This window comes from Trichosurus vulpecula, chromosome 4, assembly GCF_011100635.1.
Source record: "Trichosurus vulpecula isolate mTriVul1 chromosome 4, mTriVul1.pri, whole genome shotgun sequence".
In the NCBI taxonomy this organism is placed as follows: Eukaryota; Metazoa; Chordata; class Mammalia; order Diprotodontia; family Phalangeridae; genus Trichosurus; species Trichosurus vulpecula.
In genome coordinates, this window is record NC_050576.1 from 411,405,913 (window position 1) to 411,478,001 (window position 72,089).

The window sequence follows — 72,089 nt, forward strand, 5'->3', positions numbered from 1 at the left end:
TTTTGGAACTTAATATATACAATGTTTTTTTTTTTCCTTTCGGTATTTATTCTTTACAAAATCTAATAAATAGACATTTGGTATTTGCATAATTTAAAATTGAATCATATTTTCAGGAGTTAAAAACAGGTTTCATTATAAAGAGAGACAAATTTTTTCTCCTCCAATTCACACCATAATATCAGTAGTTTCTTTGTTTTCTTTCTAGTTGTCTACTTGCATATTGCCTCACTGCAGTAATCAGTATTCCATATTATGTAAAATTTTTCCCATTTTCATTGCTTCATTTCTGCAATTAAAATAAAGTATTTTAATTCTCTTCTTAATCAATCCTGAGGCTTCAGTTTATTGTATACCTTTATGCTAAAGCAGTCTTTCTATTTGTAGTCTCCTTTTCATAGTTTAGATATTTAAAATGCTAATAATTCAAAGAAATTATTAATCTGATGACTAAAGCATTGCTTCAAATTGTGGATACATAATTCTCTACATCTTTAATTTTTGGCACAAGTTATCTCCCCCCATAATAATAAGCATGCATTTACTTTTATAACAATTTATAATATTAATGTTATTATATAATGTTAAGATGTCAATTTCTTAAAAGCACATATGGCATGCATGTCAGTGTGTTTGGGACAGGAATTATATCCATAGAGCCAAAATGATGATTCGTGGGGAATCAAGGTCAAATGGTATCATATCCAAGGAACTTAAACCTACATGACATAGTCATAAACAGGGACTCAAAGCCATGTAAACTAGACTTTCCCTTGAGGTAAGCAGCTTGTCAAAAAGTCCCAATTTAATCAAAGAAACAAAGGCCAGGCTCATCAAAGGCTCTTGATTACCTAAGTGCTCTGAAAGAGAAAACAATAAAAAATTCCCACCCTAATTACCAATATAGCTACCTTTCATTTTTAAGGAAGATTCCGTTTATTCCTATACTTTCTAGTGTTTTTAATATGAGTTGGTGTTTTATTTTTTTATTAAAAAGCTTTTGTTGCACCTATTAAGTTAATCATAAGGTTTCTGCTACTTTTGTTTTGATATGATCAGTTATGCTGATAGTTTTCCTAATATTGAACCAGCCTTGCATTCCTGGAATAAATCCTCCCTTGTAATAAATCCTACCTCTTTATTGTGTGATATTGTCATTATAAGTTGTAATCTTTTTGCCAATATTTTATTTAAAATTTTTGCATGTATATTCATTAGGGAAATAGATCTGTAATTTTCTTTCTCTGTTTTGACTCTTTCTAGGTATTATTACCATATTTCTATCATAAAAAAGAATTTGATAGGACTCCACCTATTTTCTTAAATACTCTATAAAGTATTGGAACTAATTATTCTTTAATAATTTGATAGAATTCAGTTATAGATCCATTTGTCCCTGGAATTTTTCTCCTTGGGAATTTATCAATGGCTTATTCAATTTATTTTTTTGTGATGGGGTTATTAAAGTATTTTGCTTCCTCTTTTGTTAAGATGAGTCACTGATATTTTTGTAAATATCGAAAAAATAATTCCCTAAGATTGTTAGATTTATGAGCATACAACTGAGCAAACTGTTTCCTAATTATTGTTTCAATTTCCTCTTCATTGGAGGTGAATTCACCCTTTTCATTTTTGATTCTTGTAATTTAGTGGCTTTTTTGCCTTTTATTTTTTTAAAAGAATTTTTAGTTTACAACACTTGGTTCTACATAATTTTGAGTTCCATATTTTCTTCCCTCCTTCTCCTCCTCCCTCACCAAGATGGCATGGAATCCCATATAACTTCCACGTATAACTTCACATTGAATTAATTCACACACTAGTCAAGTTATAGAGAAGAATTGTGATCAATGAAATGAATCATGAGAAAGAAGAAACAGGACAAAAAAATCCCAAAAACAAAAAAAAAGAGAGAAAAAGAAAAAAAACTGGGTAAAAAGGGGCTAGCATGAAGTGTGCCTCAATCTGCATTCATACTTCATAGTTCTTTCTCTGGATGTAGATAGCATTCTCTATCGTGAGTCCTTTGAAGTTGTCTTTGTACCTTGTGTTTCTGAGAAAAGTGAAGTCTGTCAGGGTTGGTTCTCACAGAATCCATATATCTGTGGTTGTGTATAATGTTCTCCTGGCTCTGCTCTGCTCATTCAGCATTATGTTGTGTAGGTTTTTCCAGGTTGTCATGAAGTCCGTATCATCCTCATTTCTTATAGCACAACAGTATTCCATTACCTTCATATACTACAGCTTGTTCAGCCATTCCCCAATTGATGGGCATCCCTTTGATTTCCAATTCTTAGCTACCACAAAAAGAGCTGCTATAAATATTTTTGTACATATAGGTCCTTTTCCCGCTTGTATGATCTCTTTGGGATACAACCATAGAAGTGGTATTGCTGGGTTAAAGCGTATGAACATTTTTATAGCCCTTTGGGCATAGTTCCAAATTGCTCTCCAGAATGGCTGGATCATCTCACAACTCCACCAGCAATGTAACAGTGTTCCAATTTTCCCACCTCCTCTCCAGCATTTATCATTTTCCTGTTTTGTTATTTTAGCCAATCTGACAGGAGAGATGTGGTATCTAAGAGTTGTTTTGATTTGCATTTCTCTAATCAGTAGTGATTTCAAGCATTTTTTCATATGCCTATAGATAGCTTTAATTTCTTCCTCTGAAAACTGCCTGTTCATACCCTCTGACCATTTGTCAATTGGGGAATGACTTGCATTCCTATATATTTGGCTCAGTTCCCTGTATATTTTAGAAATGAGGCCTTTATCAGAGACACTAGTTGTAAAGACTTTCTCCCAATTTTCTGCTTCCCTCCTAATTTTTGTTGCATTGGCTTTTTTTTGTACAGAAACATAAGTTTATGAATTTTATTCTTTTTTCATAAAGGAAGTTTTTAGTTTTATTTATTAATTCAATAGTTTTCTTGGTTTCAGTTTTATTAATCCCTCTTTCAATTTTCAGTATTTCTAATTTGGTATTTAATTGGGCATTTTCAATTTGTTCTTTTTCTAGCTTTTTCAGTTGCACGCCCAATTCATTGACCTCTTTTTCTCTATTTTATTCATGTAAGCATTCAGAGATATAAAACTTCCCCTTAGAAGTGCTTTTGCTGCATCCCATAAGTTTTGGTATGTTCCCATTATTGATATTCTCTTGAATGAAGTTATTAATTGTTTCTCTGATTTGTTCTTTGGCCCAATCATTCTTTAGAATTAGATTATTTAGTTTCCAATTAATTTTTAGCATATTTTTCCATGGTTCTTTATTATTAAGAATTTTTATTGCATCAGGATATGAAAAGTATGCTTTGATTACTTCTGCCTTTCTGTATTGGATTGTGGTTTTTTTATGCCCTAGTACATGGTCATTTTTTGTGTATGTGCCATATATTGCTCAGAAAAAAGTATGTTCCTTTTTATCCCCTTTATGTTTTCTCTATAAGTCTACATCATATCTATCTTTTCTAAAATTCTATTCACCTCCTTAATTTTTTTCTTGCTTATTTTGAGGTTAGATTTATTAAGTTCAGAGTTTTCCTGTTTATTTCTTCCTGTGACTCCCTTAACTTCTGCTCCAAGAATGTGGATCCTGTACCACTTGGTGAATATATGTTAACTAATGATATTACTTCATTGTCTATGGTGCATTTTAGCAGGATATGGTTTCCTTATCTCTTTTGATTACACCTATCTTTGCTTTTGCTTTGTCTAAGATTAGGATAGCTACCCCTGCTTTTTTATACGTCATCTGAAGTACAATGTATTCTACTCCAACCTTTTACATTTACCCTGTGTGTATTCCCCAGTTTCAGATGTGTTTCTTGTAAACAACATATTGTAGGATTTTGGTGTTTAATCCATTCTTCTATTTGGCTGTTTTATGGGAGAGTTCATGTCATTAAACTTCACAGTTAAAATTACTATCAGTGTCTTTCTCTCTATCCCATTCTCTCCATTTATGCTTTTATTTCTCCTTTCTCTTCTCCTGCCTCTCAAAACATATTTGTTTTTCACAACTGCCTCCCTCAATTTTTCCCTTCCTATCAGCACCCATCCCTTATCTTACTATTTTCCCTCACTAGTCCCTCCCTCCCTTCTGACTGGCCGCCCCCCCCTTCTTTCCTCTTTCCTCTTTCCCCTCCTACTGTCTCTAGGGCAGGTTAGATTTCTATATTTGACAGAATATGTTATTCCCTCCTTGAACCAAATCCAATGAGAATAAAGCTCAAACACTGCTCTTCTCCTTCTCTTCTTTTCCTCTAGTATAATGTTTTTGTGTCTCTTCATGTGATGTAATTTACCCTTTTCTGCCTCCTCCTCTTCTCTTGTTCTATTACAATCCCTTTGCACCCCTTAATTAGGTTTTTTATCATCACAGCAGTTAATCTATACCCACATACTCTGTGTGTGTGTGTGTGTGTATACACATATTTCTTTTAAATGCAGTAATAAATATAATGATTCTCAAGATTAATAAGTATCATCCTCTTTTATGGGGATGTCAGGGTGTTTTTTTTCACCTTTCTCACCTGTTTACCTTTTTATGCCTCTCTTGAGTCTTGTGTTCACAGATCAAATTTTCCATTGAGCTATAGTGCTTTATCAGGAAGGTCTTGAATTCCCTTATTTCTTTGAATGTCCTTCTCCTAGCTCAATTTTGTTGCAAAGTTGATGCATTCTTGTAGTCCAAGCTACTTTGCCTTTCAGAATATCTTACTCCAATCCTTTTCAACTTTTAATTTAGAAGCTGCATGGTCCTGTGTGATACTGACTGTAGTTAAGTGATATTTCAATTGTTTCTTTCTGGCTCCTTGTAGTTTTTTTTTTTCTCTTTGGCCTGATAATTTTCTAATTTGGCTATAATATTCCTTGGAGTTTTCAGTTTTATTTCTCTTTCAGGACGTGATCGGTGGATTCTTTTGATGATTATTTTACACTGGTTCTAGGGCCTCTGGGCCATTTTCCTTGTTGATTTCTTGGAAGATACTGTCCAGGGTCTTTTTTCATCATTGCTTTCCAGTAGGCCAATAATTCTTAGATTATCCATCCTGGATCTGTTTTCCAGGTTAGTTGTTTTTCCAATGAAATATTTTATCTTTTCTTCTATTTGTCCTTCTTTAGATTTGGTTTGACTGATTCTTGATGCTTCATAGAGTCATTAGCTTCTACTTGCCCTATTCTAATGTTTCACAATTTTTTTTCTTCAGTTAGCTTCTGTACTTCTTTTTCCATTTGACCAGTTTTACTTTTTCATGATTTACAATCATCGGTGATGTTTTCTTTTTCCATTTTATCGACTGAATTTTTTAAAGAAGTGGTCAATTTTTCTTTTACCTCTCTACTTTGGCTTTTAAAATCCTCTTTGAGCTCTTCCAAAATACTATTTGGTCTTAAGACCAGTTTGTATTCCCTTTTGAGGTTTCAGAGTGGCAATAGTGTGAATTAATGCTGTCTTCTTCTGAATTCATATTTTGATCTTCCCTTTCCTCATAGTAAGATTCTATGGCTTTTACTTTTTTAGTTTGCTTTTAATTCAAGGTGGTTTCCTTTTTCCTGGCTTTTAAAGTAGATCTCTGTTTCTGGTGCCCAGGCAGCTCCATCCCACTCTTCTTATGTTGGGAGCTAGTGGCCTGGTTTACTGGCTTTGTGTGCTATGGTCTCTGATTTTGTCCACGAGAAGCTATGTAATGCTGTAGCTCACCTGGTACTCAGCTAGACCTGGCTGCTGTGTGTTGAGGATCAAGGCCCAGTGAAGTCTTTCTTAGTTTTCCCAGGGTTACACTGAAGCTCAAAGCCCGAGGTATAGGGGAAGGGGCTGTCTGGCTGCTGGAAGTCTCCTCTTCCCTTGGGGCTGCAGAATAGCATGGTTAGCCTCATTCATCATCTGTGCTGGTGTCTGCCAATTCCCCTGGTAGTGGGAAGTTACACCTGGTGTCCTGATGTTGGTGCTTGCTAGCTCCACCCTCTTGGGGCTCAGGAACTCTAGCTGGTCTGTTGAGGTGGGGTTTGCTGGGACACCTCCCATTCTGCACTGATCCCCTTCCACCACAGGAAGAGGGACCCATTTCCCTAGCTTCCTGTGGTAAAAGACTGCTTTGCCCCTTCTGCTATCTGGGTTTTTCGGGGTGAAAAAGCAGGGGTGAGAGTATTTACAGTTTACTCCATCATTATGGTTCCTGGAAGTTCAAGTAGGTGGCTTTCAAACATTTAGTCTCTTGGGCTGATAGCCCCAGGAGTAGCTCCTACTTCTGTTGCAGGTCCTCTGCTTCTCTCACAAAGTTCTAAGCTGAGAGATTTGGTACTCGTCCATGCTGCCAAAGATAAAAAACTACTTGACCATTTCCTGCTTCACTATGGTCATGTATAGATCGGTATGCTCTGTGCTCTCCCAACTTGGTGTAACAGATCCTTCCCATTGACCTTCCAGACTTTCCTGGGATGGAAATCTGCCACACCCTGTCCCCTAGTGGATTCTACCACTGTCAGATTTGTTCAGATTCACTTTTTTATATGTCCCTGAAAGAATTTGTGAGAGAGCTCAGCTGCATCCCTGCTTTTATTCTCTCAGCTTAGAGAGTAGCTACTCTGTTTTTTAAGGCATTATCTTCTTCAGTATGTTTTTTTTTTGAGTCTCTTTTACCAAGCTGTTGACTCATTTTTTCATGATTTTCTTGCATCACTCTTATTTCTCATCCCAATTTTTCCTCTACTTCTCTTACTTGATTTTAAAAATTCTTTTTGAGTTCTTTCATTGCCTGAGAGTAATTCATATTTTTCTTGTAGTCTTTGTATGTAGGAGCTTTGGCTTGGTTGTCTGCTTCTGAGTCTATATTTTGATTTTCCTTTTTGCAAATGTAAGATTTTATATTCTGAGTTTTGTTTTCATTGTTGGCTCATTTTTCCAGACTATTTTTTCCTTTTTAAAAACTCTTTGTTAAATCAGGATTCTGCTTCCAGAGTGTCCCAAGCTTCAGGGTTTTTGTGCACTTGTTTACACACATACCTGAAAGTTTTCAGTTCTTCCAAGGTGGTATGATCTAAGGAGTGGTGTTTACTCTTCTACTGGCCTATGTTCTGGTCTGTGAGTGAACACTACCACTGTTTTCTGCCCTGGAACTGTGAGGAGGATTCCTTCCTCACTGCAGCTGCAACCTCTGCTATACCAGTGTTCCTCCTCAGCCCAGAACTGCCACCCATGACTGTGTCCCAGATCCAAGCATAGGAAAAGCAATAGAGTCTACCACTCCTTATTTAGTAAGTCCTAAGGCCTGCTTCTGGTTTGCTTTGGCCAGGACTGTGTTGGGGCCGGAGTTGGACTGTGCTTCTCTGTCACCCAGGTTTGACAACCCCTTCCCACTGACTTTCTAAGTTGTCATTGACATTTATTGGTTGAGAAGTGGAAACTGTTACAGCTTCCAGTGATTCAGCACCCTCAACTCTGGATTTCCTGGGGCCTGGTCTGTGCTGGCCTGGTCTTCATGTGAAACCTGCAGGTTTTCTTGGACTGGATATTTGTTTCACTCTGTTTCTTTTTTTGTTTTTTTTTGTTTTTTTTTTTGTCGATTCTGCTGCTCTAGAGTCATTTTTACAGGAATTTAGAAAGGGTTTAGGGAGAGCTCTGGGTAGACCCTGCTTTTACTCCACCATCTTGGCTCTGCCCCTCAGCTACTATAATTCTTAGGGTTCAAGGCATTACACTTATGGATGGCTACATTCCCAATACTATAGTTCCTGAGTCCCTACTGATGTGATTCCCAAAATCAAAGTCAGTAGATTCAAATAACTTTCTGTTTTTAAAAAAGTTTTTTATTTAGAATTTTATTTTTCCCCAGTTACGTGTAAAAATAATTTTTTAACATTTGCTTTTAAAACTTTGAGTTCCAAATCCTCTCTCTTCCTCCATACCCAAACCCTCTCATTGAGGAGGCAAGCCATTTGATATAGGTTTATATATGTGTAGTCAGACAAAACATTTCCATAATAGGAATGGGACAGAAAACATCAAAAAACCATCAAGAAAAGTAAAGTAATAAAAAGTATGCTTCAGTCTGTATTCAGATACCATCAGTTCTTTTGGGATCGGTAGCATTTCTCATCATGAGTCCTTCAGAATGGTCTTGGATCCTTTTATTCCTGAGAACAGCTAAGTAATTTCACAGCTGATCATCTAACAATATTAGTGTTACTTTGTATATAGTATGTTTTACTTTACATTACCCCATGCAAGTCTCTCTATGTTTTTCTGAGAGCATTTCTTTTTTTTTCTCCCCTTTTCCCTTCCCACCCACCCTCCCTATGAAATCAAGCAATTCAACATAGGCCACATGTGTATCATTATGTATAACCATTACACAATACTCATGTTGTGAAAGGCTAACTATATTTTGCTCCTTCCCAACCCATCCCCCTTTATTGAATTTTCTCCCTTGACCCTGTCCCCTTTCCGAAGTATTTGTTTTTGATTACCTCCACCCCCATCTGCCCTCCCCTCCATCATTCCCCTCTTCTTTTTATCTTCTTCCCTCTTCTTTCCTGTGGGGTAAGATACCCAATTGAGTATGTATGGTATTCCCTCCTCAGGCCAAATTTGATGAGAGCAAGATACACTCATTCCCCCCTCACCTGCCCTCTCCCCTCCTCCCCCAGAACTGCTTCTACAGTCACTAACTTCTACTTGCTCCAATCTAATTTTTAAGGTAGTATTTTCTTCAGTGGTCCATTGGACCTCCTTTTCCATTTGGCTAATTCTGCCTTTTAAGACATTCTTCTCCTCATTGGCTTTTTGGAGCTTTTTTGCCATTTGAGTTAGTCTGTTTTTTAAGGTGTTGTTTTCTTCAGTGTATTTTTCAGTATTTTTTGGGTCTCCTTTAGCAAGTCATTGACTTCTTTTTCATGGTTTTCTTGCATCCTTCTCATTTCTCTTCCCAATTTTTCCTCTAGTTCTCTAACTTGCTTTTCCAAATCCTCTTTGAGCTCTTCCATGGCCTGGGACCAGTTCATTTTTTTTGGAGGCTTTTGGTGTAGGCTCTTGCACTTTGTTGACTTCTTTAGGCTGTATGTTTTGGTGTTCTTTGTCACCAAAGAAAGAATCCAAAATCTGAGACTGAATCTGGGTGTATTTTCACTGCCTGGCCGTATTCCCAACCAGCTAACTTGACCCTTGAGTTTTTCAGTGGGGTATGACTGCTTGTAGACTAAAGAGTTCTATGTTCCTCCTTTGGGGGGGGATGTGCCAACTCTGCCACACCAGCACTCCTCCTTCCCCAAGAACCCCCAACCCGGACTGGGCTTAGATCTTCAGCACGTTGTGCACTCCTGTTCTGATCCACCACTTAATTCCTCCCACCAGGTGGGCCTGGGGCCAGAAGCAACAGCAGCTGTAGCTACCCCACCTCCGCTGCCCCGGGGGCGGTGGCCGAACTGTGAATGCCTTCCACTCCCGCAGCTTTTCCCACTAACCTTCTCTGTTGTCTTCAGTGTTTGTGGGTTGAGAAGTCTGGTAACTACTCCAGCTCACTGACTCAGGGCGCTAGGGCCCTCTCCACCCAGCTGCTAGTCTGGTTGGTCCGAGCAGCTCACACTGGGCTCTGCTCCACTCCCAGCTCCCAGCTCCCAGCTCCGTGTGGGATAGACCTCACTCAGAGACCATCCAGGCTGTCCTGGGCTGGAGCCCTGCTTCCCTCTGCTGTTTTGTGTGTTCCGCAGTTCTAGAATTGGTTCAGAGCCATTTTTTATAGGTTTTCGGAGGGACTTGGCAGGGAGCTCACTGCTTTCCAGCCACCATCTTGGCTCCACCCCCGGAAGACCTCTGGAAGCATTTCTAATAGTATAATAGTATCCCATTATAATCATGTACCACAACTTATTCAGTCATTCCACAATTGATGAGCATCCTCCTTAGTTTCCAATTCTTTGCCCCCAGAAAAGAGATGCTATAATTATATTTGTACATACAGGTCCTTTGCCCTTTTTTTTACCTCTTTGGGATCCATACCTCATAGTTGTATTTCTAGATCAGAGGGTATGCATGGTTTTATAGCACTGTGGGTATATTTCCAAAATGATGAGAATGGAACAGAATGGTTGATTCAGTTCACAACTCCAACAAACAGTGCCTTAATATCTCATTTTTCCTATATCCCCTCCAACATGTGTCATTTACATTTTCTGTCCTACTGGTCAATCTAATAGGTATGAGGTAGTACTTCAGAATTGTTGTAATTTGCATTTCTCCAGTAAGTAGTGAATCAGTGTAATTTTTTTAATGTGGCTATACATAATTTTGGTCACTTCATCTGAAAACTGATCATATCTTTTCATCATTTATCAATTGGGGAATGGTTCTTTTTTATGAATTCGACTTAATGTTCTATATGTTTTAGAAATGAGGCCATTATCAGAGAAACTTGCTTAATTTTTTTTTCACAGTTACTATGGTTAACTGTATTTCCCTGCGTCCTTTCCCCTATTTATTCTACTCTCTGCCTCCTTACACCCTGTACCTCCTCAAACTGTTTTGCTTCTGACTACATGTTCCCTCAATCCACCCTATCTTCTAACGCCCACCTTCCCTAATCCCCTGTGGTGCTGATGTGACCAAAGATCTCTGCCCATTTAATAGGCTTCAGATGGAACTAGTTAAGGAAAGCTTGATTAAGAGAGGCCTGTTTGTAGGAAGGCCCATTTACTAAGTGGGTGCTAAACTGAAAGCATGCACCCTTTTGCTATTAGGTTCTAAGCCCATGGGCCCTAAGCAAGAGATATATACCCTGCGGATAGCTGTTATGCTCAGACTAGAGAGCTGTGGAGACTAGAGAGCTGCAGAGACAGACTATAGAGCCACAGAGAGAGACTAGAAAGCTGCATAGATTGGAGAGGAGAGAGCTGTGGAGACAAGAAGAGCTGCAAGAAGAAGAGACAGAGAGACACAGAGACAGAGAGAGTAATATAAGGGCTATGAAAACTGCAAGGGCTTTCATAACTATGGGAGGAGAGGAAGAAGGCAAGCAGACTGTTAGGATTCATGAGTCAGTGTTTATGGGAAGATCCTAGAAGAAGGGAAGATTACAGGATGGCTTGGCTCCTTGCTGTGATACTGTGCTTTAATCTCCTTGCTGTTACTGGAGGTGGACTTACTGGTTTTGAAATACAATTACTGCTATGTTGAATTGGGGTTATTGGTTGTGGGACTTGATCCTCTCTTGTCTGAATAAATGTTTCACTTTTTCTGCCTTCTATACAGAGAGTCCCTTATACTTTGCCATTCTGAAATCTACTGGTATATTCATGGTCAGCATCGATATTATGAATTTTGTCTTACTGATACATCCTCTCCCCCTGTTACTTCCCTATATGGAAAGATAGATTTCTACACCCAATTGAATGTGTATGTTATTCCCTTTTTGAGCCACTTCTAAGGAAAGTAAGGTTCACTTACTCCCCCTCACTTCTCCTCTCTTCCCCTCCACTGTAAAAAACTTTTTCTTGCCTCTTTTATGTGAGATAATTTACCTCATTCTATCTCTCCCTTTCTCCTTCTCCCAGTGTATTCCTCTCTTATCTGCATTTTTATGTTTTAGACATCATCCCTTCATATTTAACTCACACCTGTTCCCTTTCTCTGTATTTACTCCTTCTAACTACCATAATATTGAGAAAGGTCTTATGAGTTACAAATATTGTTATCCCTTGTTGGAATATAGAGTTTAATCTTATTAAGTCCCTTATGATTTCCTTTTTCTGTTTACCTCTTATGTTTGTCTTGAGTCTTGAATTTGAAAGTCATATTTTCCATTCAGCTCTGGTCTTTTCATCATGGATGTTTGAAACCTCAGTGTTATGAATGTCCATGTTTTTCCCTTGAAGGGTTATACTCAGTTTTGCTGGGTAAGTGATTCTTGGTTGTAATCATACTTCTTTGACCTCTGGAATATCATATTCCAAGCACTCTGATCTTTTTTTGTAGAAGCTGTTACTTCTTGTGTTATCATGACTGGTTCCATGATGATTCAATTATTTCTTTCTTGCTGCTTTCAATATTTTCTCCATGGAGTGGGAACTCTGAAATTTGGTGAAAATATTCCTGGGAGTTTTACTTTTGAGATCTCTTTCAAGAGGTTTTTGGTGGAGTATTTCAATTTCTATTTTACCCTCTGGTTATAGAATATCAAGGCAGGTTTCCTCCATAGTTTCTTGAAAGATGATGTCTGGGCTCTTTTTTTGATCATGGTTTTCAGGTAGTCCAATAATTTTTAAATAATATTTTCTGGATATATTTTCCAGGTCAGTTCTTTTTCCAATGAAATATTTCTCATTGTCTCCTACTTTTTCTCTTGGTTTTGTTTTATTTTTACTTGATTTCTCTTGAAGTCATTAGGTTTTTTTTTCCATTCTAATTTTTCAGGAATTATTTTCTTCAGTGAGCTTTTGGGCCTCCTTGTTTATTTTGCCAATTTTGCTTTTCCAGACATTCTTCTCTTAACTGACTTTTTAAATCCCTTTTATCATTTGAACTAGTCTGCTTTTTATGGTGTTATTTCCTTCAGTGTTTTTGGAGGGTTTCCTTTACAAAGCTGTTGACTCATTTTTCATGAGTATCTTCTATTGCTCTCATTTTTCATCCCATTTTTTCCTCTATCTCTCTTACTTGTTTTTCCAAATCTTTTGTGAGCTCTTCCATGGCCTAAGACTAATTCATATTTTTTCTTGGAAGCTTTTAATGTAGGAACTTTGACTTTGTTGTCTTTTCCTGAGTGTGGGTTTTGCTTTTCCTTGTCACAATAGTAACTTTCTATAATCAGAGGTTTTTTTCCTGTGGTTTGCTCAGTTTCCCCAGTGCATTACTTGACTTTTAACTTGCTAAAGTAGGACTCCAGTTCCAGAGTGGAGGGTGCACTGTCCCAAGCTTCAGGGGTCTTGTACAGTTGTTTTCAGAGATACTTTGAAGTACCTGAAAGTTTTCAGTTCTTCCAAGGTGCTATGATCTAAGGAGAGGCCTTTATTCCTCTCCTGGCCTATGTTCTCATCTGTGAGTGACCAAAATCACTCTTTTCTGCCATGGAACTGTGAGGAGGACCCTCCCCACTGCTGCCACAAGCTCTGCTATGCCAGTGCTCCTCCTCACCCCAGAACTGCATCCCAGATCCAAGTATGGGCAAAGCAATAGAGTTCTGCCTCAGTGCTAGCAAAGGGAGCCCTGTAATCTCCTTCTGACTGATTTTTGGATCCCTTTACTGCTTGTGGGCTAAGAGTTCCAGAAACAGTCACCACCACTGCTGCTTATTCAGTGACTCCTAAGGCCTGCAACTGGTTTGCTTTGGCTGAGGCTGTGATAGCATGGCCTGTGCTGGACTGTGCTCTACTCTCATCCAGGTGTGAAAGGCCTTTCCTCTTAACCTTACAAGTTGTCTTGGGCTGAAAATTTGTTTCACTCCATCTTTTTTCTGTGTTCTGCTGCTCTAGAACTTGCTTAAAATCATTTTAAGGCACATTGAGGGGTTTGGGGGAAAACTCAGGCGAGTACTTGCCTTCACTTCACCATCTTGGCTCTGCCTCCAGATTCTTTTAACTTTTAATAAGGACATTTACTCAAATTTAACAGCAAGAAAAATAGTTATATGATATTTCTTCCATAAACCTGGGACACCCACCAAGCACACAAAATTCATTTGAAGAGTGTTCACAAACTTAAAGTACAATGGTAGTTTCAAATAGTACAACAAAACAGTGATCACTGAAATGATTTGGTAATAATTTGTTGAAGAAAGATAAAAATAATTCAATGAAACAGAACCACATAGTAGCATTGTGTTATTGGTAAAGGGAGGGACCACAGCTACTGAGGGAAGAATTCCATAGTCAACAAAAACTTGTGAGAAAGCTGGAAAGTTTGGGAGAAACTATATATAATCTCACTTACTATACAAGCTCTAAACTGGTACATGACTTAGACATGAAAGATGACATCATAAACATATTTTCAGAACAATAAATAAATTACTTTTCTATGGATATGGGAAGTTTTTGTGCCCAAAGGGAAAGAGGATCACAGAAGATGAAATGGAAAAAAATTATATAATATTTTTAAAGGTTTTGCATAAAAAATAAATGTAGCAAAAATTACAAGGGAAATATGGCAACTGGGAAAAACCCTTACAGCACATTTTGCTAAGCATCTCATTTCTACATATCTATCTATTTATCTGGCTGTCTGCCTTCCTATGTACCTACTGACATAACTATCCATTTGAATATATAAGAGCAAGAGCCATCCCTTATTTAATAAATTCCCTGTGGAACTTGTAGTTTTATAATTAAGAAATCCAAAGTATAAAGAGTCATATAAAAATGCTCCTGATCACTGATAAATAAAGAAATGGAAATTAAAGATATTCTGAGTTCCTACCAAATACCCATCAGATTGGCAGAGTTGGTTAAAAAGGGAAAATGACAAATATTGGAGAATTTAACAGAAAATCACCACATTGGTCCAGATATTCTGGAACCATGCTGCCCAATTTACTAAACTATGCATATCCTTTAGCCCAGTAATACCACAACTACTTGTTTATCTCAAAGAGATTAAAGAGGAAAAGGATGTATATATTCTAACTTGCTGTGAATATCAAATGAAATAATATTTATAAAGCCCTTAGCACAGTGCCTGACATATAGTAAGTGCTGTATAAAAAATTTTTCCTTTCCCCTTTTTTTCATTTATAGAAACAAAAATATTTTCACCAGTTATTTTTATAGTATTAATGAACAATAAGTAAAAAGAGCGCCAATCAATAGGGGAATGGATAAACAAATTATCTTTTAAAATATTTATCTATTTATTTATTTTTAGTTTTCAACATTCACTTTTATGAGATTTTGAGTTCCAAATTTTTCCCTGTCCCTACTCACCCCACTTCCCAAGACATCATGTAATCTGATATAGGCTATACATATACCATCATATCAAACAAATTTCCACATTAGTCATGGTGTAAAGAAGGATCAGAACAAAAGTGAAAACTACAAGAAAGGAAAAAAAAAAAAAGAGAAGAAACTAGTATGCTTCAATCTGCATTTAGAATCCATAGTTCTTTCTCTGGATATGGATGGCATTTTCCATTATGAGTTTTTGGAATTGTCTTAGAACATTGCATTGCTCAGAAGAGTTAAGACTACCAAAATTGATCATCACACAGTTTTGCTGTTACTATGTACAATGTCCTCCTGGTTCTGCTCACTTCACTCAGCACCAGTTAATGTAAGTCTTTCTGGGGGTTTTTTTCTACTTACCCCACCATCTTAGCTTCCATACAAATTATCTTATGTAAGTGCAAACAAGTACCACAGGGGTATTGTTGTCCTTCCCTTGTTTTAGAAAAAAAAAAACAAATGACATCACATGGTGATATACTAACTTATGCATGAACTATATTTAAGTGAGGCAGAATTGCTCAAAGTCATCAGTCTCATTTTCTTCTAGAGTCAATGAAGTCCAGTGGAAAGACAAAATATGTCAGACTAACTGGTGATGGCCTGGGATGCATGAGATTACTTTTGCGCCCTTGATGTCAAACTGAAGTCTAAATGCTTCAGAGTAGCTTCAAGGGCATTGGAACAAATTATTCTCATCTGTCCATTCTGCTATGGAAAGACTTCACATACTTGGGGGTATACATCCCTTTAACTCACTGAGATGTTTGAGACCTATTACCCATTTCATGTTAGCCCATTTGGTCAGATAGTTCTACTGGGATGGGTGTGCTGTGCTTGCTCTAGCTTTTTGGAGCCACAGATAGGAGCTAGGTGAGAGGTGGACACCAAAGGTGGATAAGCAGCCCTGAAAAAGGCTCAGCAAGCCCTCACACACGATGTATGAACCCCTGAACCCTTCAGGCAGTGGCATAAAAAAACAATAAAAGGAATATTTTCAGCAAAACCTGGGAAGACTTTTGTGAAATGATATCAAATAAAGTGAGTAAAATGGAGGTGATTGCATACAATAATAATTATACTGTAAATACATAACTTTGAAACATTTAAAAATTCTGTTCAACAGAATGCCTAGCTGTGAAAATGAAGCATCTTCTTCCTGATAGAGAGATGATAGCCTCAGAGTGTCAAATGAAATCCTCCTTTCTTCACATGGCCAATTTGGAAATTTGTTACAAAAAGTTTTTATTTTTATTAGTGAAGGATGGGAAGGAGATAAAATTAATTTTTGCTCATTGAAAAAATAAACAAAATAAAATTAGACCAAAAAAATAAAAGGTTAAGAGACATCTTTGAAAGGAATAACACATTATACCAAGATACCTTATAGTTCAGGGCCTTCACTCACTGCTCTGATATCTTATTTTTTTCTTTCTAGATTTGTTAGGATTCATTGTTTTTGGAACTTTCTTTATAAAGTCTGGTCACATGGGTAACTTTGCTCCTAGGCTGGGTTACTTTGCTATTATAGTAGGCTTGTACCTTAACTGCACTGCAGTTTCTGCTACTTTCTACTTCCTACTCCCTATTCAGATCAAGAGCTCAGCTGGGATAATACTCAATTCATTCAGAATGGGCAGGGGTCTCTCAGGGAAGAGACATTACTTCTAGAATTGATGGAAGCCTCTCAAATTCTCTCCCTTGAAGGCTCACAAGGTTCCCCCTCCCCTCACTCCTCAGGAAGTAGGAAAACAGATGTAACTTTTATTTTTTCTTCCTTGATTCTTCTTAGTTGAACGTTGGGTCTTCAGTTCCCAATTGCGATCTCTGCAGGAAAAGTCCACTTGCTCAATAATCATTATACAGTGCTGGAGTTGATGGTTCTTTACCTTTCTTATTCATTTTCTATGTACTTTTCCAAATAAATGCCAAAATAACAAGATACATAGTACATGTCCTGGGGGCAAGTCCATAACCACTCAGGCTTTCTTGCCTTTTATTTATTTTTTGGTATGCATATTAACTACTCAAAAACTCAATATGGTCTCTGTCCTTGAATCTTAAGATCTGTAAATCTGCCAATATCTAAAATAGAAATACCATTACACTGTTAATTGGTACCCTGTCATTCTGCAAATCAAAGAAAGGCAATATTTCAGGACATGTGCATAGCTTATGCTGGTATAGTACCTTGTGTGAGTTGGTACACTAACCAAGTGCAGGCAGATCCTGCACAAAAATGTCACAGAAAAATCTCTCAAAATATTTTTAAATGTGAGAAACATAATTTTAATTCTGGCTTACTGATAGCAAAAAAAAAGATAGAAGCAATAAGACCAAAAAGGTACATAAAGGTGATTTTAAGGCTCTATATGTGAATGTACCAAAATGAGACTTGAAGAATCTTAGTTATAAGCAATCTTAGATACCAACCTGTTTGATCTTTACCTGCAGAATCAACCCCTTTAAAATGTTTAGGACTAGTGGAAATCCAACTCCTAATTGAAGTCCTCCAGTATCAAGATCTTCACCTACTGTCTCCCAAAATAGCCCATTGTCTTTAGATTTAGAGTTCATTCCATTGCCATCCCTATGAGGGCTGGGACTACTTTTGCCTTTTATTATATCCCTACTGCTTGTGACAGTGACAGGCATATAGTACTGTAAATACTAAATTCTGGTTGGCTTACTGCTTATTGACTCTATTTTTGGATACCTATAATGTTTAGGAATTTCTCCACTGACTTCAGCTTTCACTTACCTTTCTTCAGTTTTTACCTTTTTCTCCTCTGTGGCTAAGCAATTCAAATCTAATTCATCTTCCACTTAGCCCTCACATAATTTTTTTTTCCAATCCTCCTGTGGCACATTGACTAAGTAAACAATAGGGAAACTGACTTCTACACACATTATTACAATAAATTCACTAAAGAGTCACTGGCTTGATCTTTGTCAACAAGGTTTTGAGCTCCTTATCTTGAAATCCCATTGCTTGATCTTAGTAGATACAAAATTGATTGGTAATAACTTTGAGGCTTGACCTGACCATCCCTGGCCTCTTAAAGTTTTCTAATACTCTGGAAGAAATTGCAAACAGGTATGAGGCTGGAAAAAAAAACTGTTCTTGTAAATTGTTCTCTAAGCATTTCTTTTGAGAGTTTTATTTCTGTTTAATAGAAAAATTGGGGAGTTGAGGCAGTTAGAGAATACCTCATCCCCTAAAATAAAGCTTAAAAAGGCAGTGTGCCAGTATAATTTTGGACTTCTTACCCATTATCCTACTGAAAATAGTGATCATTTGTTCCTATTGAAGGAACATGAATTCTTCATATCCCCTCATTCTTCCTTCCCTCTCACCATGTTCAGTAGATTGATGGAGGAGGAAATATATAGTATTTTACAGGAAACAGAAGACTGTTCTATACATGTAGAATAAGTAAGGATAGGTCTGGGAAGTCAAATTGTTTCATTTTTGCTAAATAATACAGATCAGATATTTTGAACAAATACATTCCTTAATTTGACAGTCCTCAAAAATGTCTTTAAAAACCAGTCAACTCAACTGTTGACAGGACAATTTCTTTGGTTGTCTCAATTCTTGTTAATTAAATATAACGTTTTGTTCTACTTTAAAAAAAGTTCTGTTACCATAGTGTGGGCATAGACTGGATCACTACTTGCTGAAAAAGCTCTCCATCTTGTGTCAGATAATAACACATCAGTTAATAGGCAGAAACTTGAAGGGCATGTGGAGCTTTCATAGAGAGAGCGAAATGCTTAGCATAATTTTAGAAGTGTGAGAATCCCTTAAGGGTGATCCACAGATAAGAGTGATAATCAAATCCAATTCCTACACCAACATTAATGTTGAAACATGATAATGTACTCTTGAAAGGCTACTTTTCAGTATCTAGGGGGAAGACATTCATAGTAACTACCTTATTTGATGTATATAATATGTTTGATTGGTCCAGACCTGTGATTTCATTAACGGAAGGAGCTCCCACTAAAGAAACTACCCTTACCAAAACAGATTGGTAAATGTTCTGCAATTTGCAATCTTAGAGAATTTCTTCAGGGCACTGACATGTTAAGCAACTTTCCCAGTTTTGCTTAGATGGTATGCATCAGATGTGAGATTTGCTGGTATTGAGATCAGTTGTACGAGGGTGGGCTGCCTTTTAAAGTGCTTGGTAATTCATATATATGTATATATGTATATATGTATATATATATAGATATAGATATAGATATAGATATAGATATAGATATAGATATATATAGATGGCTGCTGGTAAGCAGGAAATAGTGTGAGCTCCCTATGGAGACCCTCCAAAAACTTATAAAAAATGGCTCTGAACCAATTCTAGAATGGCAGAACCCACAAAACAGCAGAGGGAAGCAGGGCTCCAGCCCAAGACAGCCTGGATGGTCTCTGGGTGAGGTCTATCCCACACGGAGCTCAGAGCTAGGAGCTGGGAGCTGGGAGCTGGGAATGGAGTGGAGCAGAGCCCAGCCTGAGCAGAGTGGACCATCCAGACCAGAAGCCAGGCGGAGGGGGCCCTAGCGCCCTGAGACCGTGAGCTGCGGCAGTTACGAGACTTCTCAACCCACAAACACCAAAGACTGCGGAGAAGGTTAGTGGGAAAAGCTGCGGGAGTGGAAGGAGTTCACAGTTCAGCTTCCAGCCCCCGGGGCAGCGGGGGTGGGGCAGCTACGCTGTTGTTACTTCCGGCTCCAGGCCCATCTGGTGGGAGGGATTAAGTGGTGGATCAGAGCAGGGGTGCACAGCCTGACAACGATCTAAGCCCAGTTCGGGGTGGGGGTTCTTGGGGAAGGAGCAGTGCTGCTGTGGCAGAGCTGGCACCTCCCCCCCAAACGTGGAACATAGAACTCGTTAGTCTACAAGCAGTCATACCCCACTGAAAAACTCAAAGGTCAAGTTAGTTGGATGGGAATATGGCCAGGCAGCGAAAACACATCCAGATTCAGTCTCAGACTTTGCATTCTTTCTTTGCTGACAAAGAAGACCAAAACATACAGACAGAAGAAATTAATAAAGTCAAAGAGCCTACAACAGAAACCTCCAAGAAAAACATGAACTGGTCCCAGGCCATGGAAGAGCTCAAAAAGGTGTTGGAAAAGCAAGTTAGAGAAGTAGAGGAAAAATTGGGAAGAGAAATGAGAAGGATGAGAGAAAACCATGAAAAACAGGTCAATGACTTGCTAAAGGAGACCCAAAAAAATACTGAAAAATACACTAAAGAAAACAACATCTTAAAAAACAGACTAACTCAAATGGCAAAAGAGCTCCAAAAAGGCAATGAGGAGAAGAATGCCTTGAAAGGCAGAATTAGCCAAATGGAAAAGGAGGTGAAAAGACCACTGAAGAAAATACTACTTTAAAAATTAGGTTGGAGCAAGTGGAAGATAGTGACTTTATGAGAAATCAGGATATTATAAAACAGAACCAAAGGAAAGAAAAAATGGAAGACAATGTGAAATATCTCCTTGGAAAAACCACTGACCTGGAAAATAGATCCAGGAGAGATAATTTAAAAATTATTGGACTACCTGAAAGCCATGATCAAAAAAAGAGCCTAGATACCATCTTTCAAGCAATTATCAAGGAGAACTGCCCTGATATTCTAGAGCCACAGGCCAAAATAGAATTTGAAAGAATCCATCGATCACCTCCTCAAATAGATCCCAAAAAGAAATCTCCTAGGAATATTGTCACCAAATTCCAGAGCTCCCAGATCAAGGAGAAAATACTGCAAGCAGCCAGAAAGAAACAATTTGAGTATTGTGGAAACCCAATCAGAATAACCCAAGATCTGGCAGCTTCTACATTAAGAGATCGAAGGACTTGGAATGCGATATTCTGAAGGTCAACGGAGCTAGGATTAAAAACCTAGAATCACCTACCCAGCAAAACTGAGTATCATGTTCCAAGGCAAAATATGGATTTTCAATAAAATAGAGGACTTTCAAGCTTTCTCAGTGAAAAGACCAGAACTGAATAGAAAATTTGACTTTCAAACACAAGAATCGAGAGAAGCATGAAAAGGTAATCAAGAAATGGAAATTGCAAGGGACTTACTAAAGTTGAACTGTTTTGTTCACATTCCTACATGGAAAGATGATGCGTATGATACATGAGACCTCAGTATTAGGGTAGCTGAAGGGAATATGCATATATATATATATATATGTTTATATATATATATATATATAAGTGAATGTGTATGTATGTATGTATCTATGTGTATACGTATGCATGTGTATGTATGTATATATGTATATGTGTGTGTTTTTATATATATATGTATATATATATACATATATATATACATATATATATATATATATATACATATATATATGTAAAAGAGAGAGAGCAGACATAGGGTGAGTTGAAGATGAAGGGAAGATATCTAAAAGAAATAAAATGAAATTAAGGGATGAGAGAGCAACATACTGAGAGAGGGAGATAGGGAGAGATAGAATGGGGTGGATTATCTCACATAAATGTGACAAGAGGAAGCAGTTCTGTGGGAGGAGGGAAGAGGGCAGGTGAGGGGGGAATGAGTGAACCTTGCTCTCATCAGATTCGGCCTGAGGAGGGAATACCGTAAATACTCAGTTGGGTATCTTACCCCACAGGAAAGAAGAGGGAGGAAGATAAAAAAAATAAAAGGGGGGGATGATGGAGGGGAGGGCAGATGGGGGTGGAGGTAATCAAAACAAACACTTTGGAAAGGGGACAGGGTCAAGGGAGAAAATTCAATAAAGCGGGATGGGATGGGAAGGAGCAAAATGTAGTTAGCCTTCCAGAACATGAGTATTGTGGAAGGGTTATACATAATGATACATGCGTGGCCTAGGTTGAAGTGCTTGACTTCTTAGGGAGGGTGGGTGGGAAGGGAAGAGGGGAGAGAATTTGGAACTCAAAGTTTTAAAAACAGATGTTCAAAAACAAAAAAAAAAGTTTTTGCATGCAACTAAAAAAGAAGATACACAGGCAATGGGGCATAGAAATTTATCTTGCCCTACAAGAAAGGAAGGGAAAAGGGGATGAGAGGGGAGGGGGGTGCTAGAGGGGAGGGCTGACTGGGGAATAGGGCAACCAGAATATATGCCATCTTGGAGTGGGGGGGGGAGGGTAGAAATGGGGGGAATATTTGTAATTCAAACTGTTGTGAAAATCAATGCTGAAAACCAAATATGTTAAATAAATAAATTTAAATTAAAAAAATAATAAAATATATATATATGTATATATATTTAATTTATCAGCAAGTTATTCAATTCGATTTCTCTGAATTAACATTTATTACTTCCTTCTAAATCTTTCCCAGATACACAATAGAAAATTATTCTAATGGTATTTCTATAAAATTTATAGTGAATGTGTCTACACAAGTTACAGAAGCATGGTTATTACTCTGTCAATATAAAGAAGCAGTGATATTGGCTCTAATATTCTTTAAGTATGACTAGTTGTGCAGTGGCTTATTCAAAAAAATAATTTGCACCTCAGATGACCTATAAAATATTTGAATGTGAATCCAACTTTTGTTAAAAGTAACAAAGAATTGAAAAGAAGAAGGGAAGATAGTTAAATGCTCTTTTTTTCCTCATGGCATGAGTTTTTCAGTAAAGCCTTGGAGAAATCTTTGACCCAGAAAGGAGTTGAATAGGGATTAAGTTCCTACTACAAGAAAAAAAAAGTTTATTCTCTGAAGATATTGTAGAAATCCCAGCTGTTTGGGGCATAGTCCCTAGTTATGATTGGCACTGAAAAGTCAAAGCTCAAAATCACACATCATCCAAGAGTTCCCTATCTTAGCTCCTTTTTTCTTCTACTTATATTGTTCTATGATTCCCTAAAACCAGTTCCTGATGTTTCTGAATTTATTTTTCAGGCAAACTTATTTCCACTTAAGTTTTTGCTTCCAGTCTTTGACATTATTTCAATCTATTTCCCAACATAAAATTTTGGTTCACACAAATGAAATGAGAAAGAAAATTAATCTTCCATGTAATTTAAATCAAAGAAAAAGTTTACCTCACATATGTGGATAGCAGAACCACAGAGTTGGAAGGTACCATAGGTATCTCTCTAATTCATATCCAAATAGAAATTTCATTTTCAATATTCCTGATAAATGCTCATGTAGCCTTCGCTTGAGGAACTATAGTGTGGGGAACTCACTATTTGTTGAAGCAACTCATTTCATTTCTGGATGACAGCAATTGTTAGGAATTATTTTTTTACATATGATTTATACCTCACTTAAGATGGTCTTAAAGTATACATCACATTTTTCTTTCTGAGGCTAAACAGGTCCAATTCTTCTATGCATGAAAACACTCAAAGAATTGAAAATCATTGTTTCTTCCACCTTCTTCCACATTCCGCAGTCCACCTCCCCATAAGCCTTTTCTTTATTTATCACAAGAACCTTGAAGGGCAGATATTTAAATTGTTTCTACCTTCATATTACAAATTAGAAAAGTAGTGCTCAAGATATTAAGCCATTTGCCTAAAGTCCTGCAAGAAGTATGTGCCAAGATCAGGGTCTAAATATGTTTCTTGACTTGAAATTCAGTGCTGTTTCTATAAAGTCACAGGTTTTTGGTAAGAAATTAAAATAGTGGCCTCAACTTTACAGCTTTGCATCCAAAAATTCATTTTTAGTTTACTGAAGAAGCAAAAAACAAGTGTACAAGAATAAACTCAGCTTTGCTTACTGAAAAAGTCTCTTAATGGATTGAATTCACACTTTAGTATATTGGTTCTTAAGTCATAACTGACCCATTTTTTTCATCTCATGTGATTTTTTCCCACACACATTATCACATAAAGAGGTATCTATTGACATGGAGATTTTCCTTGGATCCTTTGACATTCCTTTTTTTTTTTTAGAAGACAGAAGAAAAACATTTATTTAGACACCAGAGAACCAAATCCCAACACCAGTAATCCAAATCCATTATAGCAACAAGGAACACATTATCACTACAGAGAGCAAATCTATTCCATAGACTTCTGCCCCCACCTCCCAACCCCCACTGGAGCCTTCCCACAAAGAAACACTCACAGTACAGCTAGCTGACCTACTTTCTCTGTCTCAGCTCTAACTGCTCTGACTACTCTGGATAACTTCCTTTCTGCTCCACCCTTTCCTGTTCCACTTATTCAGCAAGTTCCTCCTACCACATGTGAAAGGCTTCCATGTAATTAAGCAGGTTACATGGGCCTATTAATGGATGAGAAGATCTTCAAATAAAACAAAAAATACATTATCAATATATTAAGAATTCACTACCCAATGATACTTGAAATTATCAGATACACTTAGTTTAGTTGATTTTATTTCTTGATAAGAGAAAAAAAGTTATTTTGGCGGTCACACATCTTTTTTTTTCTTTTACTAAATTTATTTTTAGTTTTCAACTTTCATTTCCACAATATTTTGAGGTAAAAATTTTCTCTCCATTTGTACCCTCCTCCCCCACCCCGAGATGATATGTATTCTGATTACCCCTTTCCCCAGTCTTCTCTTCACTATCGCCCTACTCCCCCCAACTAACCCCCTTTCCCCTTACTTTCTTGTAGAGCAAGATAGATTTCTATACCCAATGCCTGTTTATCTTATTTCCCAGTTGCATGTAAAAAACATTTTTTAAACATTTGTCTTTATGACTTTGGGTTCCAAATTCTCTTCTTCTCTCCCCATTCACCCTCCTCAAGAAAGCAAGCAATTCAATATAAGTTAAACATGTATCATTGATGCAAAACACTTCCATAATGGTCATCTTGTGAAAGACTAATTATATTTCCCTCCATCCTATCCTGTCCCCTTTCATTCAGTTTTCTCCTTTGATCCTGTCCCTTTTCAAATTGTTTGGTTTTGACTACCTCCTCCCACAATCTGCCCTCCCTTCTATCATCTCTCCACGTATCCCATCCCCCCTACTTTCCTGTAGGATCCCTTGACATTCTAGGGCTATTAGGTATATTACTCATTCGCCTACTCTTTTGGCAATACATTTCCTCACTAAAGTTAATTATATTTCTTGTCTGTAGAAAGATCAGTTTTATAAATATGTGGTAGTTTACTTGAGTGTACCATGCTAATATTAATAGCTGTCATTAAACATTTGGAAAGATTTCAAATGGAAGATAAATTACATTTTCCCCTTAGTCCCAGAGTCTGTTTCAAACATATGGAATGCAGCTTTTCTTCATATTTTTTCCTCTTTTTCATATTTTTATTATTTAATATTTTTAGTTTTAAAAATTTATTTCCACAAGATTTTGAATTACAAATTTTCTCCCCATTTCTACCTTCTTCCCACTCCAAGATGGCATACATTCTGATTGACCCTTTCCCCAATCTGCCTTCCTTTCTGTCTCCCTACTCCCCCCATCCCCTTTCCTCTTATTTTCTTGTAGGGCAAGATAGATTTCTACACCCTACTGCCTATATATCTTATTTCTCAGTTACACGTAAAAAATAACTTTTTTGAACATTTGTTTTTAGAACTTTGAGTTCCAAATTCTCTTCCTTCTTCCCTCCCCACCTACCCTCCTTGAGAAGGCAAGTGATTCAACATAGGCCACACATGTATCATTATGCAAAACACTTCCATAATAGTCATGTTGTGAAAGACTAACTATATTACCCTTCATCCTATCTGGTCCCCCTTTATTATATCACTTTTCAAAAGTGTTTGCTTTTAATTACCTCCTCCCCCAATCTGCCCTCCCTTCTATCATCCCCCTCTCTCTTATCTCCTTCCCTGCTACTTTCCTGTGGGGTAAGATACCCACCTGAGTGTGTATGTTATTCCCTCCTTAAGTCAAATCCACTGAGAACAAGATTCACTAATTCCCTCTCACCTGTCACCTCTTCCTTTCCAATACAACTGCTTTTTCTTGCCACTTTTATGTGACACAATTTACCCCATTCTCTCTCTCCCTTTCTCCTTCTCCCAATATATTCCTCTCTCACCACTTAATTTTATTTTATATTTTTAGATATCATCCTTTCATATTCAAATCTCTCTGTACCATCTATCTATCTATCTATCTATCTATCTATCTATCTATCTATCTATCTGTCTGTCTGTCTGTCTGTCTGTCTGTCTGTCTTTCTGTCTGTCTGCCTGTCTGTCTGTCTGTGTGTATGTATATATGTATATTCCCTTCAACTACCCTAATACCGAGAAAGGTCTCATGAGTAACAAATATCATCCTTATATGTAGGAACGTAAACAGAATGGTTCAACTTTAGTAAGTCCCTTACGATTTCTCTTTCCTCTTTACCTTTTCATTCTTCTCTTGATTAATGAATTTGAAAGTCAAATTTTCTATTCAGCTCTGGTCTTTTCATTGAGAAAGCTTGAAAGTCCTCTATTTTATTGAAAATCCATATTTTGCCTTGGAGTATTATACTCAGTTTTTCTGGGTAGGTGATTCTTGGTTTTAATCCTAACTCCTTTGACCTCCAGAATATCATATTCCAAGCCCTTCAATCCCTTAGGGTAGAAGCTGATAGATCCTATGTTATCCTGATTGTGTTTCCACAGTACTTGAATTCTTTCTTTCTGCCTGCTTGCAATATTTTCTCCTTTACCTGGGAATTCTGTAATTTGGCTACAATATTCCCAGGAGTTTTCTTTTGGGTATCTTTTTCAAGAGGTGATCAGTGGATATGTTCAATTTCTATTTTACCCTCTGGTTCTAGAATATCAGGGCAATTTTCTTTGATAATTTCATTAAAGATTGCGTCTAGGCTCTTTTTTTGATCATGGCTTTCAGGTAGTCCAACAATTTCAAAATATTCTCTCCTGGGGCTATTCTACAAGTCAGTGATTTTGAAAATGGGATAATTCACATTGTCTTCCATTTTTTCATTCTTTTGGTATTGTTTTATAATTTATTGATTTCTTATAAAGTCACTAGATTCCACTTGCTCCAATCTATTTTTTTAAGAGAAACAAAGTAATTTTATTCTACAAACCTTGCAAGATTTGGGCACACCTCCATAAGGGAGGAGGTGAGGTAAAAGGGAACCTGCCTTAATTTATAGTCTTAATGAAAAAGATTCCCATCCACATCTACACCCTCTCACCATTGGCTGGGGGGGGGGGTGGGATTACAGTCTAGGTGCGAAAACTACACAGAGGACCAGGATTGATATGGTTCATCCAGGTTTTTCCCTATCAGAACTCAATTGCCAAGGTGGTGTCTGAAAGTCTAGGAGGAGAAATGGGATGGGGGAAGGAGAGACCCTTCCCAGAGCAGAGAACAAATAGCTCACAGGAAGTTCATTATCTTCTAACATCCGAGAGAGAGAGGGGGAAGGGCATGCCTTCCCAAAATTACAAGGCCAAATCCCCAAACCTCTCCATTAGACATACCCTGTGAAGTCGTCACAATTATCTGTCCCATGCAGTCCCTCCTCTTCTTATACTAATCTGAAGACTTCACACATCATTGCTGATATAGGTTGCATCCCCATTACCCTTTTCTAAGGTTTCCATTCCTCAAAATCTCAGACGCATTGACAAATCAAAGGGGGCAGTTCCCTTTGTAAATACAGATACAGAGACCCAAAGGAAAATGATGATGCAGTTGTCCCTTTAAGATTCAAAAAGTCTTTTCCTGTATAGCTGTCAGGCAGGGAACTTCAAGTCTTCTGGTCCTTGACATTTGTTCTCAGCACAGCATCCCAGCACCTTCCTCTTGTCTTCTTATAGGAACCAGATTTCTGTCCATTCTCCTACAAAAGTCACCTTAGCACAATTTTAAGTTACCATTTCTAATCCTTATAACCCTAATCATTTTACAAATTCAAAATTGGAACCTTGACCAATTGCTCTGTTTAAGAAATTCACATCAGAACCCAGTTTCTTACATTTTACATTCACTCATTATTAATTTTCTCACCAGGAGGATGATATCTCACTTAAGGAATTGACAGACTCCGGTACATACATAAACACATTAAATAACCAGTTTTTATCACAGTACATACAATATCATAAACTTTTGTCATGCCATGTTTCTTTGATGGCATTTACAGAATAAGCCACAAGCCATTCTTCTTTTAACATTACTGATTGTAACAAAGCTTTTAGACAAGCCAGATATTAACCAAATAGCAAAATAATATTCTCACAAGCCCTTGACCTAATTATCTCTATGACATTACTGAGAGAAAATCTAACTCATATATGGACCTATGCAGAAATGTCACTCCCAGTCCTATAGTAATTTAAGATGTTCCATAATCAATATTTTAATGGATTTTTTTAACTGTATTTACAAAACCTTCTGATCATAGAAATTTGCCACCAAGAGAGCAGGAACTCAGAGTAAGGGGACCATATTTTCCCCAGATTCCTATCAACTCCAGGCAGAAGTTATGTCAAACTACAAGCTGCATTGAGCCAGGCCTAGTCTGCCAGGCTTCAGTTAAAAGAATCAAATCAAAAGGGTCCCACCTCAGCACATGCTGAACAGTTGCCCTCTCAACCTTGCCAAGAAATCATACCTGCAGCTCATGCCTGCCCTCCCACAGGGCTGCTGGCATCTTGGGTACTGGAGTTAGGTTCAGAAAAACTGTCAGTTAACAGTCCCATTGTCTTTGAATGGCAAGATTGAATGAATATAATCTCACATTGCTTCAGGAACATCCTTAAAACTAGTTCTAAATAGCTTTTATGCATTTCTTCCCTTATTCATAAAGTCTTCCCATTAAGATCATAAGTTATTGCTCTAACACATTTGCATCAGTTTCTCTTCTATTTTTCCTATTCTTCTCTAATTATGCCTGATCTGAAAGAACTAAACCATATACCTTTATCTTTATGTTTTAGACAATGGGATGAATTCAAATCCACATTTAACTTTTCCCATCAATACAGAAATATTCTACAACTTCTCTCCTAAAGAGACTTACATTGAAATTCTTTTCCCTAAACTGAAGATGTCTCTGATTTACTTCCAGTGATTAGTTACACCATTTGTATTAATATCTAATTGCTCTCATATCACTTTAAAACATCTAAGAACTCTTTCTCACATAGATACAATATAACTTTAAAATCCCAACCTTAGTCTATGGGATAATGACTCAACCTTACATTTGTAAACCAATATTATCTCATAAAACTTCTTTTCCCTCTTCCCCAAATTATTCCCATTAATACTTTAGAAACCATATTATCTTTCATCTGGCTATACAAGAGTACAAATATAACTAGTCATTTGATTAAAAACAACAAGATTTCACATATCTGCATTTATCCCATTTTCCATAATTCCCCATAAAACCAACTTCTTTCACAATGTTAACAGATTCTGGCAGATAACTTCCCTTTTATCACTTCCTGTTATTTCTGATTAAAGAGATCTGCCACATCATCTCCCCCTGAGGGTGGGTTATAAAGCCTAATTTCTAAAACATATAGAAAATTGAGTCAAATCTATAAGAATACAAGTCATTCCCCAATTTATAAATGATCAAAGGATATGAATAGGAAGTTTTAAGATGAAAAAAAAATTGAAGCTGTCTATAGTCATATGAAAAAATGATCTTAATCACTATTGACTAGAGAAGTATAAATTAGATACCACATCACATCTATTAGATTGACTAACATGACAAAACAGGAAAAAGATAAATGTTGGAGAATATGTGGGAAAATTGGAACACTAATGCATTGTTGGTGGAGTTGTGAACTGATTCAACCATGTTGGAGAGCAATTTGAAACTTTCCCCATAGGGCTACAACAATATGCATACCCTTTGACCCAAACATACTGCTTCTAAGTCTGCACCCCAAAGAGTTCAGACAAATGGAAAAGGACTCACATGTACAAAAATATTAATAACATCTCTTTTCATGATGGAAATGAAGTGGAAACTGAGGGGATGTATATCAATTGGGGAGAGACTGAGTAAATTATGGTATGTGATTGTAATGGAATACTATTGTGGTATAAGAAATGATGAGCAGGTGGACTTCAGAAAAATCCAGAAAGACTTATAGTAACTGATTCTTCTTTATGTGAACAGAAGCAAGAGAATAGTGTACCAAGTAACAGCCACATTATACAATGACTAACTTTCATAACCTTAGTTCTTCTCAATAGTGCAAGGATCTAAGACAGCTTCAAAAGAGTCATGAGGCAAAATGCTGTCCACATCCAGAGAAATAAATATGGCATTTGAATCCTGGTTGAAGAATACTATTTGATCTCTTTCATATTTTGTTTTTTTCTGTTTGTTTTTTTTCTTCTTTCTCATGGTTTGTCCCATTGGTTCTAATTCTTCTTTACAACATGATTAATGTGAAAATGTGTTTAATATGAATTTGTATGTAGAGTTTTTATCAGATTGCATGCCATTTTGGGGAAGGGAAGGGAGGGAAAATTGGAAACTCAAAGGTTATAGAAGGGAATGTTGAAAACTAAAACTTAATTAATTAATAAAATAAATTAAGTACTTTCATAGAAAAATAAATAAATAAACATCATAAAGGCACAGTTTTCAAGAGCTGTATCATCTTCCCATGTACGGATTTAAATGGTTTTCCTTTATTGGATAATATGTGTATTTTTTTCCTATTTACCTTTTTATCACTCTCTTGAGTCTTGAATTTACAGATCAAATATTCTGTTGAACTCAGCCTGTAGTTCCATGATACTTAAATTATTTCTTTCTGGCTGCTTGCAGTATTTTTTCTCTTTGACCGATGCATCCTGGAATTTGGCTAATATATTTTTTGGCATTTTCATTTTGGCATACATTCCAGGGGGTGATCTGTTCATTATTTCAATGAATATTTTACCTTCTGGTTCTAGGACCTCAGAACAGCTTTCCTTGATCATTACTTGAAAGTCAACACCCAGCCTCTTTTTTTTTTCATCATGACTTTCAAGTAGATCAACAATTCTTCAGTTATAACTCATATCTCTTTTCTAGTTGAGTTGGTTTTCCAATGAGGTTATTTACATTTTCCTCTAATTTTTCATTCTTTTGATTTTGTTTGACTGATTCTTGATGTCTCATAGAGTTTCCATTTGACCCATTTTAATTTTTAATGCATTGTTTTTTTTTTTCACTTAGCTTTTGTACCTCCTTTTCCGTTTGGCCAATTCTACTTTTTAAGGGGGAGGTTTGGCTACTAGAGAATGCCTACCTTATAGGAGTACACTGAAGCACTTTGAGTTCTGCTGCCGGATGATGCCTGCTTCTTGGGGCTACTCTGGAACACATGGAATTTAGGCTGCTGTAAGATGCTAAACCACCCAGAACTGCACTGAATCACATGGGGGTCCACTGCTGGGGGTCAACTACCCACTCTGGGGCTGGGCTGGCACATGTGGTGATTCTCTGACCTGGATTCTGCCCATTCCCCTTGATATTCTAAGGCACATTAGGGATTCTGGTGTGGGCATTTGCCTGCTTTAATACCCCGGGGCTCAGGTTCCCCTGCTCTTTTCCTAAGGTGGGGCTTATACCCAGCTTCCTGGGATAGTTCCTTTCCTGGAATGTGCTTCCATTTTACCTTAGTGAAACAGATCTTTCTTGCTGATCCTCCAAATTTACCAGGCTAAGATATTGCTCCAACCCCTCCCCATTCCAGGATTTTTCCTGGGGCATTATTTTGGTTTTTTTTAAGAACTCAAAAAGAGTGATAGTGACTTACTCCTTACTCCACCATCTTGACTCCCAGAGATAATTATGGCTTTTATGCCCTAGTATATTTTCAATTTTTTGTGTAGGTTTCTTGTAATACAAAAAAGGGTACATTCCTTTCTATCCCCATCAAATTTCTGCAGAAGTCTACCATATCTACTTTTTCTAAAAATATATTCACCTCCTTAATATCTTTCTTGTTTATTTTGAGATTATATTTATTTAGTTTTGAGAGGGAGAGGTTGAGTTCCCCCACTATTACAACTATACTTTCTATTTCTTCCTGTAATTCTCTTAACTTCTCTAAGAACCTGAATTCTATACCACTTGGTGCATTTATGTTTAGTATTGATATTACTTCATTGTCTATGGTACCTTTTACCGAGATGTAGTTTCCTTCCTTATATACTTAATTAGATCTATTTTTGCTTTTGTTTTGTCTGGGATCAGGCTTTCTACCCCTGCTTTTTATTTTACTTCAACTAAAGCATAACATATTCTACTCCAACCTTTTACCTTTATCTGTGTTTCTCTCTGTGTTTCAAATGCGTTTCTTGTAAACAACATATTGTTTGCCTGAAGCATATGGAGGTCTGACTTTTGGAAGATGCCTGCCCACTGGAGGCTTCAATTGAAGCATGGGGTGACCAGGCCACTGGAGGATGCTTGCCAGCTTGGGGCTGTGGTGAAGCACCTGGTGGTTCTCTTAGCTAGGGTCTGCCAGTTTCCTTGACTTTGCTAAGGAATGTGCAGGGTCCTGGTGTTGGCATTTCCATGCTCCACCATCCTGGGACTTAGGTTCTCCTTCTGTTTAATGAGGAGCTTCTTGCTTTTGGCTACCTGGGACACTTCCTGTCCTGGACTGCACTCCGTTTTTACTTAAGTAATATGGACATTTTTTTTTTCAGATCCTCGAAGTCTCTCGGACTGAAAGACTGTTCCACCCTATATTTCTGCTCTCTCCACTGATCCAGGATTTGTTTGGGGGTGCTTCTTATGGTTATTTGGTTATTCAGAAGTGAATACAGGAGAGGGACAACAATTTTCTTCTTACTTTTCATCTTGGCTCTAGGAAGGGGACATTTTCTCAAGCTTTAGGCTTTTTTTGCACTGCTGTTTTCAGAGCTAATTCTGGGAAGTTTAAAGTTTTGGTGCTTCCAAGGTAGTGTAATCTGGGGAGAGATATGTTTGCTGTGCTCTTTGTCTTCACTGTGGTCTTTAGCCAAGAAGATTTCCTCATCCCATGGGACTGCGACCAATATTCCTTTTCCTCCCTTAGAACTGGAAATGATACTGTTATTCAGTATCTCAGATCCTTTGGGTCTAGAAGGATCCTGCCCCCTCAGGGCCTCTACTCCTTTATCATTAAAAGTCCTCCTCCATCACCTTAAACTAGGACCCAGAAGTGGGTATAGGCAATACAATTGCCAAACAGCATCTGGTCCTGTGGCCAGTTCTAGCACAGGTGTCCCTTGTAATCATTTTTTCTAATCAGTTGCCAGGTCCCTTTACTATCCCTGGCTTGAGAACTCCTGATTCTTCTGTTTCCTTTGTTAATACCATGTAGTCCCACAACTAGTATATAATCCACAAGGGCTCTGGGCCAGCTTCCTCCTCCATGTCATAGATTTCTTTTTCTGGCTTCCTATTTTGTCTTGGCTAGGATGAATATCTCACTCTGACCTTTTGTTGGCTCTGTTACACTAGAATTCAATTTGGCATTCACTTTAAAGTTGTTAGGAGCAGAATGTTGGGAGAGCTCAGATAAACACTTTCCCTACTCTGCCATCTTGGCCTCACCACCAAAAGTTCCATTCAATAATTTTATTGAATCAATATCTTGTCTCTGTTTCTATTTCTCTACTTCTGTTTTCTGTTTCTATTTCTATTCCTGTCTCTCTGTCTTTCATGCTGATTCTCTCTGTCTTTGTCTATCTCTGCCTCTCTACCTCTTTGAATCTGTCTCTGGCTCTCTGTCTCTGCATCTTTGTCTGACTCTCTATCTCTGTATCTCTGTCTCTCTCTGTCTCTCTTTGTCTCTCTCTCTCTCTCTCTCTCTCTGTCTCTCTCTTTGTCTCTCTCTCTCTCTCTCTCTCTCTCTCTCTCTCTCTCTCTCTCTCTCTCTCTCTCTCTCTATCTCAGTCTCTATCTCTGTCTCTATGCATGCTGAGGTAAGCCTGAGACTGCATCACACTCCCTGGCTTTTCTCACTTTTTATCTTTTCCTGACTGCAAGCTGTTCACCTATGTTTAGGAACAGAAACACATAGTGATCATGAAACAAAAATGAATCCTGAGAGGCGGATATTTCCAGGACTGGTGGCAACCATGTGAACTTGACAGATCAGAAGTTATTGAATCAGGTGCCAGTTGCTGAGTTGAAGAGGCTCCTTAAAACTTAGAGAAGCTGACCAACAATTAAGAATAAATCAAATAGGCCTGGCTGACTAAAATATATGAACTTTGTGCTGCTGCTCATATAATTCAGATCTGAGGTAAATGTGCAATATCTGTTAAGCAGTCCCACCAATTTTCTGATAGTCTTCTTTCATAATTTTATTTATTTCCTTAAATATTTCCTGATTACATGTAAAATTTTTAATAATAGATTTTTTTTAAAAAAATTGAGTTCCAAATTCTTTCCCTACCTCTCTCTCTCTCTCTCTTGAGAAGGAAAGCAACTTGATATCGATTATACATAGGAAGTCATGCAAAACACATTTGCATGTTAGCTGTGTTGCAAAAAAAACAAAAATAAAATAAGACAAAAATAAAGAAATTTTAAAAAATTTATGTTTCAGAATGCATTCAGAGTTTATAAGTACTTTCTCTGCAGGTGAATAGCATTTTTCATCACTGGTCCTTTCAAATTGTCTTGGATCATTGTCTTGGTTAAGGTAAATTTTTCTAACAGTCTTTATCTCCTACATATTGTTTGATTTTTAGGCATTTCTTGTTGTGCGAGGATGAGTCCTTTGTGTTATTGTACTTTTCTTTTGTGGTGGAATATAGCTATTCTATATCTGGTATCAACTACTTTATACATCAACTATCTTTTTTTTTTTTAGAAAAAGAACACCATTTTTTTTTCTTTTATTAGAAGACCCTAATCAAAAACCCTAACAAATGTTTGTCTCTGAGATTTTTTTGAGTGCTACTCTAGAGAAGGGGAGTATAATGAACCAGAGAGTTTTAGAGGAACCTGATCTTTTTGGGTGCTGACACCCACAGAACTGAATCTGGGCTCTGTGTGAGTTGAGAGTCAGGAATCCTTGCTGAAGATTCCCTGCACTCATCCAAGGTATGGGCAGTATTTATTTCAAAATAAAAGAAAAAAAATTGTTATTGACAGAAAAAAATTATCAGTCCTGATAACTTTTCAAACAATGACAAATTTTCCTAAACCAAAAAAGAAACAACAGTAGTTGTTTGTTTGATGCTTATACTAATCTATAATAGAAATGCATTTTATAGCTAGAAATCAAACCATACTTCTTTTTCTCATTCTACATTTCATTCATTATATAGGGAGCATAAAGTGCAGCTATCCTTTTTCCTTAGCAAAAAAAAAATCACTGAATCTACACATTTTTAGTTTCTTATAATGTTTTCTTGTCCACACAGGTGATTTCATCAGTGTGGGGAACTTCTGTTGTGGAAGCTCAGAAACTTATAGGCAGTGAATGTTCTCTGGGGCATCAAAAAGCTAAATGACACTCCCATAGTCACAAAGTTAGTATATGTCAGTATTGGGAATGGAAGATTTGTCTTTCTGACTCGAAGGACCTTCTGCTATCTGGTAAACCCTGATTTTTCTTATGTAGAAGTTACAAGTACTTAATCTTTTTTTTTTTTGGTATGCATATGTTTACCATTTATTAAAAGCAAATACATATTTGCATGTTAATGAGATGAATGTGCTTGTTTAATTTTTTTTTTAAATTTTTTTTTCTTTATTTATTTTTAGTTTACCACACATGGTTCTACATAGTTTTGAGATCCAGTTTTTCTCCCCTCCCTCCCCCCTCCCTCCCCAAGACGGCATGAAGTCTCATATAACTGTCATGTATAACTTCGCATTGAATTAATTTATGCTCTAGTCAAGTCGTGGAGAAGAATTTTGACCAATGGAATGAGTCATGAGAAAAAAGAAACAGAACCAAAAAAACAAAACAAAACAAAACAAAACAAAAAAAACAAAAAAAAACCCCAAAAACAAAAACAAAAGAGAAGCAGAAAAGGCGAGCATGTAGTGTGCCTCAGTCTGTATTCAAACTTCGCAGTTCTTTCTCTGAATGAAGATAGCATTCTCCATCGTGAGTCCCCTGGAGTTGTCCTTGCCCCTTTAGGTTGCTGAGAGAAGTGCAGTATGTCAGGGTTGGTCCTCACGGAATCCACATATGTGTGGCTGTGCACAACGTTCTCCTGGCTCTGCTCCGCTCACTCAGCATTATGTCGTGTAGGTTTTTCCAGGTTGTTATGAAGTCTGCATCATCCCCATTTCTTATGGCACAATAATATTCCATCACCTTCATATACCACAGCTTGTTCAGCCATTCCCCAATTGAAGGGCATCCCTTTGCTTTCCAATTCTTGGCTACCACAAAGAGAGCTGCTATAAATATTTTTGTACATATGGGTCCTTTTCCCGCTTGCGTGATTTCTTTGGGATACAATCCTAGAAGTGGTATTACTGGGTCAAAGGGTATGAACATTTCTATAGCCCTTTGGGCATAGTTCCACACCGCCCTCCAAAATGGCTGGATCAGCTCGCAACTCCACCAGCAATGCAACAATGTACCAATTTCCCCACATCCTTTCCAGCATTTATCATTCTCCTGATTTGTTATTTTAGCCAATCTGACAGGAGAGATGTGGTATCTAAGAGTTGTTTTGATTTGCATTTCTCTAATCAGCAGCGATCCAGAGCATTTTTCCATATGCCTGTAGATAGCTTTAATTTCTTCCTCTGAAAACTGCCTGTTCATATCCTTTGACCATTTCTCAATTGGGGAATGGCTTGTATTCCTATATATTTGGCTTAGCTCCCTGTATATTTTAGAGATGAGGCCTTTATCAGAGATACTAGTTGCAAAGATTTTCTCCCAATTTTCTGCTTCCCTCCTAATTCTTGTTGCATTGGCTTTTTTTGTACAAAAACATTTCAATTTGACATAATCAAAATTATCCATTTTGCATTTTGTAATGCTCTCTATCTCTTGTTGGGTCATGAATTCTTTACTTTTCCACAAATCTGATAAGTAAACTATTCCTTGCTTTTCCAAATTACTTAGAGTATCAACTTTTACTCCTAAATCATGAACCCATTTTGACTTTATTTTGGTATATGGTGTAAGATATTGGTCTATGCCCAGTTTTTGCCCTACCATTTTCCAATTTTCCCAACAGTTTTTGTGAAATCGTGAATTATTAGCCCAGAAACTGGCCTCTTTGGGTTTATCAAAGAGTAGATTGCTAAACTTGTTGATTTCACCTACTTGTGTACCTATCCTATTCCACTGATCCACACCCCTGTTTCTTAACCAGTACCAGGCAGTTTTGATGACTGCTGCTGTGTAGTACAGTTTAATATCTGGTGTGGCTAAACCACCATCTCTAGCATGTCTTTTCATTAATATCCTAGATACTCTAGACCTCTTGTTTTTCCAAATGAATTTTGTTATTATTTTGTCCAGCTCAGTAAAAAAAATTTTGGTAGTTCGATTGGTATGGCACTGAATAGATAGATTAATTTAGGTAGAATTGTCATTTTTATTATATTAGCTCGGCCTAACCATGAGCAACTGATATTTCTCCATTTATTTAGATCTGATTTTATTCGCGTGAAAAGTGTTTCATAGTTATGTTCATATAGGCCCTGGGTTTGTCTTGGCAAATAGACTCCCAAATATTTTATTGTGCCTTCAGTAACTTTGAATGGAATTTCTCTTTCTATCTCTTGCTGTTGGGCTTTGTCAGTAATGTATAGGAATGCTGAGGATTTATGTGGGTTTATTTTATATCCTGCAACTTTGCTAAAGTTGTTTATTATTTCAAGTAGTTTTTTACTTGATTCTCTAGGATTCTCTAGATAAATCATCATATCATCTGCAAAAAGTGATAATTTAGTTTCTTCTTTTCCTATTCTAATTCCTTCAATTTCTTTTTCTTTTCTTATTGCTACAGCTAATGTTTCTAGAACCAAATTGAATAATAGGGGTGATAATGGACATCCTTGTTTCACCCCTGATCTTATTGGGAATGCATCTAGTTTATCCCCATTACAAATAATGCTTGTTGATGGTTTTAGGTAGATGCTATTTATAATTTTGAGGAAGGTTCCACTTATTCCTATGCTTTCTAGTGTTTTTAATAGGAATGGGTGTTGTACTTTGTCAAAGGCTTTTTCTGCGTCTATTGAGATGATCATATGGTTTTTGATAGTTTTGTTGTTGATATGGTCAATTATGCTAATAGTTTTCCTAATATTGAACCAGCCTTGCATTCCTGGAATAAATCCTACCTGGTCATGGTGTATTATTCTCGTAATGAGTTGCTGCAATCTTTTTGCTAATATTTTATTTAAAATTTTTGCATAAATATTCATTAGAGAAATTGGTCTATAATTTTCTTTCTCTGTTTTAACTCTACCTGGTTTGGGTATTAGTACCATATTTGTGTCATAAAAAGAATTTGGTAGGTCTCCTTCTTCACCTATTTTCCCAAATAGTCTAGAAAGTATTGGAATTAGTTGTTCTTTAAATGTTTGATAGAATTCACATGTAAAACCATCTGGCCCTGGAGATTTTTTCCTAGGGAGTTCATTGATGGCCTGCTCAATTTGATGTATTTTATTCCCATATTGTTTAAGGAAGAAACAAAAATGATTAAATTTTGGAATTTTAAGAGTTAGAAGCAAATCTGACATAAACTACTCATTTTGCAGATGAAGAAATGGAAGACAAGAGAGGTTCAGTTATGTGGGCAAAGTTTCATAGTTATTGGAATAGGCAAGGCAGTAACCTGTATTTTTGGATTTCAAACCACAGTTCTTTGAATGACACCATAATGAAATGACTAGTTGCATAGTTCTTCCCCATTACCATTGTCAGTGTATAGTGAAAATAGTACAGTGGATAGTTGAAGCTACACTCTACAAATTAAATAAGTACAAGTTCCTGAAGAGGGTTTTCCTTTAACAGAAAGTGAAGAAGTTTTTCAGATATAATTTACAAAAGATATTTTTGCTACAGCATTTATTTGGCTATGGAAAAGGCAAAGATATTGAGAAATCCTGATTCTAGACTAACTCAAATGGCAAAAGAGCTCCAAAAAGCCAATGAGGAGAAGAATGCCTTGAAAGGCAGAATTAGCCAAATGGAAAAGGAGGTCCAAAAGACCACTGAAGAAAATACTACCTTAAAAATTAGATTGGAACAAGTGGAAGCTAGTTACTTGATGAGAAATCAAGATATTATAAAATGGAAAAAAAGGAATGAAAAAATGGAAGACAATGTCAAATATTTCATTGGAAAAACCAATGACCTAGAAAATAGATCCAGGGGAGATAATTTAAAAGTTATTGTACTACTTGAAAGCCATGATCAAAAAAAGAGCCTAGATATCATTTTTCAAGAAATTATCAAGGAGAATTGCCCTGATATTCTAGAGCCAGAGGGTAAAATAGAAATTGAAAGAATCCACAGATGGCCCCTCAAAAGGATTCTCAATATAAAACTCCTAGGAATATTGTCGCCAAGTTCTAGAGTTCCCAGGTCAAAGAGAAAATACTGCAAGCAGCCAGAAAGAAACAATTTGAGTATTGTGAAAAAACAATCAGGATAATACAGGATCTAGCAGCTTCCACATTAAGGGATTGCAGGGCATGGAATACGATATTCTGGAGGTCAATGGAGCTAGGATGGAAACAAAGAATCACCTACCTAGCAAAACTGAGTATCATGCTCCAAGGCCAAATATGGATTTTCAATATAATAGAGGACTTTCAAGCTTTCTCAGTTAAAAGACCAGAGATGAATAGAAAATTTGACTTTCAAATACAGCAATCAAGAGAAGAATGAAAAGGTAAACAAGAAAGAGAAATCATAAGGGACTTACTAAAGTTGAACTGTCTTGTTTACATTCCACATGGAAAGATGATGTGTATGATTCATGAGACCTCAGTATCATAGTAGCTGAAAGGAATATGCATATATATATATATATATATATATATATATATATATATATATATATGTGTGTGTGTGTGTGTGTGTATGTATATATATGTATGTATATGTATATACACATGTATGTGTCTATGTATCTATATAAGTAGGTGTATATACATATATATATATGTAGGTATATGTATAGATAGATTGATAGATAGATAGATATAGATATATATACACACAAAGGGCACAGGGTGAGTTGAATATGAAGGGATGATATCTAAAAATATAAAATCAAATTAAGGATAAGGGAGGAATATATTGAGAGATGGAGAGAGGGAGAAAGGGAGAGACAGAATGGGGTAAATTATCTCACATGAAAGTGGCAAGAAAAAGTGGTTCTGTAGGAAGAGAAGAGGGGGCAGGTGAGGAAGAATGAGTAAATATTGCTCTCATTGGATTTGACCTGAGGAGGGAATACCATACACACTCAGTTGGGTAGCTTACCCCACAGGAAAGAATGAGGAAGAAGATAAAAAGGGGGGATGTTAGAAGGGAGGGCAGACAGGGGGAGAAGGTAACCAAAAACAAACAATTTTGAAAAGGGACAAGGTCAAGGGAGAAAATTTAATAAAAGAGGATAGGTTAGGAAGGAGCAAAACATAGTTAATTTTTCACAACATGAGTATAGTGGAAGGGTTTTATATAATGATACTTGTGTGGCCTATGTTGAGTTGCTTGCCTTCTTAGGGATGGTGGGTGGGGAGTGAAGGGGGGAGAGAATTTGAAATTCAAAGTTTTAAAAACAGATGTTCAAAAACAAAACAAAAAAAAGTTTTTGCATGAAACTGGGAAATAAGATACACAGGCAATGGGGCATAGAAATTTATCTTGCCCTACAAGAGAAGAAGGGAAAGGGGGATGGGAGGGGAGTGGGGTGACAGAAGGGAGGGCTGACTGGGGAATGGGGCAACCAGAATATATGCCATCTTGGAGTGAGTGGGAGGCTAGAAATGGGGAGAAAATTCAAACTTGTGAAAATCAGTGCTGAAAACTAAATATATTAAATAAATTAAATTTTAATAAAAGATTAACAATTGAAATTTCCCATTATATTTTGTATGTTTCCAGTTTTATCAGGTAATACAATATAAATCAATAAAAAAATAAAATTTTAAAAATGTAACCATGTAAGTCAGGGCTATCCAAAATGTGGACTGCAGAGTTTGGAAAGCAGTGGGATTTATGTGGCTGGCTTACAAGCATAGGATTTTACATAAATGCTTTAGTAAATGAAGCCCAGATATAACAGAGCTCTCATTAAAATGGCAAATCAAAATATATTGTCTATTGTTTCAGTAAAAACTTAAGGTTGGACAGCTCTGATCTAAGTCCAACAGTGATGGTCCTTCCAAGCATGATCACTTACATATTCTTTCACTCCTTTTATTTCAATTCTTATAACTTCTCTAAGACACCATGAAGCATATTAAAAAAGAAAAAAAAAACTGGCTTCCTTTGACTCCACCTACTGCCACAGTAGTTCCTTACCCTAGTAGTATCCTAGTACCCTTTAAAAATATTTAGCACTCACTTATGTACAGATCATCTTAAAATGCAGTTGGTATTTTCAATAATTGCATAACATTTTGAGGAAGTTTTATTATATTTTTGAAATGATAGGTAAACATCAAATTGGTGCTATAACTTTTCTATTTCCTTGTACCCTTTTCTTTCCCTAGATTTTTTGGAGGTGTGTGGCAATTATTGAGAAGAGAACCTGTGATATGGTAATGTATTGATTGCTAAGACTGCAAGATTAGTATATCAAAAGCCCATCACCAAATAAAACATTTCTTAAGTAGCTAAGGTTCGCTTGTGATTGGAAAATGAATTGAATGAGATAAATGCTGATTGCCAATAAGGTGTAGTCCAAAAATAAAAGAGGTGACAATCTAAGTCATTAGAGTCCGAGTCAGAGTCAGAGATAGTGTGAAATAGGTGGCCTGGGAAACAGAGCCATAGGAAGTTCAGTGACCAAATTTTCAATGCAGGAATAGTTAGGCAGAAAGATAAGTAGCTTGGAAGCACCAGTCTAAAGTGAGTAGAATTTTGTTTGTTGATAGAGGTAGTTTAGAGAGATTGAAATGCTAGGCTCAATCGTGACAGAGAGTTAGGTTGACGCATTGTTTCTGATTCTTATTGTCTATTACCCTTGCTGTCACTTATCTTAGACAACTCTTTAGGACTTATTTACCAAATAATTTATGTGTATTTCGGCATTCATTCAGACATTGGGACCTCTCAATCACAAGTCATAGATGTGTTTATGCATTTTTCACTTATATTCATATATGATAATGTTCTAAATGATGTACGTGTATGTGTGTTTTTTACGTATACAAACATACTTATGTGTGTATGCACATGTACATATATACACATATACATATACATGTTTATGTATATAATATAAAGTAATCGTAGTAGTTGTAACAGTAATTAAGGTAGGAGTTTTCTACTGTCATCTCTTTTGGAGCACTTATTTAATCAGGTGCCCTTGATGAGTCTGGCCTTTTTTTCTATGATTAAATCAGGAGTTTTTGATGACCTCCTTAACTCAAGGGAAAACCTAGTTTACATGGGTTTGAGTCACATGTCTGTGATGCCAGATGGTTTTAGATCAGGTGGGTTTGAGTCACATGTTGTGATGCCCTTTGACCCTGAATAGAGTACATAAACTCAGAGGTTGGCATTTTTCCTTGGGGGCTCTCACTCACTAGAAGAGTGTCATGTGATCTGAAAAGACTCTAGGCAGCTGTTGTTAAGAGGCCCCCAGCTCATAAACTCAGATGTTGATGCTTCTCTGTTAACTCAGAATTGTGATTTGAATCAGACAAGGTCTGTCTGTTGATGTTTGTAATTTTTATTTGTATTTGATTTGAAGTTCAGGGTGCTGGTTTTTACTCCTGGGCTAAGCGAGTTATATATGTATGTTTGATTAAAGTGAGGTTGTTAACCCCTTAAAGTTACTTTCCTCAGTAAAGCAGGTCAAAGAACCCATGCTAACAGCCTTGTTGTTGTTGGTCTTGTGTTGGTCTTTCACCCCCAAAACAACAGCCGCTAGCCAAAGTTTTGTTCCATAATGGTACATAAAGGATGGAAATTATCTTCAGAAAAAATCAGTACCTCTTTTATGAGGGGTGTTGAGACATTTTCATGGGCTGTTTTTCACCTTTGTTGTCAACTCTCACTTGTGTCACCCAGAAATTTTAGTATTCACAGCAGCCACACCACAGTAAACCATTTTATTAGGTAGGCTAAACCAGGTTGAGTGTAACCAAGGGTTTTCAAACCTATCAGTGAGTTCAGAGCGGGGCTGTCTAACATGAAGACTTCACCTAGTGAAATGGGCAGATGAGAGCAATTTTTTCCAAGAGTCATGAAAGTTCTTGGAAGTGCTTAGAGTTTGTTTAGTTATCTAAAACAACAAGGTCATTCATTGCATCTTGGACATAACCTAGTCATTTTGACTTTTTCTTGCCACTAGATTATTATGGCTCTGGAAGAGAGAGTGAGGCCAATTACTTTGTACAACTCTGTCCTACTTAAATTCAATTTATACATGAATTAAAAGACATCACCCATACCATTTTACCATTTTTACCTATCTCAAAGTCCTGAGGAAACAGACTAGTGATGAAGCAGCATGTGTGGATACACTGGGAGCTGTAGTGACAAACATACTAACAGGTAGCCCAGGCTACAGGGTTATCTTTTCACTGGACTGAAGTAGTAAGGGGATTCAGCAACCCCCTCGGTGTCTGAGAAGCCATTAAGGACTGCATTATTCATCTCTTGATGTGAGAAAGGGTTGAGAACAGGTGCCCTAAAAATTGTCTACTTTATTCAATGTTGACTTGGTTACAATGGCAGGTGGGGATCCCACCCTGTGACTGAAGCGCACATGCACATACACACACACACACATGTACACACACACACACACACACACACACACACACACACACACAAAGGAAAAAGAGAGAGAGTGAGAGAGACAAAGAGAGACAGAGACAGAGACAGAGAGAGGAAGAGAGAGATAGAGAAAGAGAGAGAGAGAAAGAGAGACAGAAACAGAAACAGAGAGAGAGAGAGAGAGAGAGACAGAGAGAGACAGAGAGAGAGAGAGATATGTACAACAACTTGTGTAAAGATGATTCTATTCACCATCGGTACATGAAATGGACATACTTATGGATAACATGTTATTCAGTAGACCTTAAAAATGAGCGGCTTTTACTTGTTGAGAGAACTCAACAAGTATCACAATCAAATTGCAGCCCTGAATGAAATAAGGGTGGCTAATGAAGCCCAGCTTAGCATAGTTGGAGACAGACAATTTTTTTTTCTTGAGTGACCAAGGTGAAGGATAGTGCTATGAAGCTGGTGTTGGCTTTCCAATCAAAACTAATTTAGTCAACAAATGTGTATGGCTTGAAAAAAGAGAGAATGATAAGCTCATGACAGTGTGATTGCTACTTGCAGAAAAGTGACATGCCGCTATTATCAATGACAGTGCTCCATGACAAACTCTTATGATACCAAAAATCATTTTTAAGACCTAGAGACACACATCATCAATGTACTGAAAGAGAAAGGCTTATATTTATGTTTATCTTTAGTCTAAAAATAGGCACAGACTACTAAACATGGAAGGGAGTCTTTGGGAAGAATGGAGTTGGAAATAGTAATAGCAATGGTAACTTACTACTCATGACCTCATCACCAACACTGTCATTTACCTAAAAATAATGAAACTTCATGGATGCACCCTCACAGTAAGCATCAACATTTAATTGTTGATTGTAAGGAAAAGAGACAACAGGATGTGAGAGTGAAGAAGGCCATCAGTGCTGGACTGATCACAGACTTATCCTCTACAAGCTAAATATTTGCTTTCAACAGAAATTATGTCCCCAAAGCAAAATGGCTAGCAGGCAACTTCATATCAATGTATTTGAGACCTACTCTGACTGGACACAATTTATTGCTAACTTGAAGGAAAAACGGAGACAACACATGGCTAGCAACAGTTGAGTGGAAAAGGAGTGGCCAGCTTTCAGAGATGTGTACACACTTGCAAAATCAAGACTGGTTTTACAAAAAATGATAAGGAAATTCAGAAGCTGCTAAACCAAAAAAAAAAAATGAGAACACCACAGGGTTTACTAGAAGTATAGTTCATTCATCACTAGGAAGGTAACATTTAACTTCTCCAAAAGTAAAGTGAAAACAAAGCTTAGAGAAAGTCAGGATTCTTGGCTCAATAGGAATGCAGTTGAAATTCAGTTTTACACTGATAGTAACAATCAAAAGTGCTTTTATAATGCCTCGAAGGCTATTTATGGAGCAAAGAGAAATGGTCTATCTCAACTATTCAGTGCTGATAGAGACATATTGATTAGTGATAAGGACATCATCCAAATATGATGAGATGGATGTGTCCATAGCATTCTTGACAGATCATCATCAATCAATGCTGAAGCCAGTGACCTCTCTAGCCAAACTTCCAACTGAAGAAGAGGTTTGGAATGCCATTAAGCACCTCTCACGTGGCAAAGCACCTGGTACTGATTCTATTCCAGGTGAAAAAACTGGCTTCTTTTGAATCCACCTACTGCCTCAGTAGTCCTTTACCCTAGTAGTATCCTACTACCCTTCACAAATATTTAGCACTCACTTATGTACAGATCATTTTAAAAGGCAGTTGGTATTTTCAACAATTGCATAACATTTTGAGGAACTTTTATTAGACTTTTGAAAATTTAGGTAATAATTTTACCTTATGGAGCTTGACATTTAGTAGGAGTGTAAATTACAAATGCATTTAATTATTTTATGGTATAATGTTAGGAGCTAAATTGATTAGAGAGATTCAAGACCAAGTGGCATGATTTCAAAAAAGGGAGAATTTATTATCAATTAATTGGAATAGGTAAGGTCTTAAGCTGGACTGGTGGGCTTTAAAGAATAGGTTGAAAGTCAAGAGAAGATGGAGAGGTCATACAATTCTAGGCACAAATGGGGGAAAGGACATGGAGAAGAAGAAAGTATATTTTTTGTTAAAGGGAAATAAAGTGGTCCACTTTGGATGTATTATAGAATACTTGTCAGAAGACAATGGAAGAAAAGGCTAAAAAGCCCAGGTGGTGGAAAGTCTTGAATTTTAGAAAGAGGAAGCTGAATTTTACTACTATTCAAAATATTTCAATAGGTAAAGGGGAGTCATAGAAAAAAAATTAGCAATAATAAGACCATATTTATGCAACAAAGAAAATTATTTTGAGCATATTTGAAAGATTGAGTCAAAATAGGAAAACTAATTGGGGATTATTATAATATTCCTTGGGTCCTTTATTAGGATGGTTGCAAGGAAAATTGAAGCAAGGACAGGGATTTAAAATCTACTTATGGGATTAGAATTGATAGGATCTGTTAATTGATTAAATGCAAGAGATGAGGGAATAGAAAAAAATCCACATAATTTTACATAAAAACTTTGCTCCAACCCAAACTATTCTTGGAAGTGGCCTTCCTTTTATTATTTTAGCATTTCAGGGGCACTGATGCATCCATCACCCAGGTTGTCCCTCTCTCTTCTTGATACATAATTTGTCTATTGCCTTTACTTTCCTTGATAAAGTCTTTTGCAACACTTCTTTCATACAAGTTTCGTGCTGTCAACCCTTGTGAAGATAGAATCTCAAGTATTGTGAAGATAAAAATCACATGGTGTTATTTTTTGTTGTTGTCTTCTAATGACATCTTATTACAGTCTGGGTCCCTTCCTTGAAGCATTAGCTTCTTACTGTATTCTTAGTATATGCTTAGTGTATTCTCTTCAATTTTCTCTGAAACTTCCCCTAATGATTAGAACTGCTCTTTCCTACTTTGACTTCCAGGATTCATTATTTCATTGGTATGGATACTCCCTTCAATAAAAGATTACAATCATTTCCTTCCTTGGAAGATCATAGGATCATAGTGGTAAAAGTGGAAAGAACTTTAGAGGCCAAAACTATTATTCTACACATGAGAAAAGTAAAGCTTAGAGAGGTTAAAGACTTGCTTTGAGTCACGCAACTATCAAATGTCTGAGGTAGAATTTGAATCCAAGTCGTTATGACTCCAAGCCTAGTGCCCTGCTTTCCTACTACATGTGGGGCTTTACTCAAAAGTGGTTTTCTTTGTTTAGCTTTGTATAACCTTCCAGAGATTGTGCTCATTTGGCACAATGTTGAAAACCTGTGCTTGCCTCTACAGTACATCAGAAAAGGACATTAAAATAAAGTCTCACGGGGGTTATAAATAAATGTTCTAGACATATTGATTAAAGAAAATATGATTTGCAGGGTAGAGCCAAGATGGCAGAGTACAAGCAGGGACTTACTTAAGATTTTCCCCCAAACCCCTCTGAATACCAAGGAAAAATGACTCTAAACAAGTTCTGAAGCTACAGAACCCACAAAATTACAGAGTGAACCAAATCTCCAGTCCAAGACAACCTGGAAAATTGACAGGTAGGGTCTATCACACTGGACTGGGAGTGGATTGCAGTCCAGTGGCCTGCACAGGCACAGACAGGGCTGACGCAGGCCTCAGGGCACTGAATCACTGGCAGCTGTGGTGGTTTCCAGACTTATCAACCCACAAATACCAAAGACAACTTAGGAAGTTAGTGGGAAATCTCTGCTGGGCCTGGTTGACAGAAGAGAGTCATCCAGCTCCAGCCCCAGGGCAGCAGAGGTAGTGATAGTGGTCCAAAGCTTTGTCAAGAGCTCAAGACCCACAGACAGTGGGGGGATCAAGTGATTGATGAGAGCAGGATTGCAAGGATGTCTTTGCTGGTGCTAAGACAGGATTTTTTTGTTTTGCTCTGCTTAGATATGGGTCACAGTCCTTGGTGGTATTCCTGGGGTGAGGAGGAGCACTGCTGTGGTAGAGTGTATGGTGGCTGTGGAGAGGGAGTCCTCCTGGAAGTTGCAAGGTAGAAAAGAGTGCTTGGGGTTGCTCACACACCAGGGCTCAGGCTGGGAGAGGAGCAAAGACATCTCCTTGGATCATACCACTCAGAAGAACCAAAAACTTACAGGTTCCTAGAAATAGCCCTGAAAACAGCTGTGCAAAAAAACCTGAAGTTTGGGACAGTGCACTCTCCACTCTGGAAGCAGAGTCATACCTTGACAATAGCTCAAAAGTCAAGTAATAGCCTGGGAAAATGAGCAGACAGCACAAAAATAAACTCAGACTGTAGAATCTTGTTCTGGTGAAAAAGAAGAACAAAACATACAACCAGAAGAAGATAACAAAATCAAAGATCTTTCATCAAAAGCTTCTAAGAAATCTATGAATCAGTTTCAGACCATGGAAGAGCTCAAAAAAGATTTTGAAAATCAAGCAAGAGAAATAGAGTAAAAAATTGGAAGAAAATGAGAATATGGCAAGAAAATTGTGAAAAATGAGTCAACAGTTTGCTAAAGGAGACACACTCCAAATACTGAAGAGAATAGCACCTTAAAATAGATTAACTCAAATGGAAAACATGGTCCAAAAAGCCAATGAAGAGAAGAATGGCTTGAAAAGCATGATTGACAAAATGGAAAAGGAGATCCAAAAGTTCACTGAAGAAAATAATTCCTTAAAAATTAGAATGGAGAGAATGGAAGCTAATGATTTTATGAGAAATCAAGAAATTACACAATAAAGACAAAAGAATGAAAAATAGAAGACAATGTGAAATATTTCTTTGGAAAAAACAACTTATCTGGAAAATAGATTCTGGAGGGATAATTTAAAAATTATTGGACAACCTGAACGCCATGATCAAAAGAAGAACACAGGCCTCATCTTTCAAGAAAGCATTAAGGAAAACTTCCCTGATATTCTAGAGTCAGAGGGCAAATTAGAAATTAAAAGAGTCCACCAATTGCCTCTTAAAAAAGATACCAAAAGGAAAACTAGGAATATTGTATCTAAATTCCAGAGTTTACAGGTCAAGGAGAAAATATTGCAAGCAGCTAGAAAGAAACCATTCAAGTATTGTGGAAACACAATCAAGATAATACAAGATCTAGAAGCTTTTACATTAAGTGATTGAAGGGCTTGGAAGATGATATTCTGGAGGTCAAAGGAGCTAGAATTAACAAAGAAAACCACATACCCAGGAAACCTGAGTGTAATACTTTAGGTGAAAAATGGATATTCAATGAAATAGAGGACTTTCAAACATTCTTGATGAAAAGACTAGAACTGAATAGAAAATTTGACTTTTAAATACAAGAACTCAGAGAATCGTGAAAAGGTAAACAGGAAAAAGAAATCATAAGGGACTTATTAAAGTTGAATTGTTCACATTCCTACATGGAAAGATAATATTTGTAACTCATAAGATCTTTCTCAGTATTAAGGTAGTTAAAGGAAATATGTATGTGTGTGTATGTATGTATATATATATATATATATATATATATATATATATATAGACACATATACATATATACTTGTGTATGTGTGTACATATATGTAGATGTGTGCAGATATGGGTATATATATATACATATATGTGTATATATATATATATATATATATATATATATATATATATAAAGAGGGTACAGTGTGAGTTGAATGTGAAGGAATGATATATATATATATATATATATATATATATATATATATATATATATATATATATATATATAAATTAAGGGGTGAGAGAAGACTATACTGTTAGAAGGAGAAATAATTAGATAGAATGTGGTACATTATCTCACATAGAAGATGGAAGAAAAAGCTGTTACAATGGAAGGGAAGAAGAGGGAAGATGAAAGAGAATGAGTGAAACTTACTCTCATCAGAATCAGCTCAAGGAGGGAATAACTTGCACACTTAATTGGATATCTTACCCTATAGGAAAGTAGGGGGGAAAGGGATAAGAGGGAGGGAGATGATAGAAGGGAGGGCAGATTGGGACAGGATCAAAGGAGAAAATAGAATATATGGTGGATGGGATAAATTGATAGGGATAGGGATGGGGAGGGAAATAAAATTAATCTTTCACAACATGACTATTACGGAAGTGTTTTGCATAATGACACATGTATAACCTATATTTAATTGCTTGCTTTCTCAATGAGGTTGGGTGGGGAGGGAGCAAGGGAGAGGATATAGAACTCAATGTTGTAAAAACAAATGTTACAAATTTTTTTTACATGCTACTGTGAAATAAGATATACAGGCAATGGGGTATAGAAAATCTTTCTTGCCCTACAAGAAAGTAATGGGGGAAAGCCTGAGGTGGGGTGATAGAAGGCAGGGCAGACTGTGGGAAGGAGTGCACAGAATGCATGCCATCTTGAGTCTGGGGGGAATGGAGGGATGGGGAGACATTTTGCAACTCGAAATCTTGTATTTGACTACTTGAGTCACTAAAAAAAAGACTAACGAATGTTACTATGCTTTTACAATTTTTTTTTTGTAGAACAAAGATCTCTCTCATAGGCTCTTTTATGTTATCATGACTCCAATCTATATATAAAGAACATTTAACAATCCTTGGAATTAATAGGAAATGAAAAAAAAAACACAACAACCCTGTTTACTGATCCTTTGATTAACAAACATCAGGCAAAGTATAAAAGAGGAAGTTATGTTACTCAACAAAAGAATTCACTATTAGAAGAGAGAATATACAGTGCAATGTTACAGGCAAAGAGTATTGTTGCAATCCTCAAGATATTGCAAAGCCTTCTGGAAGTAACCTGTGATCATTCAAAGAATTTGAACTATCCACACACACAGAGGAAAGTCTAAGTGGATGAATAATTTTTATTGCCTAGATTTACATATATGGAAAGTAAAGATAGTTAAAGTGTTTGGCTCTAAGTTGAAAAAGAGAGCAGCATGAATTGCTTTTTAGAAATTAGGAAGTTATTTTATTGACCCCAAGCATCCCATGAAAGCAAAGGCCAACACTTTCAATGTTAGCACTTTACCGGAGTTATGCATAGTAGAGAGACTTCAAACACCATTGCCTCTGAAGAACTAAAGATGAGTATCGCACAGAAGGTAATGGAAAAGACCCTTGGTAGTTGTATATGTCATCAGCATGGAGCTCTGAAGAAAAATAAGACTAAAGGATGCTATCTAACAATTGTAGTGTATGACAGGATGAGGTGAATTTGTCACATGGCAAGAGTTTGCCCAGGAATGATTGCTGAATTGCCAGTGCTTCACTCACACCATGATTATGTCAGGAGAGATTGAGGAAGGCCCCTAGTAGATTGATATAAAACTTTTTTCAGAGTTTGAAAAAGGATCCAGCACCTCCTCCCTCCTTCAGAATCATGGAAATAATGAATTCATTTGTTTATTTAAATAATAGTAGTAAAAGAATATCTTGAACTAATCAAGCTTATCAATAGAATATCAATTAACCTAATCAATAAAATATCTTTAGCTAACTAAATTATACCTGGAGTACTTTATTAAATTCAAGGTACAACATTTTAAAAAAGCCAAACTAGAACGAAACCACAGAAGAGTGAGTAGAATGTTGAATATTCTCATATTAAATGTACAGTACTTAAAGGAAATAAGTATGTTTATCCTAGAAAATGGAGAACTTTATGGAGGCAGCATAGCAGATGCTATTTAGAAGAGCCAAATTGACCTTTTTATCAATCCTTATGCATGACACTCCATTTCCTATGTTCTTTGCCCTGGCCACCATCCATAAGTGAAATTCACTTTCTCTTTTACCTCAATTTCTTAGAATCCCTAGTTTCCTTCAAACTTCAGTTCAAAGGTCATCCTCCATATGATACATTTTGTGATCTCTCCAGCTGTGAGTGCATTCCCTACAACATCATCTTCTATCCTATGTCTATATGTCTTCTATTCTATGTCTTCTTAAGCTTGATTGTGAGTTTCTACAATACAGAAATTGGGTACTTTTGTGTTTGTAAGCTTCAGTGACTAGAACAGTGCCTGACCTTTAGGAGGTGCTTAATAAAGGCTTTTTATTATTTGATAAATTGATATGTAACAATTAGGCCTGTCCAAAACTATAATGGAGGCATGTTTAGTAAAGCAGTGATCATTCTGTTACTGAAATGTTCAAACCTATATCAGTTGACCACTGAATTCTTACATAGAGTAGGAGATTGTAGTGTATTCTAATTGCTTAATTCTAATTAAGCTGACCTTGGGCAGGTCATCAAAATTTTCTTAGCATTAGTTTAAATCTTTCAAATGGTGAGGATCATTAGATATGAATGATTTCAACTTTACATTCCTTGAAGATTTGGAAAACCTTTTGTACCTTTTGCTTGATTTAGAATATGTATGTATGATGTCTAGCAAGAATTCCAAGTTTCAGCTCAAGTCATTTAGATAAATGATCATTGCTCACACACTCAGGTTTCCTGCTGATCTTGGAACTGTGTAAATATCAGCTTGTGCCTCTTGTGGTTGTATACAAACTAGTGTGACGTCCTGATTCAAAATTTCAGTTCCAGTTCAATTCAATGGCCATCTGTAGCCAGGCTCTGAGATATAAATGGATTTGGGAATATTTCTCCTGTAATCAAGAATCACAGAGCATTGAGCCAAGATAATTGGCAAATGAGATCAAGAAGAACCAGCAAGACTTCAAAGTCCTGACCATTCATCCCAACTCAGTGTGGTTCCATTGGTGAATCTTGCAAGTGATATGGAAAGAATTAAAAAATCAGTTTTTAAGAATGAAAACATGTATCAATGTAGTTAAGGGAATATGGGACTAAGTCTTAAGAGAGCTGAGTTCTACTATTGGCCCTCTGACTTCATAGTTGCAGGACCTTAGCAAATTACATATCTGTATACCTCTCCATATCTACACCTACATCTATTTCTAGATAAATATATTATCACTTACTACAGTTTCCTCATATGCAAAATTAGGGAGCTTGATTATTTGAATTTGAGAAGGCATTTCAATTTCATAACTTTTGTCAAGATCTCAGAGAGTAGAAAAATGTGGGAAAGAAAGAAGTAAAAGAAGAAAAATCACCAGTGAGAATTTCTAAATATTAACCATTTTGATGATTTTCCTGTGGAAAATGAAGCTGCTCCTAATAAGAAGAAAGTAGCTTCTTGTGTGCCATGCAATGATGATGTGGATTAGAAGCGGCATTAAGGGAAAAAAAGTTATTTGGTACTGAATATGACAATTATAATACTAGCTAGCAATTATGTAGTGCTTTAAGGTGAGTAAAGTACTTTGTAAAAATTATTTCATTTTATCCTCACAAGAACCTCATGAGGAAAGAGCTATTAGCCCTATTTTACAGATGAGGAAACTGAGGCATACTGTGGTATAGTGACTCGCCCAAGGCTAGACAGCTAGAAAGTGTTTCAGGCCAAATCTAAACTCAAAGCTCAATGACTCCAGGTCCAATACTCTATTCATTGTGCTACTGAAAAACAGGGTAGTGGATCGTGACTCAGAACCAAGGTATATGGAGGCACAGAATGAACTGACATTAAAAGTAAAGAGGAAGACTATCTTCTCAGAACATATAGCTGGGATATGGCAAAGCCTGCTGAGAAGCTTATGAAACTTCACCGCTACTGTCTGCTTTTCAAGATTCATGATTTATGCATTGGGAAATGGTAGCATCAGATGGAATCATAGATTGCTACTGGAAAAACCATGGCCTTGACTATAAGGACATTTGTTGTAAAGTAAATGTCTCTACTCTTTAGAATGGTATCCAGATTTGCATAGCTTTCTTAACAAGGAGTGTCTTTCAATTACATGGCTGCGATCACCATATGCAGTGATCTTTGAGCCCAAGAATATAAAATCTGACACATGCATTCCTTCTCCTTCTATTTGCCAGGAACTGATGGGACCAGTTGATAATATCTTAGTTTTTCTGATGCTAAGATTCAAACCAGTTTTTACAGTCTCCTATTTCACCCTCATCAAGAGGTGTCTTAATTCCTCTTTACTTTTTGTCATGAGTGCTATCATCTGTATTTTTGAGATTGTTGATATTTCTCCTCACAATCTTAATTCAGGCTTTTGATTCATCATTCAGCCTCATATTTTGCATGATGTACCCTGCAAACAAGTTAAATAAGGTGATAATACACAGCCTCATTGTGTTCCTTTGCCAATCTTAAAATAATCAGTTGTTCCATGTGCAATTCTAACTGTTGATTGGCCCACATGCAGGTTTCTCAAGAGACAGGTAAGATGATTTGGTATTCCCATCTCTTTGAGTACTTGCCAAATTTTGTTGTGATCCATATAGTCAAAGGCTTTACTGAAGCAGATGCAGATTTTTTATTTCTGGAACTACTTTACTTTTGCCACAATCTAGTGAATCTTCGCAATTTGGTCTATAGTTCCTCTGCCTCTTTGAAACCAGTCTGCTCTTCTCGTAATTCCCAGTCCACATATTGCTGAAGCTTAGTTTGCAGAGTCTTAACCATAACCATGCTGGTGTGTGAAACCAGTACAATCATTCAGTAACTTGAAGTTTCCTTATCATTACTATTCTTTAGGATTGGGGCATAAACTGATATTTTCAATTCAGTGGATGCTGTTTAGTTTTCCAAGTTTGCTGGCATATTGAGTGAAGTATTGTAATAGCATCATCTTTAAGGGTTTTAAATAGCTCAATTGGAATTCCATCACCTCCAATAGCCTTATTGTTAGCAATGCTTCCTAAAGCCCACTTGACTTCATTTTCCAGAATGCCTATCCCTAGATCAGTAATCACACCATAATGGTTATAAGTGATGTTAAGATCTTTTTTGTATAGTTCTTTGATTTATTCTTCCCACTTCTTCTTAATCTCTTCCATGTCTATTAAAAATTACCATTTTTACTTTTTATCATGCACATTTTTGCATGAAATTTCCCTAAATATTTCTAATTTTCTTGAGGTGATCTCTTGTCTTTCCCATCATGTTTTTCCCTTCAATTTCTTTGAATTACTCATTTAAGAAAATCTTATCTCTCTTGCAATTCTCTGGAATTCTGCATTCAGTTGGGCATATTTTTTCTTTCTCCTTTCACTTTCACTTTTCTTCATTTCTCAGATATTTGTAGAGCCTCATTCTAAAGACATTTTGCTTTTTTTCCTTCTCTCTTTTCTTTAGAATATTTTTTTTTGCTTCATTCTGTGCAATATTGTGAATGTTGATTAACATATGTTTGTTAACTAGGGTAAAATTCCTTGTACTTAAAAGTAATACAATACATTTTTCTTAAAGTTGTAGGATAGCATTATATATTGCAAAGGCACATTCATGTGGGGAAATCCAGGACCAGAAAAAACATGGTGGAGAGAATTTGCAATACAATTAATGGAAAAACAGGGGGCTACATTTCAGAATGCTCTGGTGGATAGACAGTACAAGAAATATCATTAACCATCAATAAAACATGATATAATAAAGTGCCTCCTTAACTATTTATATATATCCATGATAAATTAAATTAATGGATGATTTATTTTGACTTTTCTTCATCAAAGCTTCCTCTTTAAAACAAAAAAAAAAACATTTATTGGGGCAGCTAAGTGGTGCAATGAGTAGAGCACTGGCCCTGGAGTCAGGAGGACTTGAGTTCAAATCCAGCCTCAGACAATTGACACACATACTATCTGTGTGACCTTGGGCAAGTCATTTAACCGCAATTGTCCTGCCTTCCCCCCTGCAAAGAAAAATATATTTATTTATTTTTTAGTTTACAACATTCAGTTTCATAAGGTTTTGAGTTCCAAATTTTCTCCCCCTTCCTCCCCTCCCCCTTTCACACTTCCCTAAGATTGTATGCAATCCAATATAGGCTCTATATAAACATTCATATTAAACAGGTTTTCACATTAGTCATGTTGAAAAGAATTCGAACCAATGGAATGAACTATGAGAAAGAAGTAACAAAACAAAAAATGATAGAAAGCAAATAGTATGTTTCAATCTGCATTCAGATTCCGTAATTCTTTCTCTGGATCTGGATAGCATCCATCATGACTCCTTTGGAGTTTTCTTAGAACCTTGAATTGCTGAGAAAAGTCAATTCTATCAAAGTTAGTCATCACACAATGTGGCTGTAACTGTGTACAAAATACTCTAGGTTCGGCTCCCCTGTGTTGGTAAGCAAAATGGGCTCTTAGCACTTAGTTCAATCAAGTACCCTTGAAGAGTTTGGCCTTTGTTTCCTTGATTAGACTTGGATGTCCTTGGTGCCACCTTGCCTCAGGGGAGGGCCTAGTTTACACATGAGTTTGAGTGACATGTCTGGGACAGCAGAGGCTTTTAGACCACGTGGGTTTAAGTTACCTCTCTGTGATGATTCTAGGTCACATGGGTGAGTTGCATGTGTGACTCACCCCTGACCCTAAAAAAGATATAAAGCCAGGGGTTGGCTTTCTCTTCTTGGGAGTTCTTACCCACAGAAGTGGTGGCACGGGTGACTCTGGGCCAGCCCACATTATGAGCTCCTTGGCTGAACCTAGATGTTGGTAACTATGAATCTGTATTTGGTCTGTCTGTCAGTGTTTGTAATTTGTTTAGGACTCTCATTCTTGGTGGCGTTTGGACACTCCCGGGCAGCTGTAGCTAAGAAGCCCTCCAGCTCGTAAACCCGGATGTTGGGACTTTGTTAAACTCTGGTAACTATGTATTGGGATTTGAATCAGACAAGGTCTGTCTGTCGATGTTTGTACTTTGTTTGTGTTTTGCTCTGAACTTCAGGGTGCTGGTCTTTTCCCCTGAACTAAGTGAATGATATCTCTGTGCTGAATTAAAGTAAGCTTGTCAACACCTTAATGTTGCTTTCCTTACTAAAGCAGATCAAAAGAACCTGTGCTTTTGCAGTGTGTTGGCAGCTTTCTGGGTGCTGGTTGTTGGTGGATCTTACACCCCCACAGAAGCTGCTAGCTGGATTGCTGAAACATCCCCTCACTCAGCAAAGGTTAATATAAGTATTTTCAGATTTTTCTGAAGTCCACCTGTTCATCATTTATTATAGCACAATAGTATTCCATTACATTCATATAACACAACTCATTTAGCCATTCCCCAATTGATGGCCTTCTCCTCAATTTCCAATTCTTTGCTACTACAGAAAGAGCTGCTGCAAATATTTTTGTACATGTGGGTCCTTTTACCATTTGTATGATCCCTTTGGGATACAGATCTAGAGGTAGTATTTTTAAGTCAAAGGCTATGCACATTTTATAGCCCTCTGGGCATACTTCCAAATTATTCTCCAAAATGTTTGGATCAGTTCACAATTCCACCAAAAGATATATTAGTTTTTCAATTTTCTCACATCTTCTCCAGTATTCCAAATTTTCCTATTTTGTCATGTTTGCCAATTTGACAGGTGTGATGTGGTACCTATGAGTTGCTTTGACTTGCATTTCTCTAATCAATAGTGATTTAGAGCATTTTTTCATATGACTATAGATAGCTTTAATTTCTTCCACCTAAAACTGCCTGTTCATGTCCTATGACTATTTATCAATTGGGAAATGACTTGTATTCTTATAAATTTGGCTCAATTCAATACATATTTTAGAAATGAGACTTTTATCAGAGACAATGGTTTTACTTTTTCCCCAGATTTCTGCTTCCTTCCTAATCTTTGCTGCATTGGCTTTGTTTGTACAAAAACTTTTCAATTTAATGTAATCAAAATTATCCATTTTGCATTTCATAGTGTTCTTTATCTCTTGTTTGCTCATAAATACTTCTGTTCTCCACAGATATGAAAGTTAACTATCCCTTGCTTTCCCAGATTACTTATAGTATCAGCCTTAATATCTAACTCATGAATCCATTTGGAATTTATTTTGGTATACAGTATAAGATATTGGTCTATCCCCAGTTTCTGCCATATGTTTTTTAAATTTTTCTAATACTTCTTGTCAAATAGTGAGTTCTTATCCCAGAAGGTGGAGGCTTTGAGTTAATCAAATAGTAGATCAGTATAGTAATTGAATACCGTGTCTTGTGTGCCTAACCTATTTCACTAATCCATCACTCTATTTCTTAGCCAGTGCCAAGCAGTTTTGATGATGGCTATTTTATAATACAATTTAACATCTGATATGGCTAGGCTACTCATTCTTGCATTTTTTCATTGATTCCCTCTTATCAAAATAAAATATTTTTATTTGCAAACATTTGATTTAAGGCAACCAAATTATCTATTTTTTTGTGTTTTTCCCTTTCTGATTGAAAATATGTTTCTTCTTCATAGATGCGAAATGTATATGGTCTCCTTTGCTGCTTTTTTACAGCATGATTTTTAATATTAACATCACATAGCATTTTGAAGTTATTTGCATTGTAATATGTGTTTGTCTAGGCCTAATTTCTTGTACCATGCTTTCCATTTTTTCCATCACTGCTATTTTTTTGAATCAAATAATTATTTCCAGAACAATTTACATTTTCCCACTTTATAGAACAGTGGCTTATTGATTTCCACTGTTTTCTGATTTTCCACTGTATATTTTGTTCCAGGTATAGCTGCTAAGACAGACAGACATATAGATAGATAGATAGATAGATAGATAGATAGATAGATAGATAGATGATGGATGGATAGATAGATATAGATATATAGATACACACACATACACACTTAATGGTTTTGATGGTTCTTGTTTTATAATAGATTTTGAATTTTTTACATTGCATTGCTCTTTCATATGTAAATTTTCCATTATTTCCCTTCCCTTAAAATATGATGAATATTTCTTCTGTTTCTTCAAATTAATTTTGTTATTGTTTTACCAACTTCTTGAAAGTATGCCTTTGACAGACTGATTTTAGCTTAGCATAGAAATGGCATTCAATTTTTATTTTATTATAATATTCATTCTATTACTACAATTCATCCATAAGCACAGAATGTTTTTTCCAGCTATTTAATTCATTCTTCATTTCTTCAAGGAGTACTTTGTAATTATAGAAAGATGATTTGTACGTTGCTAGTTTGATTCCCAGTATTTTATGTATTTTGTAAGTTATTTAAATACTATTTTCCCTTCTAGGATCACCTCTTAGATTTTATTATGCTGTAGGAACATTGCTGAACTTTGCATTTTTATTTTGTAAGCTGAAACTTTGCTGAAGCTATTAAATACATTGAATAGTTATATATTTTTATGTGTTTGTATTATTCATACTGAGTAGCAGTTTTGCTAATTTCCTAGGATTTTCTAAGTAAACCATCATTTTCTCAGCAAATAGGAAAAGGTTTATCACTCCTTTTGGATTTGATATTTTTTGATTATAGTTTTGTTTCTTATTATTTCTATTGCTAGCATTTCAAGAACTATATCATGTATAAGTGAAGAGAGTGACCATCTTTGCTTTACTCCTTTATTTATTGCTAAATTTCTAGTATATTTCCATTCCATTTAATGACATTTTTTTTTGTTTTGATGGGTTTTCATGTCATTAGAAGCATCCCTCTATGCTTACTTTCTGCAGATGTTTTAGTAGAAATGTTATAATAATTAAAAAAAAACTTTTTTTCTGTTAAAGTAATCATGTGGCTCTAGATATTTTTCTCTTTTTAATAAAATAATTATGTTGTTTTCCTAATGTCCTAATGTTTTCCTAATTGCCTTTATACATCTGACATAAAGGTAACATTGATATAATCAATGATTTCTTGGATGGATTGGTGTAGTTTCTTTGAGAGAGTTCTGTTTAAATTTTTGATTTGATATTTGGTAATAATATTGATCTATAGTTAATGTTATATTTTTTTTATCTTTCCCTAGTTTAGTTTAAAAATAATGTCTTACAACAGGAGTTTGGTAGAATACTTTCTCAATTATTTAGATACTTCATGTAATATTGATATTACTTGTCATTTAAAAAATTCATAGAATTTTTTTCTCTATGGTATTCCATTGGCAGTTAAACTTATTTCTTTTCCACAGAGTGGAGAGTGTCATATAATTATTTCAGCCCTCATGTTTCCTCAACCCCACCCTGAACTACTCTTATCTGAACTTACTCTTATCTGCTCCAATTACCTGTCAGATTGATGGGAAAGAAAGAATTATTGACCCAGCAAAAGATAGAGAGCATTACAAAATACAAAATGAATATTTTTGATTATGTTGAATTGAAAAGTTTTTGTATAAACAAAGCCAATGCGACAAAGATTAGGAGGAAAGCATAAAAATGGCAGAAAATCTTTATGGCCAGTGTCTCTAATAAAAGCTTCATATCCAAAATGTACAGGAAACTGAGACAAATTTTTAGGAATACAAGTCATTTCCCAACTGAGAAATGGTACAAGGATGTGAACAGTTTCCAGAGGAAGAAATTAAAGATATCTATAGGCATATAAAAAAATGCTCTAAATCACTATTGAATAGAGAAATGCAAATCAAAACAACTTTTAGGTACCGCATCTCTCTTGTCAGATTGGCTAACTTGACTAAAGCGGGAAATGATGTGGGAAAATTGGAACATTGTCACATTACGGGTGGAGTTGTGAACTGATCCCTCCATACTGGAGAGCAATTTGGAACTATGCCAAAAGGGCTATAAAAATGTTCATACCTTTTGATTCAGCAATACTACTTCTAGAGCCATATCCCAAAGAAATCATATAAGTGGGGAAAGAATCCATATATACAAAAAAATATTTATTCAGCTCTTTTTGTGGTGGCAAAGAATTGGAAAGATATATCCAAAGCTATATCAATTTCATTTGTGTTTTCATAAAATCAGCTCTTAGTTTTATTTGTTACTTCAATAGTTTTCTTAATTCAGTTTTATTAATCTCTCCTTTGGTTTTCAGTATTTCTAATTTGGTATTTCACTGGGGATGTTCAATTTAGTCTTTTTCCAGCTTTTTTAGTTGGATGCCCAATTCATTGATCTCCCCTTTCTCTACTTTATTCATGTAAGAATTTAGAGATATTAAACTTCCCCTAAGAACTGCTTTTACTGCATCCCATAAGTTTTGGTATGTTGTCTCATCATTGTCATTCTCTTGGTTGAAGTATTTGATTGTTTCTGTGACTTTTTCTTTGACCCGCTCATTCTTTAGGATTAGATTATTTAGTTTCCCATCAATTTGGAGTCTATTTTTCCACAGTCCTTTATCACATATAATTTTTATTGCACCATGATCTGGCAAGGATGCATTTAATATTTCTGTCTTTCTGCATTGGATTGCAAGGTTTTAATGCCCTTGTACATAGTCAGTTTTTTAAGTGTCATGTACCATGGAGAAAACATATATTGTTTTCTAACCCCATTAATTTTTCTCCAGAGGATTGCCATATCCACATTTTTTTAAAATTCTATTCAGCTCCTTAACTTCTTTCTTGTTTATTTTGTGATTAGATTTATCTAGTTCAGAGATGGGGAGGTTGACATACCCCGCTAATACAATTTTGCTGTCAATTTCTTCCTATAACTCCCTTAACTTCTGCTCTGAGTATTTGGATGCTATGACACATGGTTCATCTATGTTTATTAATATTATTGCTCCATTGCTTATGGGCCTTTTAGCAGAATATAGTTTCATTCCTTATCTTTTTAAATTAGATCTATCTTGCTTTTGCTTTATCTGAGATTAGGCTTGCTACCCCTGCTTTTTGTTTTGTTTTTTACTTCAGGTGAAGAGTAATATATTCTACTCCAGTCTTTGACCTCTACCTTGCATGTATCCCTCTATTTCAAGTGTGTTTCTTGTAAACAACATATTGTAGGATTATGATGTTTAATCCATTCTGCTATCCACTTCTGTTTATTGGAGAGTTCATCCCATTCATATTCACAGTTATGATTACTATCTGTTTCTTTCTCTCCATCCTATCCCCCTGCCGATATGTTTATCTTTCTCCTTTTCTCTTTCCCTACTCACTAGAGTTTTGCTTTTGACCATATATTCCCTCAATATGCCCTCCCTTCTATCAGCCCCCCTCCCTTTACTTTCCCTTTTCCCTTACTATTTCTTCTGTCCATTCTCTCCTTACCTCCCTTTTCTTTCCCCTTCCCTCCACCAACTGCTTGTAGGGCAAATTAGATTTCTATTCCTGAGTATGTTATTCTCTCCTTGAGCCAAATCAGAGTCAGTAAAGTTCAAACCATGCTCATCACCATCCCTTCTTTCCCTTTCCTGTAGTGTGCCTTTGTGCCTCTTCATGTGATGTAATTACCATTTTCTACCTCCTCCTTTTCTCTTCTCCCATTGCAATCTTTTTTCAGCATTTAGTTTTTTTTTATCAACACATCAAAATCCACTTAAATTTTCCATGCCCTCTTGTTTATATATCTCCCTTCTATATGATGGAATAAAGAAACAGTGCTCAGGAGTTAAATATATCACCTTCCCTTTTAGGGATGTAAACAGTTTTTCCTTATTGAATAACATGTTGTTGTTGCTGTTGATTTTTCCCTTTCCTGTTTATCTTTTTATGCCTCTCTTAAATCTTGTATTTGAAGAGGAAATTTTCCATTGAACACTGGTCTTTTCATCAGGAAAGGCTGGAAGCCTCTCATTTCAGTGAATGTTCATCTCCTCCCCTGAAAGATTATGCTCAATTTCACTGAGTAGTAGATCCTTGGTTGTCATCCAAGTTCCTTTGCCTTGTGAAATATCATATTCCATGCCCTCAGATCTTTTAACGTAGAAGAAGCAAGGTCCTGCATAATCCTGACTGTCTTTCCACAATATTTGATTTGTTTCTTTCTGGCTGGTTTCAGTATTTTCTCTTTAAGTGGATAATTCTGGAATTTGGCTATAATATACCTTGGCATTTTTGATTTGGGACCTTTTTCAGGAGGTGATCAGTGGATTCATTATATGACTTTTATCTTCTGGTTCTAGGATACCAGGGAAATTTTCCTTGGTGATTTCTTGAAAGATGATGTCCAGGACATATTTTTCTTCATGCTGTTCAGATAGACCAAAAATTCTTAAATTATCTTTCCTGGATCTATTTTCCAGGTCTGTCATTTTTCCAATGACATATTTAACATTTTCTTCTCTTTTTTGTTCAATTTTTGACTGATTCTTGATGTCTCATAGAGTCATTAGCTTCCAGTTGCCCAATTTTAATTTTTTAACCAATTGTTTCTTTTATTTAGCTTTTGTATCTCATTTTCCATTTAGGAAATTGTACTTTTTAGGGAGCTTTTTCTCTTCAGTGCATCCCCCCATTTTGTCTTTTATTTGACTTTTAAAATCCTTCTTGAGCTCTTCTAAGAAGGCTTTTTTGGGCTTGAGACCAGTTCGTATTCCCCTTTGGGTTTTTGGATACAGGTATATTGATGTTATTGTCCTCTTTTCCCTTTCACCAAGATATTTCTCTATGGTCATTGACTTCTTTCATTCTTCTTGCTCATGTTGTTTGCCTTTTCTTTTTTTTTATTTTTGGCTTTTAAATTCGATCTCTGCTTCTGGGGCTCAGGGGGCACTCTCCAGACTTCTTGTGCTGGGGACCAGGGGTCTGGTTGTCTCAGGTGCTTGCAGTTGGATATTTTAGTAGTCTGGTATTTTAGCTGGTGCTGAGCTGAAGGTAGTGTGTGCCTTCCATTGGTGCTTGCCTGATCCTCCAACCTGGGGCTCAGGATCTCTTTCTAGTCTGCTGAGGTAAGGCTTCTTTTTGGCTTGCTGGGATGCTTCCAGTCTGTACTAGTTCCTTTCAGCCACAGCAAGAGGGAGATTTCCCATAAATCCCACTAGTCTCCAGAGATATAAATGAAAGTAAGAAATACCACATCTTTCTGCTGGCTCCACTACTCCAGGATTTTTCTGGGACAATATTCTTTGGGTTTTTCAAGTAAACAAGTGTAGGTGAGAGCAATCTACTGTTTACTTCACCATCTTGTTTCCTGGAAGTTTAAATAAGCAGCGTTCAAATATTCAGTCTGTGGGCTGACAGCCCCAAAACTAGCTGCTGTCACTGCTGCAGGCCCTGCTTAGGACTATACTTGTCTCTCACCAATTTATGACAGATAAACTGCCCCTCCCAATGTGCTAAGAGGTCTGGAAATTGCCACTGCTGCCAGTTATTCAGTCTGCTGGAGTCTGCTGCGACTTTGCCATGGTTGAACCTGCACTGGTTCACCCTGCATGCTAAACTTCATTCCTTTTCCAATCTAGTGCAACAGACCCCTCCTGTCTACCATCTAGTTTGTCTTAGACTGGAAATCTGCCACACTTTGCCTCTTTTTGGATTCTACCACTCTAAAATTTGTTTAGATTAACTTTTTAGAGGTATTTGAAGTAGTTTGTGGGAGAGCTCAGGTGAATCCCTGCTTTTACTCTACCATCCTGGCTTCATCTGATATTTTTCTCTTTTTTTAAATGTAGTGGAAATGATAAAGGAAATGGCTATTCTGGACCTAACTGTGGTCAACGAGAAGGAATTTATTGCTCATGTAGAAATGATATGACTCTCAAGAGGAGGTAGGCACTTGTTTTGTAAATGAAAATGGGAAAATCTTTCCCATTCATTAATAGGCCCATGTGACCAGCTTGAGTTTGAGTCAAATGATCCACATATAGTGGGAGTAGCTTGCCAAATAGGTGGAGCATGAAGGGGTGGAGCAGGAAATTGGAGTGAGACAAAGCTGGGAGAAAGGAGGTGGGAGTTGCAGCTTGGGAGGAGAGAGAGAGAGAGAGAGAGAGAGAGAGAGAGTGGGCAGCAGCTAGCATGAGTGAGAGAGGGAGTGATTTTGCTTAAGGGAGTTTGCTTGTGGGAAGTCTGACAGAGAGAAGGCTTGGGGATGTCAGTGCCCCTGCATTGATAGTGTCTATAGATTTCTTTTTTGCTATGATGAATTTTGCTTTCTGGTGTTGGGATTTGGCTTTCTAGTGTTTGAATAAATGTTTTGGTTCTGTATTCCATGAAGAGAGTCTTTTATATCTTGTGATTCAAACCTGGGAATATGCCTGCATATTCATAGCATTCACTGTGGGTATAGCATTGGCAATATATTTGGCATCATGGACAGGGTCACAAGATATAAAACCTCTATTTGGAGGCAGGAAGGCTTTAGGGAAGAAAATGGATATCCCAGGATTGGAGGATTTACCTTATTTCTCCCTAGCAAGAGAATGGGCTAAAAGCACAAAACTCTGTGAAAACTGAGAACTGAGGCTACAGAAGGGAGCACCCAGAAATTTAGAAAGATTTTTGCAAGGAATACCAATAGAACTGGGGAAAGAAATAGCAGGGGTGTATAGAAGAGGCTGGGCCTTGGTAACAAGTTATCAAATCATATGTAAAAGCAGAAACACATTGCTGGAGGAAAAGGTTCAGATGCAAAAGGAGTTAACTGATTTATATGAGAAGCTCTCTATGCTACAGCATTCAAACTTTCCTTTAGAAGAGCAAACTAGAAAGTTACAGGTGTCAAAAGAGAAGCCACCTGTTAGTTTAGTTCATAAAAAGAAGCAAAAAAAATTGACAGAAAAAAGTGCACGAAGCCCTTCCAGAGGCTGGACTTGATTGGGGTCCAAACACCTGGCAGGAAGCTGCATGGGAGGAGAATGAAACAAAATTAGATGAGGAGGCGTGTGTTTGTGCAATACTATGAAGGAAACAGGAGAACTAGAGGGGCCAGGGAAATAATTGAGGATTTTACTCAGCAAGTCACAGATATTTTGAGTCAACTCCAAAATAGGAAAATTGTTCCAAAATAGGATCAGTGATGAGGGGGCCTGAAGAGTTGGAATAGATAACATAGATTATTTGAAATTCATAGATATCTGTCAGAATTCTTTTGTACAGTAAGCTTTTAGGGATTTACATATGCAAAGAGGTAACAAGGAAACTAATCTATTAGCTTTAGCTGCAGAGAGATGCAACAAACAATATACAACAGACTCTGTGTGGCCTATTGGAGATAGACCTTGGTATTCAATAAAAAATTGCAGGAGAAAGTTAAAGGAAGAGGTAATGAAAATTACAATTATGATTGCAGACACAGATGCATATCATGGTATACTTCTTTAATAATTTCTGATAGAAATGCAATAGTGAAGATGGCTCCTCCTGCTTATAAGCATCTAATTCTGACTCATCTAATTGGGGAAATATGGCACTCTCTTCCAGAGGTTCTGGATAAGATTTCACAGTTTGGCAAGTTAGGGGAAAGGGGAAAAGATATGTTTCCTTAAGAAAGAAGAGTAAATAGTCAGTGGACTTAAAGTCAGAAGAGATTAACAAGAAAAGAATTGTTTACCATTCCATTGAGAGCAGGGATAGACTTTGGAAGAATAGATGGTATTACAACTAATGAGCTATATAGGATGTACTAAGAAAAGGTACTTAATATTAGACTGAAGAGGGAAGTAGGAACTGCTGCTGTAGACACTCCTGAATCATGGTATCCAAGTTTGTCACACTTTCAGGGAGAATAGGAAATTGGCCAAACCCTGATTTCAGATTAAAGAAATAAACAGCAGTGAGGAGGACAGGAATTAATACAGTTTTAGTGGTTTCATGGACTACAGAAGCATGGCTAATCCTGTATTCACCCTACTTCTTGGCATCATCTCCTTATTTTTTGTCTTTTTATCTAGTTTGCAAGATTTGTTTCCTGAAGGTTTGGTGCCCTCTACCTATAGATGTCTGACCACTTGAACTGGATGTCACCCCCTGTTCAAGACTGTGCTGTGTCACCCCTGGCCCTGGCATCAACCAAGCTCCAGAAGCCAGATAAAGAATTGACGCCTTCAGAGAACCAGAGCCAAATGATGGCTGGAAAGCAGGGACTTGCTTAAGCTCTCCCCCAGGTCCCTCCAAACACCTGTAAAAAATGGCTCCGAACAAACTCTAGAGCTGCAGAACCCATGAAATAACAGAGGGAAGCAGGGCTCCAGGCTAAAAATGCCTGGATGGTCTCTGGGAAGGGTCTATAACACGGAGCTCAGAGTGGAGCAGGGAACAACCCAGCATGGGCCAGGCCAGGACCAACCAGACCAGGAACCGGGCAGAACAGGAGGTGGGGTCCTGAATCATTGAACTGTGGCAGTTTCCAGACTTCTCAACCCACAAACACCAAAGACAACAGAGAAGGTTATTGGGAAAAGCTGCTAGAGTGGAGTGAGACAAGTGAGAAGTCAGCCCCAGCCCTGGGGGTGTGGAAGTAGTGCAGCTCTGGTGCTGCTTCCAGAGCTACAGTTGAGGTTGCTTCTGGCACCAGGCCCACGCAGTAAGAGGAGTTAAGCAGTGGATCAGAGGGGGAGTGCAGAGCCTGCTTGGATCTGAGTTGCGATCAAGGTTGGTGGTTCTTGGGGGAGGAGGAGCACTGGTGTGGCAGAGCTTGCTCTGTAGAAATAGCTCTGAAAACAGCAGCACAAGGCCCAAAAAGTTTGGGACGAAGTACTCTCTACAAGCAGTCATACCTTTGCAAAAAGCTCAAGGGTCAAGTAGTTGCTGGGAACATGAAAAGCAGCAAAAAATGGGCCCAGATTCAGAATCAGACTTTGGAATCTTTTTTTTTTTGCTTTTTTGGTGACAAAGGAGATCAAAACATACAGCCAGAAGAAGACAACAAAGTAAAAATGCCTACATCAAAAGCCTCCAAGAAAAATATGAATTGGTCTCAGGCCATGGGAGAGCTCAAAAAGGATTTGGAAAAGCAAATAAGAGAAGCAGAGGAGTAATTGGGAAGAGAAATGAGAGTGATGCAAGAAAATCATGAAAAACAAGTGTATGACTTCCTAAAGGAGACCCAAAAAAGTACTGAAGAAAATAACAACTTAAAAAATAGACTAACTGAAATGGAAAAAGAGCTCCAAAAAGCCAATGAGGAGAAGAATGCCTTGAAAAGCAGAATTAGCTGAATGGAAAATGAAGTTCAAAAGACCACTGAAGAAAATACTATCTTAAAAATTAGATTGGAGCAAGTAGAAGCTGGTAACTTTATGAGAAATCAAGGTATTATAAAACAGAAGCAAAGGAATGAAAAAATGGAAGACAATTTGAAATATCTCATTGGAAAGAAACACTGGCATGCAAAATAGATCCAGGAGAGATAATTTAAAAATTATTGGACTACCTGAAAGCCATGATCCAAAAAGAGCCTAGACACCATCTTTCAAGAAATTATCATAGAAAATTGCTCTTATATTCTAGAACCAGAGCACAAAATAGAAATTGAAAGAATCCACAGATCACCTCTTGAAAAATGATCCCCAAAAGAAAACTAGGAATATTGTCACCAAATTCCAGAATTTCCAGGTTAAGGAGAAATATTGTAAGCAGCCAGAGAGAAACAATTTGAGTATTGTAGAAACACAATCAGGATAACACAAGATCTAGCAGTCTCCCCATCAAGGGATCGAAGGGCTGGGAATATGATGCATTGATATACATCTGTGTATAAAAAAGTTGGAATTGAAACCAAGAATCACCTACCCATCAAAACTGAATATAATGCTCCAAAGCAAAATATGGATTTTCAATCAAATGGAGGACTTTCAAGCTTTCTCAGTGAAAAGACCAAACCTGAATAGGAAAATTGACTTTCAAATGCAAGAATCAAGAGAAGCATGAAAAGGTAAACAAGAAAGAGAAATCACAGGGGAGTGGAACTGTTTTGCTTACACGCCTACATGGAACGATGTTGTGTGTAATTCATGAGAACTTTCTCAGTATTAGGGTGGCTGAAGGGAATAGACATATACATAGACAGAGGGCACAGGATGAGTTAAATATGAAGAGATGATATCTAAAAAAATAAAATAAAATTAAGGGATGAGAGAGAAATATATTGAGAGAGGGAGAAAGGGAGAGACAGAATGGGGTAAATTATCTCGTGTAAAAGTGGCAAGAAAAAGCAGTTCATTGGAATGGAAGAGGGGTAGGTGAGGGGGAATGAGTGAATCTTGCTGTCATCAGATTTGACTTGAGGAGGGAATAGCATACACAGTCAATTGGATATCTTACCCCACATGAAGGTAGGGGGAAGGGCATAAAAAAGGGAGATGATAGAAGTGAGGGCAAATTAGGGGAAGAAGTAATCGAAAGCAAACACTTTTGATAAGGGACAGGGTCAAGGCAGAAAACTCAATAAAGGAGGTCAGGATTGGAGGCAGGAAAATATAGTTAGTCTTTCACAACATGACTATTTATGGGAGTGTTTTGCATAATTATACATGCGTGGCATATGCTGAATTATTTGCCTTCTTGGGGAGAGTGGGTGGGGAAGGAAGAGGGGAGAGAATTCAAAACTCAAAGTTTTAAAAGCAGATGCTCAAAAGAAGTTGTTTTTGCATGCAACTGGGAATTAAGATATGAAAGCAACAGGGCATAGAAATCTATCTCGCCCTACAAGAAAGTAAGGGGAAAAGGGATGGGGGTGGGGGGAGGTGAAGGGGGTGATAGAAGGGAGGGCTGACTGGAGAATGGGGCAATCAGAATATATTCCATCTTGGAGTAGGGGAGAGGGTAGAAATGGGGAGAAAATTTGTAACTCAAAATCTTGTAGAAATCAGTGCTGAAAACTAAAAAATATATCAAATCAAAATAATTGGAAGATTAAAAAAATTAATTGACCCCTTCAATGGGACCTCTTCAGGCAAGGACAGCTATACATCCAATTTCAGCAGGAAGTAGCTATAGAAGAAGAGACCTTTCCCCTTGCCCCAAGGCATTTTGGACTCCATCCATTTGAGAGGGGGTACTTGTTCTCAAGCCCCACCCTAAGATATTGTTTTGTGCCTATTTTGTGTAATCCCTGTTATATTGTTGCACAGTTCTGTTGATACCAATTACTACTAAAACTCCCATTGACCTATGGTATACAAAAGATCATGGGGCTGAATATTAATGAAAATAGGAAGATCTTTCCCATCCACTAATAGGCCCATGTGACCTGCTTAAGTCACATGGAAGCCTGAGTCATATGAGCCTGTGGTCAGAGTAGCTTGCCATATGGGTGGAGCAGGAAGGGGTGGAGCAGGAAGTTGGAGTGAGATGGAGCTGGGAGAGAGAAGGTGGGAGTTGTAGCTTGGGGAGGAGAGTGGTAGCAGCAGCTAGCATGAGTGAGAAAAGGAGTGTTTTTTTCTTAAGGGAGTGTGCTTGTGGGAAGGCTGACAGAAGCAAGGTTTGGGGATGTCAGTGCTCTCTGCATTGATAATGTGTATACATTTGTTTTTTGCTGTGATGGATTTTGTTTTCTGATTTTGGGATTTGGCTTTCTAGTGTTTGAATAAATGTCTTGGTTCTGGCTTCCATGAAGAGAGTCTTTTATATCTTGTGAATCAAACCTGGAAATACATCTGTGTATTCACAGCATTAGGTGTGGGTATTGCATTGGCGATATATCACTCCATTTAAGAGTTAACAATGGAGAATGAGAATTAAGAGTTATCACAGACCTTAGAGAGCATCTACTTAAAATCAGACCTGAACAAAGACTCTTCTACATACCTGACAAATTATTTGGACTTTGCCCAAAGAGCCCAGGTGATGGTGCAACAAATAACTTCTGAGACAGTACAGGAAATGTTTTTTAATACCTTTGATTTTTTATAGTTTCTTCCTACACCAAGTCTAAATTTGCCTCTTCTAAACTCTTCACATTTTCCTCATTCTCTCCCTCCCTCTCCCTTTCAGCCATCTCTCTGTCTCTCTGTCTCTCTCTGTCTCTCTGTTTCTCCCTCCCCCCTCCCCACCCCTCTCTTTCTCTCTTACCAGAAGTCTAATTCAGGGAGGTAAGAATATAATGGGGACAACAACCATAAGCACAATATTCATATAGTTTCTTACATTTTAAAAATGTTCTGCCTAGACTATTTCCCCGGATACTTACAACAATGCTGCCATATAGGTTCCATTATTACCTGCATTTATAGAAGAGAAAACTGAAGCTAAGAGAAGTTAAGTGGCATATCCAAGCTAACAAAGCTAGAGTGACTAACTTGAGGCAGTATTCAAATTCCATTCATGTAGATTGGAAGTCCAGCTCTCTATGCACAATGCACTTAGATGCCTCTAGTATACAAAGAAGATTTTTAAAATGTCGAATGGTGCAGAGAAATCGATAAAGATGAGGATAGAAAAAAATAAATTGGATCATTAATCACAAAAGAGAGAGAAACCCTTCAAATAATTAAAGATAACTGCAACGCACCCCCCAAAGTATTCTCTAGGCAAGTTGTCTTCATTTTCTTCAACTTACCCTCATGATCTTGAGGTTTTCACAATTCAGGTTGCCATGTTCCTGAGCTCTTTGGAATATGAATTCCAGTCGTAAAATGTAGCACCTGAATTGAACATACTAAAACATATATGGTTCTTCCTAGGAGAGAGTATATTAGGAGTATAATTTCCTTACAACTGAACACCTTACCTCTCTACTTCTCTTTGCGTAGTCTACAAAGACATTGTTTTTTTCTTTTTTTTTGCCGTAATGAGTCAGTAATTCCCAAAAATCCTCAGATTTTATTCAGATGACTTCCCATCATACTGTATGATATCCATCTTATACTTGTGAAGTTGATTTTTAAAATCAAAACATAAGATTTATCCCTATAAACTTCATCTTAGATTTGGATCAATATTCTTTGACTAGAAAAGAAAAAAAAAACTAAAGTCTTTAAAAAGTAGCTTAGGACTTCCGGGGGTGGAGCCAAGATGCTGGCTGGAAAGCAGTGAGCTCCCTGCCAAGTCCCTCCAAAAAACTATAAAAAATGGCTCTGAACCAATTATAGAACTGCAGAACCCACAAAACAGCAGAGGGAAGCAGGGCTCTAGCCCAGGACAGCCTGGATGGTCTCTGGATGAGGTCTATCCCACATGGAGCTGGGAGCATGATCTGCTCGGACAAACCAGAACAGGAGCTGGGTGGAGAGGTCCTTAGTGCTCTGAATCAGTGAGATGCAGCAGTTACCAGACTTATCAACCCACTAACACCAAAGACAACAGAGAAAGTTAGTGGGAAAAGCTGCGGGAGTGGAAGGAGTTTGAGGTTCAGCCAACGCCCCGGTGCAGGAGAGGTGGGGCAGCTATAGCTGCTATTGTTTCCGGCCCCAGGCCCACCTGGTGGAAGGAATTAAGTGGCAGATCAGAGCAGGAGTACACAGCATGTTGAAGATCTAAGCCCAGTCCGGGTTGGGGGTTCTTGGGGAAGGAGGACTGCTGGTGTGGCAGAGCTGGCACATCCCACCTAAACGTGGAACATAG